Genomic DNA, 72,089 nt, shown 5'->3' on the forward strand with positions numbered 1-72,089 from the left:
GATGTAAATGAGGAAAAGCAGCGGCCTGAGGACAGATCCTTGAGGCACGCTTCAGATCACTTCGAGAGCGGCTGAATGACAACCCCAGATGACGGTGTACTGAAAGTGGTTCGTGAGGAAACAGTTAATCCAGGATAATGTCATGGAATCAATGTTGAGGTATATGAAAGTTTAAACAGGAGACTTCGGCGTGGGACGCGGTCGAAGGCTTTTGAAAAATCTAAAGATATAACATCAGTTTGAGATAATTATTCCAAGTTGAAATGAAGGTCAGTTGTGATTTTAGAAAGTAGCGTCACACGTAGATCACAAGTAGATCACACATCACACGTCACAAGTAGATCACACATCAAACGCCCAGACGTTTGATGTGTGATCGGGGTGTAGGCCTTGTCAGGAGGTATGCTTGGTCTACCTCCTTTAGCGTCACCTCGAGGGCATATTGTATATAATATGGCCAAATAAACATACTACTACTGCATGGAAAGACCAGGCCGGTAACCGTACTGCCTTGGAAAGAAAAAGAGCGCAAAATTTTGTTTTCATATCAACAAGATTCGAGTCCGGCCTCCTTTTAGTGGGTCTGGGCATCGGCCGCGGACGCAGTTCCGAGACCTTGTCTCGAAGCGGCTTCCTCGGCTCGCTGGGCGGCCCAGGGTTGTGCTGTCAGGTTCGAGCTGAGCAGTGCGGTCTTCCAGCGCGAGCGGAAGCTGGCGGTGGAAGAGACGGAGGGGTCGGCCGTGCCCGACTTGTTTGTTAAGTCCCGACACTCCCATAACATGTGATTAAGTGTGGAAACCTCGCCACACGATGTGCATTTGTTTGTAGCGTACGTGTCTGGATACATGACTTGCATGAGTCTGGGGTTTCTGTAAGAATCCGTTTGTAATTGTCTGAAGTGCACTGCTTGCGCCCTGTCTAAACTAGCGTGAGGGAATGGGCATACGCGTTTTTGTAACTGGTAGTGTGTCGTGATGTTGTGGAACCTGGTCATGCGATCCTCCCACGCCCAGACGTTTGCAGTACTCCGCGGGGGATCTTCCTCCGATGATGCTCGGTGAGTGAGGCCTCGAGCAACGCGGTGAGCCGCTTCTTTGGGGGTGCTCAATCCACTGTGTGCCGGGATCCATAGTAAATGCCTTCGGTTATCGAAATTGGCCTCTCCCTGGTGTATGGGATGTCGCTGGAGTATGTGATGCGCCTCTTGCGAGATGCACCCGTTTGCAAAATTGCGAATTACCGTTTGTGAGCCACAGATAACGTATGTAGCTTTAGTTTGTGCGAGGGCCAGTGCTACGGCTGCTTCCTCTGCCGCTTCGGCATGTGCCGTGTTCACGGTGACGATCGTGAGGTGGTTGCCTCGGTGGCTAGCAACTGCCGCCATGAAACTCTTCCTGTCTCGATAACAGGCTGCGTCGGTGAAGACCGCCTCCTTGTCTTTGGAGTAACTTTTGTTCATGTGTTGTGCCGTGGCTTTACGCCTCTCCGTGTAGTGTCGGGGCTGCATGTTGCGAGGCAATGGGGGTACGTATAGTTGCTCGCGTATGGTTCTTGGGATTTCTGCTTTGATGCCGTGCTGCGAGTGGTAGATGATGCCGAGCTTTTCAAGCACGTGTCTGCCCGGGCGGGCCTTGGATAGGCTCTCCAGTTGGGACACTTGTTGCACCTCCACGAGTTCTTCGAGCGTATTGTGTAAGCCTAGTTCTAAGAGCTTGGTGGTGCTAACTCCAGGCGCAAGTCCCAACGCACATTTGTACGCCTTGCGTATGAATGTGTTGAGCTTGTTTCTTTCCGCGACCGTCCAGTTGTGAAACACTGCCGTGTACTTTATTTGAGAAATGACGAAAGCTTGTATGAGTCGTATTACGCTGCCTTCGCGCATGCCCGCGTGTTTGTTGGTGATGCATCGAATGAGATGCATCGTGCTGGTGGCCTTTGCCGTTATCTTGCGAAGTGCTTTGCCATTGCCACCCTTGTGTTCGATCATCATTCCTAGTACCCTGATCTTGTCTACCATTGGGATGGGTAGGCCGTTTGATGCCGTTAATTGGATCTCTTCCTTTACCGGAGGGGGGGGGGGCGGTGCAGCCTTTAGGTGGGCGCCCCTTTATGACCGGTCTATATAGCAGCAGTTCGGATTTTTCGGCCGAGCAGGCGAGTCCCGTGCCAACGAGGTAGTTTTCCACGCATTGGATGGCCTGTTGTAAACGTTTCTCAATCGCTCCGTCGCTGCCCGTTATCGTCCAGATCGTAATATAATCCGCGTATAGCGTGTGATGCAGTCCTTCGATTTGAAGCAATCGGTCGGGTAACCCCAGCAGGACGAGGTTGAAGAGCATCGGCGAGATCACCGAGCCATGCGGGGTGCCGGAGCTCCCGCTGTTGATTTGAACGGGCTCTAGTGGTCCCACTCACATGCGAACGGTTTTTCCCATGAGGAAGTCTCGGACGTAGTTGTACGTTCGCAGTCCGAGATTTTATTTTTTGTTTATTTATTTGATACCTGCTTCGCCTTTGCAGGCATTACAGCAGGGGTCTATTAGCTTGTATATTTGTCGCAATATGGCATCGTGGCGAATTTTAAACGTGGTTCACGACTTGGGAGTATATAATGTGTTCCCTGAGCTTACAAGCAATGGAAGTTAATGAAATGGGGCGATAGTCAGATGGATCCGAACGATTTCCTGACAAGAATACTGGTATAACCCTGCTTAGTTTCGAATCATCCAGGAACGAGCTATAAGCTAGGGACCTGGTGAATATCATTTGCAAGATAAGGCTAGAAATTGGTTTAGGGGACTTGAGTATCTTTGCAGGTAATGAGAGAAGATGATATAGATATTGTAAAGCAAAATCGATGTTTATTTATTTTGTATATTTACAAATACTAATGTCTCTATTTCGAGACATACCAGGAGGGAGTGCAGATTTTAGTACATACAAAAGAAATGAGAGTAGAAAAGAACAAATCAGCAGGTGATATGATTAAAGGTCCTATACCAGGAGTGGGTACAGATTTCAGTATATACAGACGAAAGGACACTAGAAAAGAATGAATCGACAGGTGCTGTAATTAGGCAATTGCTGAACAAACTCTTGAAATGGTAATGCGCGAATGGAAACTTCCAAGCTGTTTCAGATTTAAGTTGTAAGCGGAAAGAAAGAAAATTTAATATAGCCAATATGTGGCCTAAAAGGAACGATGTATAGCGTATGGCTTTGTCTGGTTCAACGTGCGCTCGAAGATACAAACGAGAAGGGTCACAGGCTCCCGAGAGCGAGTGCGAGGGTGACGTGCCATCACGACGATGCCCTCTCCCCTCATGCAACAGCTTGTGCGCTCGCGCGGCAGCAGCTGTACCCGCTGTACGAACTACTGTTGAAGAATCGAATCGTAGAGTTACGCGCGTGGCTGCAAACAGACAACGTTGGACTCAGCAGGCCGCTGTGCAGAGAGCAGCACAAGCCGCAGCTCGCCGGGCGGGCAGTTCAGATAGTTATTGTGAAAACGACGCCAAGAGACTTCACCGCAAAGACCCTCTAGTGCGTGCTGCCGATAATGGAGCCCTTACGAAGCCGCTCCGCTAGCTTACGCTGTGACTGCGATGCGTGCGACTGTACTGCGATGTGCGTGCTGTGACCTTAGTGTGGTATTTGCATCTTTTTTATCCTCCGTGAACTTTCCTATGTTGAGCAGTGTGCACATATTGAAAGCCTGTTTCTATTTTGCGGTGTTCATTTCAGCCTCCCCGCATTGTGGACGTGGAGCGGTATAAGAAGATGGGCAGACTTTTTGGGTGCGTGCGTGCATGCGAGGCTAGATTGCTGCTGGAAGTTTCGTGTGGCAAAATTTGATACTTAAATGGAACGAAGAAGAGTTTTTCTTTTATTATTTTGAAAGTTTATACATTTATACTCTGTACAGGATTTTTGAAGGAGGCGAACCAATTCTCATGATGGCTGAACCGGATTTGATCAAGTTGGTTCTTGTGAAAGATTTTCCGACTTTACCGGACAGGGCGGTGAGACTATAATTCATTCCACGAGCACACACTGTTGAAGGCGTGCCTATCACATCAAGCCGTACGCAGGACCGTTCATACCACAGTTACCATTCTGTGCCTGTCATGTAAACAGTAATTTATGTAAAAAATCACATGTGCAATCAGACAGTCCAGAAAAAAGATTGCGACTCCAGAGAGTTATTTGTGAAATGTCAGCAAAAGCCGTCACACGGTTCTACATAAGAAAATTATGCTACAGCGATACACCACCGCCTACTGGACGCCATTGTCTTCCAGCGACGCACACCACTCATGCATTCGTTTGTCATTCGCTGCCCTTATCGCTGCTTTACCGCGCTCTGATTAAGGAGACGAAATAGATAGTTAACATCGCGCGAAAGTATCTTAATTTAAGCATGGCCTCGTAAGCGAGTGCTAACTGCTACAATAGTCGCTCTTGTATAATTAGAGGTACCTAGCGAATAAAAAAGGCGAAGGCGTGAGAAGGAGAAATACTAGAGCTATGATGCGTGGTGGATAAGTCGGGCATAAATCGGGGCTTAGGAAAGGGAACGCGAACTGGCAATTATCGCAAACCTAAATGTGTTGATCATGACAAATTGTACTTGGAAAGCACGTTTCTTTTATTTCTTAGAACAGAACATGTCAGTTATTGTGTAATAATATGGAAACGGAATTTTTGTGTTCTGCATTTCAAGTCTCTGCAACATCGATTACTCGGTGGTCATATTTTCAAAACGTTTCGCGATTAAGGAATGCTTTTCTTAAGAAGAATTCAAAATATTTCCAAATTAGATGCTTTGTTTGTGCAAAATACCATGCAGTCGCGTTTCATCGAAAAAAAGGAACAACTTAAACTCTAGCAGACATTATGACAACCCAGAACATCAGGAGAAAGAGGTGTTGGAACTTCAATGTTGTCGTAGCCGCATTCTTGAGTCCTTCCTTTGGTTTTTCTGGCGGATGAAGCGTCCGTACAGGGTAAGTCTGACTTTTATTTTAGAATTGTCATCTTGGAATGTAGCTCGACTCTACATTATCTTGGTATTCCTTTAGGAGAAGGCGCAGGCACCAAGTGACATGCAAGGTAAGGGGAACCGGAACAATACAGAAGTTCACAGGAAGATGGAGGCTCGTAGTTAGTAACAGTGGCCGAACATGGAGTGCCGAAGGGGCCAATATTGCGACAAGGGGACTTGCCCTGGTGAACATCACCAACATCAACATGTTGGTGATGTGCAGCCCGAGATAACGTCGCCGGAGGTTCTGACTAACCCCAAATCAATGCGTTGATGTCGTAAATCTCACATGATCATGGGGCTGGCATGCCCCTTAATGTCGTCTCAGATTTTAGTACAAAGTGTTGATACTTTTGGATGCTGCAGACAACCTCGCGAATGGGGCTCATCTTCATGGGCGCTAGAGATACGCACCAGAGCTCATGTTCATTTTCCCATTTATGCTTGTCAGCATGACACCAAGCACTTCATAACAGGCGTAACAGGCATAACAGGGGTATGCGTTTTATGTTAAAGGGAAAGGGGCATCTCAGTATTTTTTTTGGGGGGAGAAGAAGTGCGAAAGTCAGCTTCGGTGCGAGTCGTTTCAAATCGTCTTGCATTTTATGTGTAACCTTTATATGCTCTGCTTATTTAGCTTTGCCTGCTTTGTCTGCACATTTTTTGTGCCAGCATAGTTCACCAGCATTTTTTCGTATTTCTATCCATGTTCTACTCATACCCCACTCTAATGCCTCAAAGGTGCTCTGGGTATTAGTGTGCTTGATTCGTATATATAGGTAAATAGATGATGCAATTCAATCTGCAGAACATTTCCCGTCCACACCCGCTAAGCATTATTATGTTGATGGAGACATGCTCAAGTTACGCTTCTTATGGTACGTTCGCAAAATCTAATTGCGTAAACATATCTTGGCCACCGTTGTCTTGTAAAGTTATGGCATGATTGTCGTTGCTCGGACGTAAGCAATATACAAGGGTGGACACGTCAAGCGGGACAAAGGTAGCCCTTTGTCAGCTTCTTCATGTGTACTGTCTAAGTGAGCTGGTAAGTAGGTTGCCCATTGTTAGACGTTGGGCGTCATTCAGAACCGTGTATAGCATCAAGGAATAAGAGACCTTTTGGCAGCGCCAGTGACAGCTGGCCACCAGAGCTCGGGCCTTGGATGTTTTCTGACAGGTAGCAGACGTTAGGCTTATAGAATTCGGTAGCTTCATGAGTGCCACACACAAGGCCCAGTTACCGATTGATAGCGAATAATAAAAGCGGAATTTCAAATTCACACCCCGACGCTTATACAGTTAAGTCCTTACGGTCGTCCATACGAATGACCATAACTTCAGCAGATTTGATCGTCAGCTGAATTACCGCTCTCGAGAACTCCAATGCTAGCTGGAACGTTCCTACCAAAGAAATGCCCTTCAAACAGTTAGCATCATAGAACAAACCATGCCGACATACTTACGTACGCATGCAGAGGTTATTTGAACAAACTGATTGGTCTCGATTATTTATTTTCACAATCGGTGAGTTCAATGTGCGTAAAATCAGCAGTTATTTGAGACGTACATATCACTTTCAGCCATTTCAGTTTTTTGAGCCTCTACTGGATAGCACGATTGTTGTAGCCCCGTCGGAAACATGGTGAAGAATTCGGCGAAGTGTGAGCCCCGCCTTCGCAGCGGGAAAACTGCGCAAGGTTAGGACCTCTTGCCTACTCTTTTGATGCCACCTTGCCGTTCTGTGGACATTAAATGTGCAATAGTTGGCACTTGTTGAATATATGGTTGGTGTATCGTGCTCGCAGCCATTTGTTTTGGAGGTTACGTTTCGCTTTTCTGAAGTGCGCCGCGTATAGGTGATGGAAATTTATAGCGGGCTAAAATATCTGCACATTTTCTTTCTTTTTGCGACTGTTGGCCCGTATAAGAGTTTTTTTACACTACATTCATGTAAACGAATGCGTCCATTAAGGATGATCGTTTATTTCTCGTGCTGCCATGCTACGGTGCAACCTTACTATTATAGATCAAAATATTCGACAAATACATTCTCTCTTGTTCACTTATTCACAACTGCAGTTATAAAAATTCAGTGTAGCGCATTATTACTGCAGTGACCACTTTTTAAGTTAGTCCATGGTCAAATGGGCAGACCACTTGGCTGCTGTACCGGGGGAACCAGATTCACCACCAACCGTCGGACGAACTTGTGCTACTGGGTACATAACTTCTGGCATCTGGTGCTGTTCAATGAACCTCTCTAACGGCCAAGTGGGTCCCCAGGTATGTGCCACAGTGTATGTGTTGCACCTCAATGACCCATCTGCCACTAAATATTGGGGCACTGAGCATGTGCCACTGGGTACGTGCCGTTGTTCGTAATAATTAATACATAACACATATTATCAACAATTACCCATGAAAAATTAGATACGAGTGGATTCTTATTAGCATAAAAATCTCCAATCACCTCTAAAGGATGACTGCAGCACCAATTTTTATTCAGCGAATGAGTGCGTTATTAATTTTATGACTTAGTGCTTGATGTAGTAGGCTTACAAAAGCAACAGCCAAGCTACGAGAAACACTGTAGTGCGATAACTGTGCGCAACTTGAGCCCTTACGGTTCTTTAATATCCAGTGAAAGCTCGGTACCCGGGCCTTGTTGCATAGGTGCATTAAGCGCTGACTATAGCGCGAGCAAAGTGAGTTCCCGCACGGTGGCTTTTTGTGCGTGTACTGCCGCTTTTCATGCGTAGATTTCCCCGACCGACTCCGCGCTGCTGCTTGAAATATCAGCGCGAACGAAATAACGCGAAACATGGCTTGGCGCATGATCCCTGCCGAGAAGTGTTACTTAAGAAAGAACAGGGACTTATCTAATCTCTAAATGTGTGCGCGCCAGAATAAAACCAAAGTTTTGGTTTCACAACACCACAGTCGTCCGAATTCAATGATGATACGGAACAGCCGCCACAGTGTGGCTGCACTGCGGAGAAGGACAACGACGTATTCCCGATCGCTATAGAGTTGCAATCTTGGTCACCGTTGGCCAAGATTGTGAATTATGCATCAGCTACACGTAACATTGTTTGGTAGAGGCGCGGGGTACGCGGAACATCGACCTATGGTACGACTATTGGCAAATTGCCGTCCACGACATACACCGAGAGAAGACTGCATTGGTTACCCCTGACGGTCTTTATCAGTTCAAGGTGATGGCTTCCGGTCGCTTTAACGCGCCAGCTATTTTCGAACTAATCATGCACTCTCTGCTTCAGAGGCTCAACTGGTCTACCTGTTCGTGCTATCTGGACGACATCATCGTTGTCTCGCCCACATTCGACACGCATCTCGATCGTCTTTCAGCGATTGTTGACATGTTCTTCCGGGTCGTTATCCAGTTGAACTCTTCTAAATGTCACTTCGCTCGCCGCCAAATCACCATCCTCGGACAGCTCGTAGTTGCAAGAGGCATGCGATCTGATACGGACGAAATTCGCGTCGTTATACCTCTTCTTCTTGTCCCGATGTCTACAAAGGACGTTCGTAGTTTCATAGGGCTGTGTTCCTATCTCCGGTGCATTGTAGACGATAGTGCGATCATTGGACCTCTTGAAGAAAGACAATCCCTTTCTGGGGTCCTGATCATGCCGCATGTTTTTCTCATCTCACTACTCCCCTTCCCATGCCTCCAATCCTGGCCCATTTTGACCCATATGTCTCAACGGAAGCTCGAACCTATGCCGGTGGTCACAACATAGGAGCAGTGCTAGTGCAACGCCAGCGTGGAACTTGATCGTGTTATAGCCTATGCCAGCCGACTCCTATTAGCGTCCGAACACAATTATTCAATCACAGAGCGCGAGAGCCTCCCTCTTGTGTTGGCAGCGGCGAAGTTTCGTCCATATATGTACGCACGGTCATTCTGTGTCATCACTGATCACCCCGCTCTCTCCTGGCTATCCCAGCCTAAGGACCCCACAGGACTACTCGCTCGCTGGGCTTTACGCCGGCAACAACGTACCTTCTCCGACGTATATAAGACGGGGCGCTTGCACCAGAATGCGGATTATTTGTCCCGCTACCCCGTGGAAGAACGGGCAAAGGCGGACGCCACCGCTTCGGTTTTCTCTGTGTCAGATTTTCTTCAAATCGGCAAGGAGCAACGCCGCGGTGCTTCATTACGAGCACTCATCCACCGGCTGGAGTCAACGCCTGGTGACGCCTGAATTTGGTTGTTTGTCCTTAAGGAGGGGACATTATACCATAGTAATTTTGATTCCCATGGCCCCGACCTTCCGCTCGTCATCCCATCACATCTGCGTTCGACTGTCCTCTACCAAGTTTACGACGCTCCCTTGGCTGGACACTTGGGTGTCTCTCACGGATACGAACGTGTACGCCGTTGATTGTTATGGCCAGGACTCGCCCGCTTCGTGCGGCGTTACGTTGCTGCTTGCGATGTCTGTCAGTGCGGGCAGAAGCCCCCCGCGCTTTCAGCTGGATGTCTCCAGCCGACTGACGTCCCGCTCGAACACTGCTGATTGCGAATCGGCGTTTAAACAGCTGAAATTTTTGTTGACTTCTGGACCGGTTCTGCGGCATTTTGATGCGGAGGCGTCAACTGGGCTGCATGCTGACGCCAGCGGTGTGGGTATTGGCGCTGTACTTCTTCAGATCTGCACTGGTCATCAGCATGTCGTGGCCTATGCTAGTCGGACACTTGCAAAAGCGGAGAAAAACTACACCACTACTGAACTCGAGTGTCCAGGACTCGTATTCCCCATTCAGAAGTTCCGTACGTGTCTAAACGGCTGTGCATTCACGATAGTGAGTGACCATCATTCACTCTGTTGGCTCGTTGGGCTGCGTGACCCTTCTGGCCGGTTGGCCCGCTGGGCTTTGCGCCTTCAAGAGTACAGCTTTTCCGTCAACTACAAGAGCGGATGGTGCCACACGGATGCTGATTACCTATCCCGTCTCACTTCGCCACACACTGAAGATGACGATGAAGACTTCGATGACTACCTAGTTTCCATCTCTAGCGACCTTCCAGACCTGAGTAGCGTCGAGAGCGAGCATCGCTGCCACCCTACCTTGAAATCCCTACGGCCAGCTGCATGTGAGTCAGCAGGAACAACACCGTTTACTTTCCTAATGATTTGCTATACAAAAAAATTACTCGGCTGATCGTCCGCCATTGCTTCTAGTTTTTCGTTCTTTTCTAGTTCTAGTTTTCCGAGTTGGTACGTACCTTCTAGGGCCATTTCCTCACTCGGGCTCAGGAAACAAAGGAATCGCCGTCACTAGCGATTATGCTACGCTGTGCGCCATCCCAAGAGCGCTCCTGAGAAGTTGCGCTACTGGCTTTGACTTTCTACTATAAGACATCATATTAGTGCATGGTGCTCCGCGCAAATAACTAACTTTGCGTGGCCTTAGCTTTCTCTCGGCAGTCGTAGATGACATGCTGCGATTCTGCTCGACAAAGCACAAATTCAACACGTCATACCACCCACAGAACAATAGCCTCACGCGGCGTCTAAACCGCACCATCACCGACATGCTTTAGAAGTATACGTCACGGATGACCACCGTGACTGGGATCTTCAGTTACCATATGTGAAGTTCTTGTATAATTCATAGCGTCTCGACACCTGCCCGCTATTCACCATTCTATCTTCTATACGGCCGAGAACCCGCGTTGCTATTGAATACGCCTTGTGTCACTAAATACGCACGCGACGGGATCGTACGCGCCAACAACGTGCGGTAGCTCGTCTGCACCCGTCTGGAGGCCCCACAGTAGCACCAGAGACGCCTCTACCATTGCCAACATGGCGACGTGCACCTTTCTCTGGGTTTACTGGTCCTTCTCTGGCCACCCAAATGCCGTGTAGGCCTTTCGGAAAAGCTGCTGTCGCGTTACACTGGTCCATACCGTGTGGTGCGACAACTGACCGATGTCACGTAAGAAATCATCCTCGCCGAACCATCACCGTTGTTGTCAGCAGCAAGTGACATCTTTCACGTAGAGAGAATAAAGCCCTAACACACATTTTTCACTATGGATGTGCAGCTTGAGCACCCGGACGGTGCCTTTACTACCGGGGGTGGTGATACGGAACAGCCGCCATAGTTTGACTGCACTGAAGAGGAGGGAGATGACGTGCTACTGACTGCTACAGGGTCGCCATCTTGGCCACCGTTGACCTACGTGTATTGGAAATAGCCTTGTGCAGCAGCTACACAAGAGAATGTCTCGAGGTGTCATGTCATGCCTCGTCATGTTTCGGTCGTCCAGTGCTCCTGGCAAAAAAAAAAAAAGAAAGCTTCGTTGTATTCATAACGAAGTGCCAGCTATAATCAGTCATAGGTACTCTTCATGAATTCCTTAATGATTTCCTTCGAAAGAAATATGGCTTCCAATCATTTTCTCAAGTATCTTCTTCTTTTCCAAGAGGAACAAAGGATAGCCACCAGCAAAAAAAAAAAGAAAACAGTTTTTTTAGGCGCAACACATGTTTCTACATCTATCGATAATAAAAGAAAAGGTTTCGCTCCCGTAACATTTTTATATCGCCTCAGCTGGAAATCCGAATGACTTAGGTAAATGTGGCAAGAAGGGAGCAGATAATAAACATGAGCTGAAACATGCACTGCTGACATTAGTACGGGCATTCGTCGCGCATTAGTAAGAGCTCAGGGTCTGGGTTTAACACTATAAGTAAGAGATTTTGTGTTGGCACGTTTCGGCCTTAACGTTGATGTGCTCATAGACTGTCAAAATGGCTGTCATCGCAACATAAGGCAATAATTCCTTAAACACGAACTTAACCGCGCATTCAACATATGAGGGCGGATAAGGCCAATGACTCGTTATCATAACGGCAACGAAGAAAAACCTGGTTTAACCGAATAATTGTCAGTGCGTTTGCTAGGGCATGCGTCAGCATAGTTTAAGAAAGCAAACAAGAGAAACATATTTTGAGAACCATAGAGCTTGCAGAATTTCACGGCTCATGACAATTGGATCTTGTCTTTTTGGTTCTGATGATAAGCTCGATAGAGGTAAATACACGCTTGCGCGCCTGAAGCACACCCACATTGCCCATAGATATGACCTCTGTCACCCGGTGAGCATTCTGGAAAGACATGATAGAAGCACAATTATTAGTATTGAAAAAAAAATGGAACTGTTAGAGGTGTGCAGGCCTAGTCAGCAGAAAGCAATCGCATGTAGGCCGAAGGCTTAGACGCATAATTCACTTGGTTTACTGGCATTCGAGGCCATTGAGACATTCAGAAAAAAAAAGGGGTGGTGAAACATTAGATCAGAAATCGAGATGACTTGGCCGCTGTTTGGTACTGCGAGGACTGCTGCCGGGTTCCGCGACACCAAGGATAGTGCTAGAAAGGAAGACGTCGAGGAAAGCGCGAGCGGTGGGGCGCGCCCCGTGACTGGACACTGCTAGCCAGCACTGAGGCCTGCGGGCTACGGCAGCGGAGCTGCGCCATATCCAACACCATACAAAGAACGTTGGGAAATATAATGCAAGGAGAGAAAATTTTCCAGGGTTCTGACGACCGTGAACAAATAACCTGCCCTTGGACGCATTAACGTTTGGATGAGTCGGTAGCACGAGCAAACTGATTCGCTCTCGTCCCTCACTGGAGAACGCGCACGTGCTGACAAGCACTGCTTGCGTGACTCCTAAGTTTCACAAAATGGCTGTCGAAGCTCTAACTCGTCGGGGCGGCTTCTCGCAGCGTCCTTTTTGTCAAATGATGGCTGTAATTGTAGCGATATGAGTTTCGGTAAAACACGTTCTTCGAGCGGGCGAGAGCTGTCCGTCATCTGAAGTTCTATGATCTAAGTCTGATGCAGATCTAAGTTATACGTGTGTGTGCGTATGTGTGTGTGTGCGTGCGTGCGTGCGTGCGTGCGTGTGTGCGTGTGTGATGAGGGGAGTCTACAACGATCGGACACAGTGCATGCGGAATAGATGCAGACACCATTATAATATCGGGAACACTGAGCCGCCATGCTTCCGGAATGGTGATGCGTCGCACTCACATCTGAGTTTGCACGGAGCTCCTTTGAAAACCCAGCACTGGCACTCCATTGTAAACGTCATAATGTTACCAAATAAAAGTCGCATATCTCACTCGCAACTGTAGAATACATGCAATGCTTCACTTCGGTGGCGGCGCTAGATGCCGCCGAGCTTTCAGGGACGCGCAAATAAGGAGTCCCGCTGCAGTACATGCCTCATGCATACGTGTCGTTTCGACGGTGGCAATTGATTGTGAGGCTATATTGATTTAGTGCTAACGCATTGCCGCTTACAATCATCGTGAGATGTGTTCCGCCGAAATTTTTCGCAACCAACTACTGCAGATTCCGTCTCACTACCGTGCCACATTCGCGGCATGAATGCAAAGCAGTGATTTAGCGATCACTCAGACGCATTGCCGGCTGCTAATTGCACGGCAGCAGGGTAGAAGCGGTAACGGTTTCGCATTCGTGTGCCATCGACTGAGGCAGCGGGAACGTCTGAGGCAGAGGCGAAAAGCGCCATTTCGTTCCTCTAGAGGAAACTACTTCGTGAAAAGGGCCTGTGGTGCGTTTTCAATTAACATCATCTGTCAATGCTGCTAGGTCTTGTGGAAAGAAGAAGGTGTTTTTGAAACAAAGCGACCACCCCGATAATGCTTTTCCTAGCTCTCAAAATAAAACGAATAGAGATACATTACTATAAAGGACCGAAATAGAGTTTTATAGGTACAAGAGACCTTAACAGGCCTTTATAGGCACTATAAAGTCAGTGCTAAACCGCTTCTTAACCCATGATTCGTGCTCATGAACCAAGAGGGTGTGGCCCTGAGTAGCAGTAAGAAATAGGCATTTGCCCACAATCCGGTCTTTCTTCACAATATTTGACGAAGAACAGCGTTCTTTAGACGCAGCTAAGTTGCGGTGTCGATTAGAGACTTAACTGGGACGCCATCGACCGTAGTGTTTAAAAGGCTTCTGCTGGTAGGTAGAGCTTTAACAAAGGATATCGTCATTGGATCGACGATACAGATTCAAATCCGGAAGATGCATCGGCTCGATTTTTGGAGTAATGAACGACGGTGAGGAAGAGAGATGAGTTTGCGGCGAACGAGACCGAAGGCGTAGGGCCTAGGGTGATTGGCTGTCCCTAGAGGTAGTAGTTCGGCCGTCACCGTGCAAAGCCTGAAATTAGAAAGCAATATGGCGGTAGCGTTGTTCCGGGCGATTCATAGTATAAAAGGCTTCGTACTAGGCTTCGTCCTTGTTCAAGAAGGGTTGCTCTGTTATACTTTGAATTATACAGAACCAATTACTTCATACTTTAACGTTAATGAATTACAATGCTGAATAGTTCCAAAATTGCCACCACGGTAACGATGACCAAATGCGGCAGCAGTGTCGTTAGGCTTGCCCAATGCGAGAGCAATTGAAACAAATCGGCGTGTCGCTCGTTGTTCTACAGTCGGCCCGGTTGCGACGAGTATTAAACGTAAGCTGCTAAAACCTAGCATTAGGAGGGTACTGGGTTGGGCTCGTAAATCAAGCAATTAGGGCAAATATTTCACGAGCACCGACAAGGGCAATTGGCAGAACTAAATCTGAAAAACCTAGAAGACGATTTTAAGCGATTTCCGCCAAGCCAGCGTTACGTTCAAAAGAAAAAGAAGACCACCTTTGCGCCAGGGGTCCTTGAATTATCCCTCCTTACTATAATATGAAGCAGCATGTTCTCCAGTATTTGAATTGATCTTTATATGTATGCACTTCATGACCGAACGAGACATCTAGGAAAACTGCTGTTCACAAAATCTCTTTCCAAGAGCTGCCTGCAATATAGTTTACAGAGATAATTTTTGCTAACACAACAAACATACAAGATACGTGACATATGGTGACGACAAAAAAAAAAGAAATAAACAATTTTCAGGTGAGCTTTTTCCCAAAAATGCCAAAAAGGTTAAAGGTCGTACTTACCCTGCGCTATGGACCACATAAAACGTAAGAATTCGAAAATAATAAATGTGGTTCTCTAATTTTCGGAATACAAGTTTTCTTGAAACTATACACTCTTATGACGTCGTCACCGCAATTTTTCAGCGTGCTACGAGCAACTGCGGGCCGCACCTAATTTTAGAGGTTGCGCAGAAAAGCGTCCGTTTGTCCTAAGGAGACCGCCAAGTAGGGTCGCGTGTTATGCAGACATTCCGAGGGAGAAAGCCCGAGGGTCATGGATTCACAGAGAGTAGGATTACACAGGCTGTCTGCGTGACGTAATGCTCTCTCTTAGTTCGTTCCTTTCCTATCGTTCTTCGCGCGACCGCCAGGCCCAATTGGCACAAAAGGCGCCCAAGGACGCATCCTGGCGTGGCAGTCACATCCGCTTCAGAATGCGATGGCAGGCTAACGGGGTTATTGCCACAGTCGGCCCAGCCCGCTCACTGGGGTCACTATGTGCTAAGCAGTGGGAAGCGAACGCTTTTGGTTTCGTGGTGCCCAGCCGCCGAGAACTCATCAGTTGGCTTGATCAGCGTTCCCGAGAGTTCCAACATCACCTATACGTTTTGTGTTTCACGCAGACTTTCGTACTTTTGAGTCACTTGACGGGTACGCTCTGACGGAGCTTCAATAGCGTTTGTGCTGAGTTGTAAGGACATGTCTCTACTGGGTGTACCCGGGTGGCTGTTGTTCGCCGTCACATTGTGCGTTCTTCTATACCTGTGAGTAAACTAAGTACTCTCCGCACTTCGTTTGCATGCTAATGACAGGGCATGCAGTAGTAAGTCGAATTCTTGCTCATTGTTACGTTTTCGTTGCAACAGGCCGCGCCATTACAAGCCTTGAAATAAACGGATCAAGAACCAGGTTCTTGAAATACGCGCAAACGTGAGCTAAATTCAGAACGCGAACTACTGAGACACAAGCTATGGAACAAGAAATGACAGGACACGGTCCCATGTCCTGTCTTTTCTTGTACCTTAGCTTGTGTCCCAGTAGTGCACGCTGTGAATTTAGCCATGCTTCCATACCAACTCGCCATTTCTGCCTTTTGATCACGCAAACGTTAATCCTTCCTATATGAAATTCATGTTTAAGTTTGAAGCACCCAAACTGCGCGGTAAGTGTACAGTATATTACAGCTGCCACGACCGGTTAGCCGCTGTTGAGGGGTCAGGTGTAACGCAGCACCGACTATAACTATAAATACTTTATTGTTGGATATAAATTCTACTTGCTTGTTATTCCACGTGTGTTATTCCATGTTATACGTTAATGGGTTTAGCTTTCCGGCTCTTGTTTACGGTTTCTTCCAAATCGCAAGTTCTGATACCATTTACTTAACCTGTGCAAATTGCACTGCAAGGGACAAGAATCCTGAGTGTTGGTTACGTGTCGTTATATCCCGCAATCATCCACAAATACCTTTGCCGAAGAAGTCATGAAATTACCTATATTATTAATGTAAATTAGGAATAAATTCGGCCCCAGCACCAATCTTTGTGGACCTACTGATTTGACGCGTGCTAATGGAGAACAGTGTTCGTTTACTGCAACGAATTGAAAGCGATTTGTTAGAAAATGCTAAATAGATCGAATGGTATAAAAAAAGTTATTTGCGCTGTTGTGCCTTGCGATCGCTAGGAGCGAAGGATGCTTTACCGGCAGATATGCAGCTGTCACCGGTGCTGTTTCATGCCTCGTCGTTCACTCAAAGCAACTTAACCAGAGTCACCTGAGTCTTACAAACAAGCAGTCATGTTCCAGATATTCGGCTTTTCTAACGCCCTGAAATGACAGCTGAATTCAAGACAACACCACCCTCCGAATACAGTGTAGGAGAGTCTCCGAATTCTGACAGATTGACCATCATGAAAAGGTCACTAATTGGTGACACGGTAATTGTCAAGGACTCTCGGGGAAAGAACTCAAACGGCGGGTTCACCGTTTGTCACGTGTTTGCCTCGTATTCTGCAACGTTGGAGACAAGAGGGTCGACAAAACGGTGGGACGTTGGAAACAAGTGGGAAGTTAGAGGCAAGTAGGGGTTCGGAAAAAAAGTGGGAGTACTGCGAAACGGTGGGACGTTGGGGCCGGGATAGAACGTGAAGGGTTGAGCGTTTGTGATTGGCCAGTGAATTAACTTGATGAGTGAAAGAGGGAAATAAGCGCCATTAAATGTGGATATGAACTGTTGCTAGAGAAAGGCTCGGACATGAAAGGACTCTAACATGTAGTGTACTGCGAGAATTGGAGCCGTGTTTCTAAAATTCAACATTGTACTTTTGAATATAAACCTTTTTCTCACTCGTTTAAACGTCGCTTGGAACCTTTCATTCTACCGACACCTGGAATGGAATGGAACCTTCGTAGCCACAGGGAACAGCTGCTACTCTACTGTACTGTGAACAATATGAATTTAGTTATTTTCGCGTAGAATGGCTCGTCCTTTTACAGCAAAGGTGGCTATGCTAGGATCTGGAAAAAATTGTGTCTGAGATGTTGACAAAAACAAAAGATTATGTCGATCCTGGCGATAGTGTAGAAAGGGCCCAACCTCAATGGCACATATTTCTGTCGGCTCGGGGACCTGTAACGCACCCTTGAACTACCCTTGTCACACCTGGGACACCAAGAGGGCCGAGGCACAAGGGCAAGTTGATTTCGAAAAAATGTTTGTACAAATTTTTTTAACAACGACTGTTAGAAAGCCTCGGCTCCAACCGCACAACGCGCTAGTGCCACTGCTCGCGGTTTCGTCTTCTTCAACAGCTGGCTCCGTTGTGCAAAAAACTATCATCATCAGCAAGGGCTCGAGCGTCGTCGTCTTCCAGGCTGACTCCAATGCCGCTCATCATTCCAGCGTAGAATTTCGCTGCACTTCTGTTGTAATGGGGAATCCGCGTTAACGCAGGGTTCAGCTATTGCTTAAGAAGAAGCTTTAGCTCGGGCCCAACTCCGACGCGGCCTATTCAAACACATGTAAAAACGCAAAAACGGACGGACGGACGGAAAAAACTTTAATGGAAAAAGGACCTGCGAGGTTGCCAGCCCGGGCTCAGGCCACCCGGGCATTGTGTGCGGTGAGGCATAGCCTTTCCACCGCTGCCCGGGCCCGCTGGATAGCCCATAATTGGTCGTGTAGTTCTGAGCTAGTCAGAGCGCTTAGCCATCGCTCCTCGAGAAGGTCCGGTTCTATCTTGTGTTTTAACGCGATAGCGTTAAGGAGCTCGTGTCGCTGAAAAGCCGGTGTCGTCGGCGTCGGTGTCGGTGTCGGCGTCGGCGTCCGCGGCGTTGGCCGTGAGCGATAAATCATGGCAGGCACTTCATAAATAAAAAGCAACTTCCAAGATGGGCTGGGTGGGAATCAACCAGGGTCTCCGGAGTGTGAGACGGAGACGTTACCACTGAGCAACGAGTTCGATGCTTCAAAGCGGTACAAAAGCGCCTCTAGTGAACGCGGTGTTGCCTTAGAAACGAGCTGTTTGTAAGGCTCAGGCGTGCGTCGCTTGCTCAGGCGCACATTTCGTTGTCGCGCCGAACGCTGTGTTGCTCGACGCTCACCGCGTCCGATGCGGGGCGCGTAGTCGCTGCGCCGTAGCCCATTGTCTTACACCCCTTGGCGGGTCGACGGGAACGCTGTCGCGTTCCACTCTTGAAGGCGAAGCTTAAGCGTCCTCCAATTTTTTCTGAGATAACCCCTGGACCGATTTTAATGAAATTTGTTGCACTTGAAAGGGAAAGTGAAATTCTAGTGACTGTTGGTCGCGGAATTTCTATTTAGGTCCTGAATTTTGTTAAAAAGATTTTCGAAAATTCGGAAGTTTGAAAAAAATAGAAGCATGAGGTTTACAAATTCATAACTCTGCATCAAGAGCAGATATTGCGGTTCTGTAAACGAGATCCATCAGATCATTGAAAGCGGATAAATTCGATACGTCATTTTACATCTTACGTGAATTTGTTACGTTATTTACAAGGGTTCTGCAAAACCTACATTTCAATTTTACAATATTTTTTGACATTCATGTGTAACCTATCAATTTTGTCCGCTTTAGATGTACTATTAGATGCAGTTCACGGAATTGTATTATCAATTTTCGTTGCTGAGTTACAGAGTTGTAAACTTGAAAGTTTCGTTTTCTGAAAATTTTCAATTTTTGCCAATTTTTAATAAAAAATTGACGACCTAAATCAAAAATCTGAAACCAGCAGTCACTAGATCGTAAGTTTTTCTTTTAAATGCAACAAACCTCGTCAAATTTGGTGCAGTGGTTGCCGAGAAAAACGAATTCTGCTTTTACATGTATTTAGATAGGAGCACCCGAGCTAAAGCTTCCGCTTAAGGGGGTACGTATGAGCCATTCATTGTCTTACGTGACGGACACATTTAATAGCAGAGGTGATACGTGAATGTGTGTACGCACTTTAATAGCCAAGATGACCACAGATTAGGACAATAGTGGTGTTCGAAACTTTGTTCAATATTCTAGGTCACCTTTGTGTTGTGCGCTAAACAGCTTCGCTGGTCTTCCATTTTCACATAGTGGAAATGCTCTGAATCTTTTTTTGAAAACCCGATGCATGAGAACTGAGACAACCTGTGTAGAACGCATAACATTAAGGGAATAAATGCGCTTTTTTGTGCTAATTGCCCGAGTCATCTGGGTTGTTCATTTGATATTTACTGGTTGTATTTGCAGATATTCGGTGCGAAAAAGAAACTATTGGAAGGAACAGAATGTTAAGCATGAACCTCTCTCTGTGTTTGCAGCGGTCAAACGTTTGCTTCTCAAGGTAAGTAGATGGCAATACTAACCCGCGCGTAAATACTTGCACGTGGGAATACGTTGCAATGAAGTTTACGTTTTACAACACATTCGGTACACATTAAGAAGACAGGGGCGAGCGCTAGCGTAGACAGAAAATGGCATAAATTATTGGGGTCCTTTGCGATGACCTTGTGACCTGAGCATTCTCCTCTGAATACGTTTCGTTAGGCACCGTCAATGAGAAGGAAATGCAAACAGAGCAAGCTGATGGCTGTTGTTTTATTTTTACAGCAGCGAATAATTGAGTTGGTTACGGAGGCAGCAGTGCTACGTTAACTTTGACTGCCCAAGACCCTTCGCCGTAGAATAATAACGTTGCTGTGCGATAATGGGCGATCATGGACAGACAACCCAAAGTAGTGCAACTGGCTCTCAATTCTCGATGCATTTGTCATAATAAGCATTACTGCGTTTTCGTCTTCAGAAAATTTTCACCGCTTAAAAGACAAAGTCTGCCGAGAAACCCACACGGAAAGCACTTTTGAGTCAGTCGTTGCTCAACGAGCATGGGTGGCCGGCATGAATGAATATGTACTCAAACAAAATTATCTATGTATATAATGCATAATTAAGCCCGCCCAGCAGCAGGGAAACTTGAATAATGTTTTGGTTATCTGAGAGCACCCCATACCAAGTGGATCATATCCAGTGACCCAAGTTTGCATCAGAGAGGATCGTTGAAAAACTGCACACAACAAATTAACCTGACCTAGTGACCGAGGTCGGTGCAAAAGAAGTTCATTGAAGAGGGGCACATACCTTGCGGCACATACCTACTGGCATACGCCCAGTTCTGCATACCCAGGGACCCAAATTGGAACGAACGTGGTTTATTGAAGAGCGACACGTAAGCACTCGTGCATGCCCAGTGAAGCAAGTTGACGCGCAACGGGTTGACTGATTGTCATTGAAGCGCACCACATACGCAGCGGCACATTGCTCTGCTACCCAAGTTGGCCTCAAAGAGATTTAGAGCGGCCCATACATTGTCTCCTAACTTGCCATAAAAGTGCATACCTACTGCCACATATCAAATACTTAGGGAAAATGGTTAGAGACATAGACAGATATTCAAAGAGCCCCCCCCAAAGTGATTTAAGTACCCTCAAGATGCTACTGGCATGAAAAGGATTATCTTCTGTCACTCACTCGACCATTGTTCAGACGGACAGTTTTAATGCGCTTATCGTTCTCGGAATATTTCAAGCTCTTTAGAGTTATAATGTTTGTTTCGGTTAGTTTGTTTCGACTTAGGTCACTGGGTATCCAATGCTTTAATGGATATAGAGCACAGGAACTGCTGTGGTGAGGGATCCGTGTTCGAAAGGAACCGTTAGATGAACTTCGATCATTGAGTACGTGCCGCTAGGTAGTAGCCACTTTGAACAAATTTCTTTGGCGCCAACTCCGGTGACGGGGTATGCGTCGCCGAGTATGCGCCGCACTTCGATCAACCGATTTGATGTCAACTTGGGTTGCCTGGTATGCGCCATTCTTCAATTTGGACACACAAAATCCTTTAAAATTTCTCCAGTGCAGGGAAGCTTTGAAGTAATGTCATATATATTCAGGCAATCTTGCCTGAATACACATTTATACAACCTTGTCTGTACACAACGTGTAGACAACGTGTAGACAACTCACCACGCACACGCTTCGCGGCATGCGCCGATAGATGGGGAGGCTCGTTCGGAGGAATGTCAAGTCAAGTAACATGGATATCTGGGTGTATACATAAAAGAAGGAAGCACCTGCTCAAGCGCCCACTAAAGTAAGCTAAATATAGAAGGGAAGCGGAATGCACAACAATGAAATATAGAGCGCCTTGGGGCTACAATGAATAAGAGATTGTTAGAGGAATTTAGAAAACTATGATTCGGGCTGCGCTAACGTTCGCAAATACAATTCTGTGCTTTAAATTCTAAATCCTGTCGGCGTTTGAGATCAACCAGAGGACTTTGGGTCACCTGGCTTAAGGAGTCCATGGTGAAACCACAAATGGGGTAGTGCAAGGAGATACGGGCGACGTCTTTTGCAGTCGAAGAAGCGCAGAGCGGGATTAGTTTTGAAGAAGTACAAAGGAACATGTGCAAAATGATACGGTTGGTTAAAGTACACAAACAGTTGTACCTTAAAAGTGTAAACACGCAATGAAGGAAGAGGGCAGAAAATTGGGCAACCAAGTACATGGTAACTGAAAGTGTATATAAACAACCAGGAGTAATAAACAATGAGAGAGAAACAGAGATGATAAATTGAGTGGACAGAATGAAAAAAATAAAGAAGACCACGGAGATTTACAAAAACGCGAAGAAAGAAATCAGGAGGGAAAATTTCTATGATAACGCCAAGTGGAGTGCCTTGCTGTTTGAGGCGCGAGCTGGCTGCCCGAAGACAAAAAACCTACCGGTGTGTACATGCACCACAGGTTGAGGCATGTGTATGGTGCAAAATAAAAAAGAAACAGTCGTAAACGAGTCGGCGCATCGAAATGGAATGCCAAAATGTTCACCCAGTGAAACGCGTAAGGATTTTCACATTTCAGAAACGCTGGGACTCAAAGTAGAATGAAGAGTTTACCAGCCAGGAGTGCAGATAAGTAAAACACGATTCGAGTATTGGTGGGGAAAAAAGCAGGGATGAGATAGATTAAATTGGAGCCTTCGCAAGTGTGGGAAAGGGTACACTACAGTGATAGACGTCTTAAACACGAAATTTAGGATCGATGTCATATAGGCGGAAGGCTATATAGCCCCAAATGTAGCAAAACATCACTAAATAAAGCAGCCTGGGTGACTATTTTGACCTGCCCCGTTTAAAAGGGTATGTCAATAAACATCATCACTATACTGATAGTGCGAGAGAGGAGCGCAGTTGAATACATACCCAAAACGTGAGACGTTTTTGCAGTGGCAATACGGTGTATCACTACATTCCTTCAACGGTGATCGCATGAATGTATACATTACTCGTCAGATGGTTTCTGTTGTAACTTTTCGTCCGCAAGGAGGAATAGCCGTATTTGTGTGCTTTAGCGCATGAAACGAGGTTTTATTAACAAATTAACTGGAATGCCAATGAATTTCTTCCCAAAGTTCGGGCATTTATACCTCGAAACTGGTGTCATCTTGAAAATTAGTTCCAAGTGGATCCGGCTCGCAAACTCCACGACTATAATTTGTAAATTGCAACATGGGCCATAATGTAATTAGCTAAAGACTGGGAAGAAAGTGAATTTTTATTAATTAGTCGATTATGGATCTCAATTTCTTGTGCAAATATTGTCCGCCGCTTCGAATAGACCAGCTCAGGAATTAAAATTGTGATATCTGCGACAGGCAACTTTTAAAGATTTTTGGAAATGTTCGCTGAAACACCCTGTGTACTTTCATTCCGCTATATATACTCCCACAACAAGTAGTCCCCATCCGAGGACAGTTGTGTACCGAATTTGGTAGGTAAATAAACCCTATGGGTGGTGGTACATAACTAAAGCCACGATTAAATAACACATAAACGTTGTATAGATTGAATTACTAATTGAAACGTAGACAGATCGCACATAAAGCCGCATTAAAGGCCCACCTTGACCCCCAAACGAAGCAAATTCCTATTTAGTATGTATCTTGAGGGGTTTCTAACTCGACAAGGGGTAGACGTCTACAATTGGGACCAGTATCAAACGATTAGTCTTGACAAGATCTATCGTAAAAACACGGTTTGTCGAACTAATCACGTGAGCGCAATTTCTCCGATAGATGGCGCTAGGCGTGGATCGCTCCGCCAGGCGGCGTGCGTGCAGACGTATATAAAGAGCCGCCTTTCTCGGGAGCTACGCTCAGATGCGCTCCTTACGCCGATGCGTTCACTACCAGAGTGTGTTTGAAGAAAGATAGAGCATTTCCATTGGTGTACCTCTCTTTATTCTCACCCACATGAATTCTAATAAGCCAAACACCTAACGCTCGTGACTTCAACGTCTTCCAGACGGTGGCGGCCATTCTTTGAACTCTATCGCTTTCCATTCATAAAAGCGAAGCTTAAGCACAAACTAACTTTTGGTTTGGCCATACCGAGGCGCAGTTAGAACGCAGGCGAGAGCTTGCAAGGACTAAGAACGGGCGAACACAGGCTTCCAAGAGCGAGAGCGAGGGTGACGCGGCTTCACTGCAATGCCCTTTCTCCTCACACAACACCTTACGCGCTAGCGCGGCAGCATGTGTATCCGCTGTACGAACCACTGCTGAAAAATCGAAGCTCAAAACTACGCGCGCGGCTGGAACCAGGAAACGTTGAGCTCAGCAGACCGCTGTGGAGAGAGCAGCACAAACCGTAGCTGGCCGTCGACGCCGGGCGGGCAGTTCAGATCGTTTTCGAGGAAACGACGTAAAGATACTTCACCGCGAAGACCCTCTAGTGCATGCTGCAGAAAATGGAGCTCCTATGGAGCCACTCCTCCTGCGTACGCTGTGACGGTGATGCGTGTGCCGCGCAAGCCGGTGACTTTGTTGTGGACTTCATATCTCTTGTTGTAACCTCTATGTACTTTCCTATGTTGAGCAGTGTGCACATATTGAAAACCAGTTTCACTTTTCTGGTGTTTATTTCAGCCTCCCCACATTGTGGACCAGGAGCGGTATAAGAAGATGGGCAGACTCTTTGGGTGCGTGCGTGCATGCGAGGCTAGATTATTGCTGGAAGTTTCGTGTGGGAAAATGTAATGCATAAAAGGAACGAAGTGCTTTTCTTTTACTGTTTTAAAGCTTTTATACATTTGCACTCTGTGCAGATTTTTTGAAGGTGGTGAACCGATTCTCATGGTGGCAGAACCGGATTTGATCAAGTTGGTGCTTGTGAAAGATTTTCCGAGTTTACCAGACAGGATGGTGAGGCTGAAATTTATTCCGCGAGGACGTACTGTTGAGGGAGTGCCTATCATATCAATCGGTACGCAGGAACGTTCATACCGCAGCTAACGTTCTGTTCCTCTATCTCTGCCTCAAATCGCATATGCAATCAAACAGTCGGGAAAAAAAATATGCAACTCCAGAGAGTTAATTGTGAAATGCCAGCAAAGCCATCACGCGGTTTTGCGTAAGATTATGACACGGTTATACACTGCAGGCTGCAGAACGTAATAGCCTTCCAGCGACGTGCACCAGTCACGTTATCTTTTGTCATTCGCTGCCGTTATCGCTGCTTTACCACGCTCTGAAAAGACGACTAAACAGCTGTTTAACATCGCGTTAGAATGTTTTAATTTAATTACGGCCTTGGTACGCGAGTCACTCTTGCATAATTATCAGCACAATAGCGAATAAAGAAAAGGCAGAGTGGTGAGAAGAACAAATACCAGTGGGGGGGGGGGGGGCTACGATGAGCGGTGAATAAGTCGGGCACAGGCCGGGGCTTAGGAAAGGGAGCGTGAACTGGGAAATGTAGCAGAGTTGCATAAGTTTATCATGAAAAATTGCCTATAGAAAGCATGTTTGTTCTTATTTCATAAGCCAGAACATGTCCGTTATTGTAGAATAATATACAAGTTGAATTTTAGTGTCGTGCATTTCGAGCCTCTACAGCATCGATGCACGTCGGTGGTCACATTTTCGAAACGTTTCGCGTTTGAGAAGTTTTTTGTTAAGAACAACTTATAGATATGTCCAAATTAGGTGTTTTGCTTGCGCAATATACCATGCAGTCACATTTCGTTGAAAAAAACAACAACTTAATCTTGAGCATACATTATCAATGCCACAAAATCAGGGGAAAGAGGTGCTGGAACTTCAATGTCGCCTCATCCCCGTGCTTGAGTCTCTCTTTTGATTTTGCTGTCGGATGAAGCATCCGCTAAACTTAAGACTAACCTTTATTTTAGAAATGCGATCTTGAAATACAGCTCGGCTTGATATTATTTTTGTAGTCCTTTAAGAGAAGGCGCAGACATCAGGCGATATGCAGCATAAATGGAACGAAAACATTAAAGAAATTCACACGAAGATGGAGGCTCGAAGCCAGTAACCATGGTCGAATGCCGAAGGAGCCAATGTTGCGACAATGGGACCTGCCCTAGCAACTATGTTGGTAACGTGTAGCTCGAGATAACGTCGCCGATAATTCTGACTAACCTCAAATCGATGCAGTGATGCCATAAATGTGACATGATGATCAGGCTGGCGTGACCCTTAACGCCATCCCAGATTTTAGTACAAAGTGTTGGCTCTTTTGGAGTCCCCGGAAGACCTCGCTACTGGGCCTCTTCTTCGCGAACGCTAGAGAACGTTAGTGACAGCTGGCCACGAGAGCTCCAGCCTTGCATGTTTTCCGACAGGCAGCAAACATTAGGTTTATAGATGCTGGTAGCTTCATAAATGCCCCGCACAAGGCCAAGTTACCCATTGATAGCCAATACTGAAAGCACAATTTAGCAGTCACATCCCGATGTTTATGCAATTAAGTACTTACAGTAATTGCTACGAATGACCATACTTTCAGCTAGTTTGATCGTCTGCTGAATTACTGCTGTGGAGAACTCCAATGCTAGCGGAAACGTCCCTACCAAAGAAATGCCGTTACAGCTACCACAGTTAGCATCATAGAACAAACCATGCCGCCATGCTTACATGCGCATGCAGAGAGGTTATTTCAACAGACTGATTGTTCTCGGTCATTTATTTTGATAATAGGTGAGTTCAATATGCATCAAAATCAGCGCTTATCTGAGACACGCGCAACACTTTCAGCCGTTTCAGTTTTTTGAGCCTCTGCTGGATAACACGGTTGGCGTAACCCCGTTGGAAACATGGCGAAGAATTCGGCCAAGTGTCAGTCCCGCCTTCACAACGGGAAAACTGCGCAAGGTTAGCGCCTCTTGCCTTACCTTCTGATGCCATCTTGCCGTTCTGTCGACAGTAAATTAGCAATAGTTGGCACTTGTTGAATATATGGTTAGTCTATTATGCTCGAAGCCATTTGTTTTGGAGGTTAAGTTTCGGCTTTTGTGAAGTGTGAAGCTGCCCTGTGGTTTTTCTAGCTGATTAAAATTTATAGCGCGCAAAAATCTGCAGCTTTTTCTTCTTTTTGTGACTGGTGGCCACATATAACAGTTTTTTTTGCCCTACATTCATGTGAAAGTATGCGTCCATCAAGGATGGACGTTTCTTTCCCGTGCTTCCGGGCTGCCGTGTAGGCACAGTATTTTCCATCAAAATATCTGACAAAGCACATTCTATCTTGTTCAATTATTCATCATTGCAGTTATAAGAACTCAGTGTAAAGCATTATTACTGCAGTGACCACATTTTAAAGTGAAGAGTATGAGCGAAGAGTGAGCGTGAGGTATTGGAGGCAGTTTTACCAAACAGCTGTGCCTAGCGGAAGCCTTGAATATAATTTGAATCCGCGTGGAAGGAAAAGGACACGAAAACGAAAAGAACAACGACAAGATGAGCGTTTACGGATAGCTATCGTCCTGTAGTGGTTTTCTTCTTTATCCTGTCCACATCCCTTCGCGCAGGTTCAAGTATATACGACATGAATGAACTGATTCAAATCAAGTTGTTCCTAACACGAAAGACTCCACTTAGAGGGATAAAAACAGGGTACTTCTGTAAGATCGCCGCTCTGAGTCTTTCTGTTCAAATTTCAAGTAGGACTTCTGCTTAAACTCGAAGTAGGGCGCAGGCACAGTGCTTTCTAGTTCATGGTACGTAAGTTATTCTATTATTTTCAGATGGCTGACTTGATTCAAGAGTGCGCGAAGAAAACAGCGATTCATCTGACGACAGCTGCACATACCCAAACGGACGTGGAGATGAAGCAGTAGGCACTTGTTTTCTACCTACCAATCGAAGTTTATCCAATTCGTTTTTGACACCACGTTGCTTAACTATACCACCGACACATTTTCTATCAATAGTATTAAAAACCTAGTTTTTATTCAGAGAGGTTCACAGGAACATGTGGACTTGCACCGCGCAACAGTTCTCGTAGAACAAGGGATGTCTCAGGCTGTAGCCAACGTTTCGACGACGAAAAATGTCTTCGTCAAAGCTACAACTGCTCTCATGGAGAGCGTTTATATAGAGAGGGAATGGGTGAAATGGCGCGGATAGGTGGGGATGTCGTTTTTTGTGAAAAGTGTCCGGTGATTACTAATACTTCTTAATGAGAAATTTTAGCACAGCTGTATATGTGCTTTCATCTTGCGATATATTGAGGCAAAGGATTTGTGACCGAAATCATCATAACGCCGACTCACAGGGGGACAGTATGGCAACGCTGGCATGATGAGCGGCATCGGAACCAGCTGCGGAAGAAGACGACGAACGCGCGAGCCATGGCATAAGTGCGTTCGCGCGGTTACGCCCAAGGGAGGCCGACACTCAGACCAGGAACGGGCGCTAAGAACTAGAAGCAGAGGGCGACAACTATGGAGAATAAGCTTAAGAATGCTAGCACGCGTTATCAGTCTGCTGTTTTCCCATTGAACAGGAAGTAAGAATGGAGTGGGTTTGGGCTGCAGAAGAACAAGCACTATTAAGTCTTCTAACTCCTCGGAATGCTGAGAGTTGATCAATTTGCATATCTGGAGCGGCTGCGCTCTGTGTGCGCTCTGGGTATGCTTCTAATAAATCAGTGCACTCTGAGTAGTTATGTATGTAAACCCTATGTCATGTTTACCTGCTCTAATTTCTTGGGTCCTTAAAGCTCCCACTGTAATGCCCATAGGCGCTCTCGGTATACAATAAAAAGGAAGGACGTGGTGGTGCGGGTATCACGACATTCAGTTGCATCAACAGGTGCGTGCTTCAGAGAAAAAGGGCAAATTAGAAGTGAAAGCAAATAATTGGTCTGAAGCAACCATTGGCTAACGCCTGTGACATTTTTTTCCCGACCAAAGTTCAATGCTTCGAACTGGCAAGACGATTCTCTCTTTGCAGGCTTATATCAGATTCGATAATTTCCCTTTTTATTCTGATGTGTGCTTCTTGTAGATTCTACGAAGCATGCGGTGCGTAACTGTACAAAACACCAAAAGAAAATTGGTGGTAGACACAGTTTCTGCGGTAATAACCTGCGGGCTTCGAGTATAATGATGTAGCCAGAACTTACTTTTGTAGGTGGATTTGTACCTGCGTGCAACGTGTTATAGTTCTATAACGTTATTAAGCAAACTTTATTGCTCTGTTTTGGTCATAAAATACCGCCTTCCCCTGCTGCAGAAAATGAAGTTCTCTGGTGTGGTAACTATTTTTTCGTGGTTCACAGGTTTTACGGACACTACACTATGGATGTGATATCTCGTTGCGCATTCGGCACAGAAGTGGATTCGCACTCAGATAAAACGAACGAGTTCGTCACATGTGTCAGAACGGTGATCTCGGGAGGCCTGAACCTACGCCTACTGGTGCTAAGTATGTTTACTGCGGACAAGTTGTGCCTGCAGGCATAATAATGATGTTACTGCATGGGACTTGATATTCTGCAGAACGTTGGGCGAGTTGGTGTTGACGCATTTGCTGTGACATAGTTACTAGCATCAACAAGACTAACGGAAAAGAAGGTGGGACAGGACAGAGCGCTAGACTTCCACTGACAAGCTTTGTCCAGAGAAAAGATGCAAAAAACCACCGTATGCTCAAATAAATGCGCAGACGGACGCATAAACGAATGTGCCACGTAGGAGAACACTACATTCGCAACGAAGCCAACAGGCGCCCACTGCAAGCCATTACAAAGCATTGTTCAGGTTCTTCGCAAGGTACACCTCTTTATCAGTGAGTACCAGTGATGGAGAACCACACATCCGTTAACAGCTTTTGGAATGCAATACGCCTCAAATATTTCCCTATCTAAACGCCTAGCGAACCGTCTGAGCACTTGCGTGTTATGAAAACACGGGGAGCGTTTGCGTGTACATCTACGGCAGTGGTCAGCCAAGTGGCCAGCGCCTGCCAGAGTGCTTACAGCATTCTGATGCTCCCTAAGCCGGTCATCCAGGCACGTGCCTGTTGGTCCAATATCGCACTTTCCGCAGGGGAGTGGAATTTCGTACACCACCCACACATGGCAATCAACAAAGCGGGTGACATGGTCTTTAGTGCATGTACTCCCGGCGTTGATTACCAGCCTGCGCATTCTTGCGAGCTTGAGTGGCGCTGAAAAAACAACACCCTCACCGCACTTGTTCACCACCTTTCTTAAGCGGTGGGACAACCCGTGTACGTATGGCAAGGCCACAGGGCACCCCCTGGGATGTGCGTTATTGACAATGTTTTTTCGTCTAAGGCGCATAAGGTAGACGTCCCTCCAAGAGCAATTGTAAATGAAATAGAGTCTTGACAATGAGAAATGTCAACATTTCTTCAGAAACACCTTGATAGGTTGCATGTCAATGACCCGTTCGTGTAGCATAACTCAAGTTAACTCGTTAACTACCTTTTGACACATGAAAATACCGGGGAATCGTTGGTTGCCTTCTCTGTTGATGTGGAAGAGCTTTTTTACTCCCTCCCCCAGGCTGGCTTTTATTTTATGTCAGGGAACATATTGAAGAGTCTGGTCCCGTTGACTTTTAAAATACCACTGGCCTTTCTGTTGACAATTTTGTTGAGATGCTAGGGTTTTGTCTCCCTTATGCCCTTGTTGTTTTTGACGAGGACACCTTTCTCCAAAAAGATGGCATCTGCATCGGATAGCGCATAGCGCCTTTTTAAAGTGATTTGTTATAATCTGTTCTGACAATCGTATTTCAACATTACTTGAGAGTACTTTTGTAGTTAACATTTTTAGGTATGTCGATGACTTTCTTGTTATGAAGGGTGTGAAGCCTTAGGGGAGCTGCTATGCTGTTAAAAACGTTCTGGGTGTTCTGAAAAGTAGGTATTAAGTTTACACACGAGTTGCCAGTAGATGGTCGCCTACAATTCCTAGATATTTTTATCACAATAATTGATAGTTCCATTTGTTGTATATACTCTCCTAGGAGCAAGAAGCCCTTGCTTGGCTACTCGTAGGCCCACTCTAAGTTAGTGCAAAGAAGTATAGCTATTAACTGCGCGGAAGCTGCTCTGGTTAAAGCTCATGTGCACCAGGTTTCCTGCGCGTTCAGCCACAAGCGAGCCGTTTACGTAGGGCCGGGTATCCCGTTGACACCTTGGTGTCAGTCCCTGAGAGCCCCATTAAAGAGATAAAAGCTTGCCCGGCAACCGCTCGGTGCAATAATACACGCCCCAGGGGGTGTCCTGTGGCCGTGGCATACGTACACGGGGTGTGCCCTCCACCTAAAGAATGGGACGAACATGTGCAGTGTGGTTGTTGCTTTTTCAGCGCCACTCAAGCTCGCAAGAATGTGCAGGCTGGTATAAAAATGTTGGGAGTCAAGGTACACGCACTAAGTACCATGTCACCCGCTTGGTTGACTGTAGTGTGGGTGTGGTGTACAAAATTCGACTTCCCTGCGGAAAGTGCTATATTGGACAAACAGTCAGGTGCGGCTTAGGGAGCGGCTTAGGGAGCACCGGAATACCGTAAACGCTATGGTAGGCGCTGGCCACTTCGCTGAGCACTGCTGTACATGTACACGTAAAGACTTCCACTGTTTCCAAACACGCAAGTGCTCCGACGGTTAGCCAGGCAGTTAGATAGGGAAAGATTTGAGGCGTATTTCATTTCAAAAGATGTTGGTGAATGTGTAAGTGCTCCATCCCTGGCACTCACTGATAAAGAGGTGTTGTAGCTTGAGAAGAGCCTGATTAATGCTTTGTAATAGTTTGCTGCGGGCGCCTATCAGCTTCGTTGCGCATTTGGTTTTCTCCTACGTAGCACATTCGTTTACGCGTCCGTCTGCGCATTTATAGCTAGGGTGGTTTTTTGTAGGTTTCTTTCTGAATAAAGCTTGTCAGTTGAAGTCTAGCGCTCTGTCCTGTCCCATTTTTTTTCAAGTTAGTCTTGTTAGCGCTAGTCACAACGTCAAAGGAATTGATAATTCGCACGTGTTAGTGTTCGCAGTGCGCATTGTGTGTTTGCGGATAAGTAAAAAAAAATGGAGCGATAAAAATGAACTTGATTAATAGAACAGATACTATGTATGTACGGATGCAGAAGAAACGCACAAAACGAGCTTGAGTAGTCGGTGCAGTTTTATGTAGAATGCCTGAATAAAGCGTTATCGTTTCTTTTGTAACGTTTATTCGAGCTTGCGTTCAGTGTATTGGCCATATTGTAGAAAATTTCGCAAACATCTGAACTTTTTAGTCTTGTGTTGTGATGCGTCTGCAACCACTGGAAATACACGAAAATTTGTTGGTGCTGCCAAGGCTCCTTATGTGGTAACTGTAGGAGACTCCGCGAAATTAGGTGCAGCATGGGCACTCCAAACAAAGCTGGCTTCGCGAACTTTTGCTCAAGTTATGCCAACTGTTGCAGTTGCATATTTGGAGCAGAGGAGCTTTGGTGCTGAGATTTATTTTCAGCCGGCCCATACTTGCGTGTGTCCACAGCTGACAAGAAAACTTCGTCTTAACGAGGAGTAATGTCTGTGTTCGTGTGGTTCTTTCGCTGTGTCCTCTGTTGCGCTGTTTCAAGCTGTTGTTTCCAAGAATGCATCTCGGTGCGGCGATTTACAGTAGGCTGAATGGCGGCAGTTTTATGTTATACTCGTGTATTACTGACGAAGATGATGTTAGTGCATGACTTGCAGCTTTTGTGAAAATGCCTTTTTCGAAAATTCGTCAAGGGAGAATATATGTTTTTTTAGTGTTGTTTCCTGGACTGATGAATGCACTTCGAATGAAGGTGTTTGACCCCAGAGCCTTTGAGTATCTCAAGAACTTCACACTTGCCGTTATCAAGAAGCGAGAAAATGAGGTATTTATGTGGACCATGCTTAAGAAATGCTTGTTCCTGCTGAGTTATACTTCTTGTAAAGTTGCTAAGCGTGCATACTGTCACCACACCACAGTAAAGAAACGTGACCTTTACAGCCAACAAACCCTGACACAAAAGACAACATGGGAGAAATTACTTGTTCTTAATGAAAGAAATAAAGAAACGATAACACGGGGCAGGTGGGGAACGATCCCACAACCTTCACCCTGCTAGCACTGCCACGGTTCTTCTAGGAAACATAAATACCAAAGAAAGTGGATGGGGAAACGGCGCCGCGGTAGCCCAATTGGTAGAGCATAGAACGCGAAATGCAAAGGTTGTAGGATCGTTCCGCATCTGCGGCAAGTTGTCTTTTCATCTAATTTCATTTCCATTAATTTATCGTGATTAATTTATGGTGATGTGACTAATAAAAATCGGGCCCCTCGGTTAACCCCCTTCCTTCTCGTTTCTGATCTTAATACGTGCTTTTTTATTTTTTTTCACACCCATAGAAAGACGTGTTTTTGTGGACACACTCACATGAAAGACTGTTTTGTTGGAATGCATGTTGTTGCATGCGCCTTGTTGGAATTCATGCTGTTGACAATGCATGTCACTCAATTGTTTCAATAAAAATTATTAGGCAGTCTATGAAAGAATATCATGAATGCCGCACAATGGCCTTCATAATACTGTGATACTACTGTGACTGTGTGAGGTGCTCTAACGATGACTTGAAACAAAATGCTCGGAAAAAGAACTTCTACGCCTGTTTAGATGCTTGAAAAGCAAAAGTGCCAGAGAAGGCTTAAATTCCACAGACTGAATTGCAGTTTGCACCTTTATTCGTTTAGCATCCTGAAGTAACGCGAAGGTGCAGCAAGGGCGTTCTGATAACAAGTATAAGCGCACTTTCGGAAATTGCAAGAAAATAAGGTTGAAGGGATGGTGTTTGGACAGCCAACACATCCTCAAAGATCCATTTTTTGTAACAAACGCGAATAGACAATGTTGGGCGAAAATGGCTGCAGTCACCTTAATAGCAGAAAATGCTTGAAAATATTTTATGTGATGAAAGCGAAAACGAAGAGGTCAAGCCGTAAACCAGCTGCCAAGAAAACCATCGAGGAAACAAGTTGTGTATCAGTGAACTATCAAATTATTTATTAATGAGGGTGAAATTTGCCACATCCGCTCATAAGAAATTGACCCTTCATATAAAATAAGTACACTGTGCAATAAAGGTAGGTAACTATTATTCGTTAAGTGTTTGCTTCGAATGTGTGTTAATAAAAATTGTATATCTCGGTTGCTGTCATTTTGGTCAGGCACAATAAAAAAAAACGAGGTTCCTTATGAATCTTTAGTGCCTGTAAAGGATATGCTAAATCTTCAAATACATTACTGAACACAGCTAAACCCTTTTGGCGCTACCATGAAGCGAAATCGAATCATAATGTCAACGATGCGCTTTATTTTTATTCAAACTGATCAGATGTCCGAAGTTCTTCGTGCCCAAGTTTGCTAGCACGAGAAAATTTCTTAAACTGCTCTGCTTGACGTCACTGGAATTTTAGCACTCTGCATTATTTGAGGCGTTTTTCTCCGGTTGTCACTTTCTTTTAGTTGCACCTAAGTTCTAAAAAAAATCATGTGCTCGACAGGTCACGGACCCGCACTCTTCCGAAGCATATGCCTTGACTAGGTGGTAGTGGTGCGTTTTCTTTTTGTGCACTCATGAGTTGTGGCACGCGGTTTGAAAGTACCCTGTTTGTGAATTGAACGTTCACATGCCCTTATTTAATATTTTGCAGCGCCATGAAGACTTTCTTCAGCTTATGATAGACGCGCAAGAAGGAACCTTGAGCGATGCCGGCGAAGGTGCACCGGAACATAATTCAGAAGTATTCAACTTAGGGTCTGACTCCAAGTGCAACGTTTTGTTTGGAGCGAGACGTGAGTGAGAAATACCTTCGCGGAAATATTTTTTTTTGCATTTTATGAAACGAGGATATTCTTTACGCATTGCCATTGATCAGCAACCTGTTTCTATGGCGAATGTAGTGGAATCAAGACCTATTGTTACTTCTTACTTATCATTCTGAGTTTTTCTCTCCCGTGAACTATCTGAAGACGGCGTCGTTTTCTGGAGTAAGAAGTCACCCGTTAATACCCCCGAGTGTTGATGAAATTATTGTATTTCGGCTCCAATGCCATCTAAACATCACTGAAGTAATTGTTGCATATGGAGTCCTCGTGAAGAAGTTACTATAGCGCAGCTATTTTGCCGCTGGCCTCGACTTTGTGGGTACCGACTGGTGCTGTTTTATAGGGAAGACATAACACCATTTCCCTATAACGACTACCACAGTACTCACTAAGCCAACACCCAGAAATCTTGCCCATATTCATTAGTTAGTGGACCACGAACGTGCATCAGGGCTGTCATGCCTGCAGTTGTGGCTTTGCGTTTCTTGCTGCTTGATACAATCAAATGCGTAAATTTAACAAGGCGATGTTCATGTTCGTTCCTTGAGACGTTCCTGGAAACAGAGAAGTAAAGAAGTCAGTGACTGAATTGATTACCTGGCTGTATAGGTCAGTTGCCTTACGTGAAAACATGTCAACAGCAAAACAGAGCGAACGGTGTTTTGAGCGTGTGAACAAAAAGGACGCGAAAGCACAGCATAGACCGGAACAAGAATGTCCTCGTTATCTTGCGAATGGTGATGCAGAACGCGAGCGCATGTGAGACTCTAAAGAGGAAGTGGAACAACCATACGCGGGAGCTATCGACACTGAGTGAGCATTGTTCCTCGCGCTGCGCTTTGTTAAGCACGCATCTGAGGCAGCGACCCCTGGTTACGAGAGCAGACATGGCAAAACGCCATTGGTGTTCGTTGTAGGCATTAGCGTTGATTGACGAAAGCTAGAAAACCTGTAATTACCGACTTTCATGGGATGTGCTTTCCTTGTACGTCTCGCTAGCTGTTACCTAGTCTGTCATTACAGATGGGGCACAGGTCGAGCGACTGACCATGTGGTTTACATCGAGAGGGCAATAAATGTTGATTGTGAAAACAGGCAAGCTAAACGCTTCTCTTCAGGTCTCATATTTCACGACGCATTTGCCGCTTCTCACTGTTGTGCCAAGTAAACAGCGCCATCGAGAAGATACCAGAGAACATACAATGCACCAGGTCCTTCTGTGGATCACTTCTATATATGACACGACGCTCGTGGAATCGGGAAAATTTTGCTGGTTGAACTCGCATGGGTGATTACGAACGCTGACATTTCTGATTACAACTAGCGTGAAAAAAAAAACTTGGCTTTGTGATGTGGTGGTGATATGTGCAGTGCGAACTATCGACAGACACTTGCGTTGTATTTAATAAATTTAAGGAGTATTTGTGCCTTATCTGAAGTACGTGAAATCTACATTGAAGCACTTGCCTCGATGTGTTACTTCTGTGTCGTGTTGCGTTTGCATTAACATTGGACTAGAACCTTAAGCCTTACATTTGCGTAACATTCGGGTTAACAAATCAGAAAAAGCTTCGATTCGCACAAGTTCCCACATATATGCCACGAAATTCCAGTAGTAACAGTGTCACACCCTAAACCATCATCAAAGTGAGTACGTTAGTTCCAGTGATCGGTGAAATATCCAAGTTAAAGCAGTGGCGGCTTCAGTTTTTATAGTGGTTAAGGCCATCGAACACAAATCCTTGGACAGTGCCTGACACCAGACTGTCAAATTTGTTGAAAATGCCGAGCACTTGATGGTTTTACTTATTCATTACGGCTTACGTGAAACATTTATTCTAGCTTCGCACTATCCATATGATTGAGTTTTAAATTGGGACGTATGTTCCGAGGTCGAAAAAAATTTTTTTTTTCTCAGCAGTGGTAAAGCGACACTAAAATCCCATTTTCTCCTCTAGGTTTGACAGAAACGGAAGCTATGGCTCAATGCGTGCAGTTCTTTCTCGCCGGCCTGGACACCACGTCAGCGGTATTGGCGTACACCGCATATCTCCTGGCGCTAAACCCGGATGTGCAGAACAAACTGCGAAAAGAAGTTAATGAATGCATTGAAACACACGTAAGATCCGCATGTCTGTGCAAGATTATTGCCATTCATTTATGGAAAGCCACTGCTTGGGTGCACCTAGAGTGTGTTTCCCATTACAACTCTGATTTATACAGCATTGCGCCCACGTTACCACTAGCGTAAAGGCAAACAGCGGCGTCTGAACAAAAGTGCGTTTCATCGAAATTAAGTTTTCGTTGGTGGAGCGATAGTAGCTAACGCCCTCTTCTCACATGTCACAGTCGGTAAAAGGTAAGTCAGATTTCGAGACAGATCTGTGCGTAAGTGTGGCGATAAGAATGATTGAAGTCGCACTGAATTAGCCTTCTGTAGTGGCGAAATGGAAATTATCAGGTCCGAAGGCAAAACAGAAGCAGGCGCGTCCTTCAGATGTGCCTTTTCATAGCGTATTTTCGTGGTGTGATGTAGTTCCGCTGCCTTAAGGGAAGTCTCATAGCGTAAAACTGCGTTGTCTCAGACAGGAAGAACAGAGATAAGATCAGCTGCCGGCGTTTGTGTGTCCCTCCAGTCACACGCAGAACAGAGCACGGGGAATTCATAGTTGCACGCACAGACAACCCAAAGATGAAGGCGCAGATTCAAGGCCCGGCTAGATGGCGCAATTTGGTGGGTGACCAGAGGATCTAAGCATTCGACAGTAGGTGAAATGGCGAAGTAGAGTGAGCTGCGGATCAATTGGGAGAAAGGGTCGAAAACACAAGAATATCCAGACCGCGAGAGATATTTATGATGAAAAACACATTTGGACAGACTGGTTTTACAGATGGAGGCGCTGCCTTCCGCATTATGGTAGCATTGAGTCATGTACTTTCAGTCATGTCTCAGATTGTTTCAACGATTTGCCTTTTCAGAATGCTAAATTTATAACAGCGTAGATCTCTAACTCTTCTTTTATATTTCTTTTCTTTTTCTTTTGTAAACGAACAAGACCCTTCTCCTCAGTTGAATTTCCCGGGTACATTTATTCTGGAGGAGCAGGAGGGGGGGGGGGTAATCAACTTAGAAATGACACAAAGGGAGTGAATGATAAATGAAAAACACCGCCCGCTGTCTTGAAGCATGGCTCTGTGAACATAAATGTACAAGCATGTCTATTCTCCTGGGCTTTGATGCACGTCATTTTGCCTAGAGACAAGTGCTTGGATATTATTTTATGTTCGGAAGACGCGCAGATGAAGCTGTTCTGATGAAGGGAACGAAGATAGCATGGTAGGGTAGCTTGTGCCAGAGCACATAACCAGTACACGTTTTATAGAAAGAGCACGCATTTCTTAAAAAAACTGGAAAGGGGCGTTAAAGGGCGGAACGTGTCCGATGAAGTTCATAGTACGTGCCTGGTGCATATTTCGCTTGTTTGGTTCTTATTCATTTTGCACTTTAATTCGATGATTGTGTATATATGGACGTGTTTCAAACCTATATTAGTTGGAAGGTTCACTCCATCATTCATCTCCTTTTGGGGTGTCAGTGCGGATTTCTTGCACAGATGTGCTATTAAAGCTCACCAAATACAGAGCTTTTGACCCCTTCAATACTTGACTATGGTAATTGCTGTCCGTTGTGAGGAGGGTTCTCATTTCGCGTTAACTGTATTTGTGAAACACAATAACAAAATGGCAAACGTCAGGCAAATTCCTCTCGCAGATAGCCACTGAGGAACCTTTGGTTGCTTAAATTCACCCTGATTTACTTCTTCTCTCTTTGTCTTCTCGCCTATTTGCCCAGGGCTGCGATCCTAGTCTGGATGTTGTTTCCAGAATGAAGTATCTGCACTGCGTTTTGTCGGAGACTCTACGGATGTATCCACCTGCACCAAGGTCAGGATGAATTGTTCTTATGGCCAGATAAACCATTATAGACCAATAACCAATAGACCAATAAACAATAAACCAATACCCCAATAAATCGTTATATACCAATCTCCTTAAATTGTACAGTTGGGAAATTGCTCATGCGCATAATGCTAAAACACATAACGAATCACCTTGAAGAATGCAAAATTTTATTTGCTTTTCAACACGGTTTCCGCCAGAGCATGTCTACGGTAAGCCAATTTATCGAATTTGTACGTGATTCCTCCTCAAGCATCGATCATAAAAAAAAAGACAAATCAATCTCATTCTGCTGGGTTTTTCTAAAGTTCTTGAAGGGGTGTCTCATAACAAACTTATTCTGAAGCTTCAATTTACTCCGGGAAAGGAAGGAATTCTTGACTGAATCACGAACTTCCTCACAGACAGATCGCAATTCGTAGAACTCAATCACGTGAAATAGTCCTACCGGTGGCCTCTGGTGTACCGCAGGGTAGTGTTCTGGCATCGGTTTTATCCTCATATTTTTCTAGATGATCTGCCTTCAATTGGTAATCTCGGATGCAGGTTGTTTGCAGACGATTGACGACTGCATTCTGTACAAACGATGATGACCACACCCCCTTCGATACAGGCTTAAAGGCAGGTTCCGTGTTGTTCAATGACTGGAAAATGCACATAAACAGAAAAAGTCGGCTTGGCTATTCATAACTACAAAAATATTCCTCCAACTTTATAATATACCATTTAATAAACTAACCTGACTAAAGTTAAGGACGATAAATACCTAGGTGTCATATTGTCACAAGGTCTACGATGGGATTTTCATACTCAATATTCACATCATTTGCACTAAAAAGACTGCCTTTTTTGAAGAGGCGATTACAGCTAGCACCACCAGACACAAAGTTACTGGCCCAAAATACACTTATCAGGCCACTCCTGGAATACTCAAACACTGCTCGGTTTCCACGCGCGCGCACGCACGCACGCACACGCACGCACACGCACGCACACATGCACACGCACGCATGCACAGCTCGAAGGAGTTATAAAAGCGCTTAGGGCCATTTTAAACAAATTCAACCGAACAGATTCACACACAAAACTTCTTAATAAGGCTGGATTACTAAACATAAAAACCATGTGAAATTGGTGCGCTTAAGGGTAATGTATCAACTATTGCAGAACCACCTAAATATAGACCTGTCCCGTTATATTAAGCAATCCACAGCAAGAACTACCCGCCAGAAACCCTTGCGTCATACAAATTTCATACAGATGCCCTCAAATTCTCGTTTTCCCCCCTAGCGATTGGAGAATGGATTAATCTGACCGCCTCCATTATCAGTAGCACATCTTTAGCTCGTTTCTCTAAACTAATTGAAAGCGATTTGCCAGCCTCGCACTTTCGAAACAGTCTTATGTTCTTGCCTTTGTCCTCATAGAGCCAAGTGCCAATGTGATTTGTCTGTGCAGTCGTCCATTGCGTGACATTTGGTTGTATGAGGTTTAACTTTTCTTATTTTCCATTCTTCGCCCTGTACTTACCCTCCTGTGATAATCCGTATTGGGATTGACAGTAGGTAAAAATAAAATAAATAAATCAATAAACCAGGACCGTCGCTGATGTCCACTGTGCGTTCTACACAGTGAGTCCCAGTCTATTTTCTACTTGTTGCCCCTCTTTCAACATGTATGAAGTTGCCAAACAATGCACACTGCACGGGTTGAAAATTTGTCTTGTATTCAGGCTCCAAAGGATTGCCAGCAAAGAGTACGTCCTTGGTGAGACAGGCATCAGGTTGTCAAGCGGCTGCGCTGTTGTCGTGCCTGTCTACGCTATGCACCATGACCCTCTACTCTTCCCAGATCCGGAAAAATTCAATCCAGACAGGTAAGATTATGTTCTATGAGAACAGACTTAGTACACACTGAGAAATAGAGATAAGATATGATGAACGCATGCTGAAGCTATTTGCAGCGTTTGGTGCTAATAGACAAAATGACCATAATCGGAGCCTTGGGCTAGTTGATTTGACGTTGGGAATGGTAAAGCCGCCAGAATGATCCAGTGGTCGGCTTCAGCAACTGTTACGTTTTGCGCCAGGCCTGCCGAAAGGATCAGACAAGTTCCGGGTGAACGACGTTTATTGACCCATGCTTGTGGGTTGAGGCTCGGCAAGAAAGAGAGGGCCGCTAGCAAGGGGCACTTTGCTTTTAACACTTAGTGGCGCATGCGCACTTCGCAGAGTGCTCTTATCAACATGAGCGCGAGCCGACACAACAGCAACCTGCTTATCTCAGGCTCGTTTAGCGTTTGTAGTAAACAGAGTAATTTATCGTATATTTTGGAGGGCGATTGTTTTTATGTAAAATTTGAAGGAGCCGAAAAAATGCCAGTGGAGATAGGACTGTCAGTTTAGATTATTGGAATTTTGAATGTCCGAACACACAAGCAAACAGTATCAGGCACCAGCTTTTGTATTACAGGAAAGACGCTCCTCAGTTACTTTCCGGAAAACCTTGGTATCAACAAGAACCAGTTAGAAAGTACATTGAAGAAGCAGCTTTCATACATTGCGGAATTAACGGATGAGCTGTAAATAGACGGACATCAGATATGGTGGTGGAACGCAGGCAAACAAAAAATATGCACTTGTGTTTCAATGAACACGTCGCTTTGAATTCATTGCTTCCTCCCAGAAATACCTGCAGAGGTCAACGGAAATCGTACAGAAAGCTTGTATTTAAATTTAATAAACGTATCATTAATCTTCTACCTGGCGCAACTGTGGCTTAGAAAGGCTTACTTACGCAGGCCAAAACCAACGTTGCTGATGTGAAAACGTATGCCCCCGTCCCTGCCTTTGTGTTCGAAGCACCGAAAGTGTGTATTCACCAATGCACGACCCAGCATGTTCACTCAACGTGAAGCGATGTTGCAGGAGATGCATATGCTAAACACAATCCACCTCAAAAATAATAATCATAAATGTTGCGCATCAAAGAGTAACAAAGTGACCAAACAGAGATACGAATATACACGAGTATGTAAGTCAGGGTAGCTGAACTTTTGTAAAGCCCTGAGGGCCAAAACGAACTTCAATAGCGCCACATGATGCACACTACAGTGAGAAAGGTTGCACCTTTTTGCTCGACAAGATGCAGCATATTTCGGGTCACATTTTACTGTCCGCAGCAGGTCTTGTAACGCAACGTGGGTCACCGAGGCCCGAAAGTTGCTTTTGCTCCCTCGCCCCTCCCCTCCCCCAAAAGATGACACTCGCGTATGCAACCTTGCGTGATTTGAAGGCGAAAGCATGAGGGCCTTGTCTATGTTATCACCTTATATTGAAGCTCTACCTTAATACGCCGTGCTCTAATTTGTACCAACCTTAATGCACCTTAATTCACTTTAATCTACATTAATCAACCTTCATATACTTTAATCTACAATATTAATTCACCCTTATTCACCCCGTGGGATTTCTAAGTGCGAGTCGCCACTGATCCAGCGCCAGAAACGTGATGCCATCACTCGGTTACATGGTTTTTGGTACGATCGGGCGATAACGCCAGACGGAAGCCGGATTTTTCACTTCATTGGGCATATAAGTTGTTAGACGCAAAAAGATCTGCTGACAGATTTAGGTGCTTCCGGGTACTCCAGTTTCAATGCATGAATAATGCAATAGCATTATAGGTCCCTTGAGGCAGAGAAGCTGGCCTTGTCCGCAACGAGTGGTTAAAAATTTACCATCATTAGTGACATCATTACCGATTTGTATGAATTCAGTAGTAATACAGAATTAAAGTCAGAACAAGTGAAGAGTTAGGTGACTTAAAGTGTAGTAAAGTATATTTATATGAAGTAAAGTGAATGAAGGTGAAATGAAATAAAGTGGACTTAAGTGGATTAAGGTTGCTACAAATTAGAGCAATGTGGATTAAGGATAATTAGGGTGTATCAAAATGGATTAATGGGTAATAAGGTGTATTAAAGTTGGTACAATTAAGAACAGGGTTGATGAAAGAGGATTAAGGGAGAGTTGCGAATGACGCATGACAGTTTGTGACGCCACGTGTCATGGCGTGACCAATTATTCAGAGCTGTCATTATACTTTCGCATTCAAAGCACGCAAAGATACTTAGGTGACTGTCAATTTTAGCAGTGTCTCTTTATCAGCTTCTACAAGGCTTCGTATAAAACATTGTCAGAATCTTGCTAAAAGGTTCTCCACACGTTCTGAGAATTTCTTCATGCCTACGAACGTTTATTTGGAAAACCGAAGCAGTCATTGTAGAAATTATTGAAAAGACGCCATTCTGACATCCCGCTCTAGGTATTATACCTATAGAAAACGTTCTGGTTTTCAACTTTAACACTGACTAGGCTTTCCTATGAGCGAGGTTACGCGTCCTAATACCTATATGGCCCGATATAGTACTATGGCAAGAAATTGACCTTCCAAACGTTGGTCAGTTCATTGCAAGGTGATTAATATGTGTCACTGACGAAAGCTTGCTCTCTGTGTCTGTGTAGTAGAACGCTTCGAACGACCTTATTGGCGCCAACATTGCTAGACACGAAAAACTGATGGTCGCTTAACCACGATAGGCCCGATATAAGCCGATATTTGCCAGGATGACTTTCGCTAGCTCAGTAGTCAACAATTATTCAGTGTAATGTTACGGTATATATTGGAAAGCGCATGACAGATTAATCATGGACGCTGCGCCAATGAGGAGGTCTTGGCGTTAGTACGTTGTAAAATACGTTGTGTTGTCGTGCGGCTTTGTTATCTGCTTCTAGCATGCGATCCTACGCTTCTACATTTTATTCTTTAACCTTTTTCAGTTTCAATAGTTTCAATGTGGCGAAAGTCTTATATTACGTGCACCCGAACAAGAAGAGGCAGGGAAAGTACGTAAAAAAGTCAGAATGGAGTTTTTGGCAAAGATCCCCAGGTTCTTTTTCATCAACTACCAAGAAACTATTGAATTGCAAGCAGCAAGCTATTTTAGGACTTCATAATTCACAATCATGATTGAGTCAAATACGATGACAGATTGTTTGAAGACCTGTTTGGCCTATTAGGCAACAGAGTCCAAAGATACAGCTCAGACACCAAACCCCAGCTTGGTGTGACGCACAGGGAATTGTGAAATATCAGGGAGACACATTTATCTAGGGAACAAATTAGGCTAATTATGTAATAGAGGGTGTCTCACATTCGCCCACCTTGGCTTGTAGTGGCGCTGGCTAACACTCGTAATGCCAGGTCTGGTAAACATACATGCCCAAGTTAGTGGACTGTTTGATAGCCTTCGCTGTAGCACAATTAGTAGTGCAACGCTCGCGTAATGCAGAGGTAGTGGGTTAGGCTCCCACTGGCGGCTCGTTATCTTTTCGTCCACTTTCATTTCCTTTTCATTATTTTTTGTACATTTCACTTTCAACTACAGCTCATTTCTCCGATGCTTTCCTTGCCTTCGTTATCTGTTGGCATAGTATGAACAAAATCGAGCGCCTCAGTTCCCCTTCTTCTCTAAACTATGTAATAAGCACTTCTGAATACATATTGACGTAAATTATATTATTTTTGTCGTTCATGACATTGAATATTTACTGCAAAAATCATAATTCAAGGGTTTATCAGACCAGAAAGGGTCGAAGTGCCTTACGCCGCCAACGGTTCGTGACGTATGCTGTTCTGGGGGGAAAATCTGCCATTCCATTAATCTTACAGTGATGGTGTGATTGCTGCCCGAGCACATCATATAAATATTAAGTGGCCGTGGGCCGTATTGTGCAGCCCACATCTGAATTCTTGTTACGGCGTTGCTAGGCCACACTAAACATATTGAACTGATAATTTTGCGTTAGTGGAAAGTCAGTAGAATAAAATTAAATTAGTTTAAGATCTAGGCTGGCGATAAATGTCTAGAAGCGCTAAATATATTAAGGTAAAAACACATATTTCAACTAGAAAAGCATTAGTATGTGTAAGCTCAGTTTCAGGTGTGAAAAAGGATACGAGGTACATTTTGGGGCGATATAGCGTTAGTTTTTCTTCTGGACGTCGCTAGGCGGATGAAACGTAGTGTGCTTCAGCGTAATAGCCCTGGTGGGTGCTCAATGAAAATGTAATGCGGTTCCAAAGTGAGGCGCGCAGTGTTGATATTATGACTTCATTCACTTAACTAGCCCGAGGCCGATCGTAACTTGTGGAGCTGTTTCGTTGGTTTGGCACTCTTGCTTAGAGACCCAGCAGCCGAGCGTTTGACCTCTCATGCCAAACTACTAGTCGACACCGGCATTTTTCATCATGATGTTGATATCGGCAGCCGCTGTTACGAGCAAGGTTATCAATACGCTTAGTGTGAACATTAAGAGTTAGAAGGGCATGCCGTGACGTATCGCGATGACGAGAGCGTTGAGGAGGACCGAAAAATGCCTACTCCCGAGAATCACCATTCACGAGATAATTGCTGCGAAAATGAGCCACGAGGAAATGCCATGTGAACAAATGAAAGGCAGTTGTAAAAATTGATGTCTATTAGCAGGGTAGGGAGCGGCGCGCCGGCCAAACCTTGCGCTTTCCTGGAGAACAGGCAGATATCACGACGAAATCTGACGCGATATCGGAGGAGCCGCCTTTGCTCCTCTATCACATCTTGTTCTGCCTGATGAAAAGATATGAGCCTGATAACCTACAAGGCAACCTCCGCGCCATCGTAACACAATTCAGCTGGTTTTTACTGCAGTTTTGCAAAGCTAGTTGTGCAAAGCTGCTGGCTCCTTTCAAATAATAAGACAGGAGCGCTCAGTGCACAGTTAGTGTACTCAAGCACAAACGTGTTCACTAGCTGTGCTCTCTGCTACAGTACATACACAGGAAACATAAAAAGAACAACTTTCTCTTAGCACATTATGGTTTCTATTGTGGCAGATGCAGACTCAGTAATTTTTCATAACATCCTTGATGGCATGCACAGAACCCTGATCATTTATGTCTTTAAATTGTGCTTCACTGCACACTTATCGAGAAAGCGTAGCTGTGCAACGCATGACACGAACAAATTTCCTGCTGAGTTTCCTATCGACTGCCACTTTTGATAGTATACGCCGTTTTCTTGAGAACGAGTAAGTAGTATGCAGTAATGCGCCTGCCGCGGCATCAGATACTGTTTTCCTGCAAACCTGAACTACGCAAGATATCGAAACGAAAGATGAATCTCTTGTTCGCATTATGAAAGATAATGCTATAAGAGTATGATTAATAGAAAACATATTCAGACAACCAGTTCAACACTTGCATTATTTCTTCGTCAAAGCTTTTTGCGGAAGTTGAAGCAGCAGTAAGGCCTGGAGCTCAAGAGTCCTTGCCATGAGACGTCGGCTAACCACGTCACAGTAACGAAGGCGCCATGCCCCTAAAGCGAACGTAAATACTCCTTCGGCGCCCACATTAAACAAAAAGCCCGGTATTCAGCCGACAAAAATAATGTACCACCTCATGTACTAATGATCCAAGAGTAAACTTGCTGTGTCTTTCTTTGCATTGTTACCATGTTGATTTCGAAATGTTTTGCAAGTACAAGATAATTTATCGACTTATCTTTCTATCTACATATCTATTTATCTATCAATGCAATTCCGATAGACGTTCATCGTCGACCGCTTACCAGATCATCATCGCTGCACCTCAAGCCAAGGCGGCTCAGTCTCCGCATACACCACGGATTCAATCGAAACTTTTGAGTTAACAATTAAGCTGGGCGAGGGGAATTCGACATTTCCCTGCCTAAGAAATTGACGAAATGTTGAAGATGTCGTTGAAGTACAAAAAAGCGAAACTTTGTGGTTTCCTTTCTACTGAGTTTTAACGAGTGTCATTGAACGCTTTGGCAACATGCAACATAAACGGGAAAGAAAAGAAAAGAGCGTCAAAAATTGAGAAAGTGGTAATGACGATGAAACAATTGAATTTCCGAATGCCAGACCATGGCCGCTACGGTTTATAGCTTTGAGTTCAACCAGTCCTTTCGGGATTCTGTTGTCGTCGAGCCAGCGGCGTAGAACACGTCATGTGGTGACAACAACGCAGTTTCTCTCGACGCAGGGGCATCCATGCATGGGGCAGCAGTTTCGTAAGGGAACAGCAGTGCATTAGCTGCTGGTGTGCCCTGCGTCGTGCTGCTTCGGAGCTTGCAGGGTTTGGTCGCATCGATCGTCAGGTTTATTGAGCTGGCCAGTCGTACAGCATCAAAGTTCGCGTTAACTGTAGTTAACAGAAGAAATAATTTCAAGCTTGACATTGCCGCGTGAAAAATCATGAGCCATTCTACTCTGTGAGGGTGTAAGGTGTATGACCAGCGAAACTGGGTAGTGCAGAGAAAGATGACAGAGAATTCTGAACAAAGCTACCAACACATTTATTGTTTTGGTCGGTGGTCATCGAGAGCAAAGGTGCGCACGTACATATATATTTATACATCCACGTTCATTCGTGTTATGCATTCGTTATACACATTCGTTATATATATTCGTGTTTTCATTTCGCGATATATTGAGCTAAGCAATTTGAGTCCGAAACGACCGCTACGATTGGCAGTGGTCCAGTGCCGTCAGCCCCTTCGCAGAGGGTGTGGGGGGGGGGGGGGCGCAGTATAGGAACGCTGGCATGATGAGCGCCATTGGAGCTATAGCTTTGGAAGAAGACAACGACGAAGGCGCGAGCAGTGGCACGAGCATGCAGGGAAATATGGGAATGCTCGGGTGATGAGCGGCAACGAAGCCAGCCATGCAAGATGACGACGACGACGAGCGCATGATCAGTGGCGCGGGTGCATTCGCGTGGTTTCGCCGAGAGAGGGAAAGAATAAACATTTTTATTGGGTGAATGCAGCTTTGGAGAGGCGTCCTCATTCCAGAATGCCTTGAGCTCGGGCCGCGTCCTGGGCCCTCGCAATCAGCCGTTGCTGATCCTCGAGGTCGGAGCTGGCCAAGACTCTCTCCCAAAGCTCGTTAGTGGGGTAAGGGTTAAGGGTAAGGGTAAGGCGCCAAAGAACCAGCTGTTGAAGCAGACGGCGACGAAAGAGCGAGCAATAGCACAAGTCATTGCACATGATGCTAGGTTTTTGAACGCACAGATGAAAATTTTACGGAACCCTAGCCATAAACAGCTTCCCCGTAAAAAAATTAGCTCATAACAAAGCCTTACATGCGCAATATTGTCTCGGCTCGCCTAAATAAAAGTTACACCCGTGGAAGGCCACGAGAAAAGGAAGCAAGAAAAGGCAGTGATTCATTGTCTGTTGACTTCGCGTTGTAATTGAATGAGTCACTCAGTTATTTTGATTGTTCAAACTTTATGAAATGTTAGTTTTTTAACATTCAATGCAGAAGTGCGCAAGAAGCTTCCGTAAAATTACCTGTAAACGCACATTAGTAAGGAAAGATACGTAGCAAGCAATACAAAAGGCACCATTGTGTTATTCAAAAGTTTGTTTTACTCAAACACTTGTGAGAAATTCCTTCGTAATATTATTGCGTTATCTTTTTGATAAAATGTTAGCGAATTCACTCATAGCAGCGACACAAACGAAGAACTGCGAATAATTTCTTTGCACTTGGCCATGTGCAAAGTCAGGAAATAAGTCCTATAATTCACTGGCGCTGACGTAGGGCAATGGTAGAGGCCCACATGCTTTTCCGTTTCTTCACGGTTTCACGGCCACCTGCTACCCAGCTTTTTCCCTTCATATCGACACGTCTTGGCTACGCCTTGGTTATGCATTTTAGCTACATGGGCATGTTTTCCCGGTGCCGGTTTTCACCGGCTCGCCACTGTTGTTCAACGCAGTACACGTATTCCTGTGTCAAATCTGTTTCAAATGTGGTCGCCTATTTTACAGCGAAATAATCTTTGTCGAGTCAGATTGCGTGCGCGATGCAAATAGTGGTGCAGTTTCAGGAGCGCACGCGAGAACCACTGACTACTCTGGCATATACGACGAGTCTTGTTTATAGCACTTGACCCACGTAACTCATATATTTGAACAGTGGAATAATTAATTATAACTAATTCTGTAATTAGGTGAAATACAAAAATAAACTGACTTTATCCAAGCAATGACAAAAAACGTTACCTTGGCTCTGATGAGCTACGTGGAATGTGCATATCTTTTACATTTTGGAACAAATTGCTCGAGATACGCAGTATAGCCAAGGAACTTGACCCGCAAATCTAGTTTCGATAACCAACGACTGTGCTCGCCGCTGCTGTTGTGCAGTGAGTGTTTGTTGTTGCTGGGAACGAGTTCGCCTAATCAAAAATAAATGTTTTAGGTCACGCCCCTCGCAGTCACTTATTCTGCGCAGTCACGACAACTGGCAGTATGAGCACGCCTATTTATGACGTCGTCTCTTTCATTTAGGTTCAGCGAAGAAAACGCCGGCTCCATCTTGCCGTACACCTACCTACCTTTTGGAGCAGGGCCGCGGAACTGCGTCGGCATGCGGTTCGCTCTGCTTTCGCTGAAGCTATGCCTGCTACATTCTGTGAGAAGCGTGGAATTCGTTCCTACGGAGAAAACAAAGGTATCTGGTGGCCTACTTTTGAAGATCGACGCATGCTAAAAGATAACTTACGAAGACAGTATTACTTCGACCACATTTAGCATCTCGGAACTGGGATGTTTTCGTCGCTTCGTTCTTTTCTGTTGTGCTGTTGCCACCAATTTCAAGCCACTTCATCATTTCTCAATACCCCTTCAGTACGTGGGCAAAGGAAAACAATAAACACACACGCAAACACGCACGCGCACACACACACGCACACACGCGCACACGCACGCATACACTTATGTGGTTTTACGTGCAGGAAGCACGATCTGATTACGAGGCACGCCCTATGCAACCCAGAAACATGTGGCTTGCCAGGACCAGCAGCCGCAGGGAAGGCTGGTTGCAATACCATTCGTTTGCACTATGTGTTGGGCTGCTGAGCACGAGGTCGCGGGATCGAATCCCGGCCACGGCGGCCGCATTTCGATGGGGGCGAAATGCGAAAACACCCGTGTGCTTAGATTTAGGTGCACGTTAAAGAACCCCAGGTGGTCAAAATTTCCGGAGTCCTCCACTACGGCGTGCCTTATAATCAGAAAGTGGTTTTGGCCCGTAAAACCCCAAATATTATTATTATTATTATTCGTTTGCACTATATGCAAGACAATCTGTGCTAGCGAGCGCACCGCAATTTAGCTTTCACTAAGTTCTCAATTATTGCACACGTGTTATTCCATTCGATACGCGAACCGGCACAGTTCCGGAGGCATGTGCAGTGCAAAATTAACGCAAGGTGGAAAGAGGGAAATGTGCGCCAGGTGTCTCTACATATGCGCTAGCTTTACAGGTCACAGCATCTCATTGAGCCCTAAAGTATGGCGCACTATGTCAGCTCCCTAGAAAAGCACCGACGTTTTTCAGCGCACGCTGCAATTATGATCTGCTTGCTTTTGCAATGCGACCGTTGCACAGCTTTTACGCTGCTCGGCTTGAAAACTCAGAATTATTGGCATACGATCCCAGGCATAGCTACTTGTTCATTTCACTTTTATTTTGTATCATGCCTCAACCGAAACTGTGACTAACCAATCGAATGAATCTACGCGTTTCGTCGCTCGTATTTGCTGTTCCACTGGTAAAAACTTGAAGAGATTACAACAAAGTCATTTGGGTGGCAGTCCCTAGTCGAAGCCAGTGTCCTCTTGGCAGGCGCGATGAAAGATGTGGCGCGATATTGCCTGATGCCTCCAAGGCGAGTGCCGACACCGAACTCAGCGATCGACGTTTATGTTGAAGAAATGCACCTCGAAGATGCACTCTCGGCGTCGTACAAAATCCTCGAGAAATACTATATTCCAACGCCCTCCAAAGCTACATAGATATCGTTAGAGCTCAAATTAATTCTAAATGCGCTCTTTTACAGGTGCTATGTTGAGGTTCACGGCTCGGTTCGGTTTCAGGACTAAGTAATCATGTGAATAACCACAGCTTTGCATACCCTGGCTTCTTAAATGTGCCAGGAAATATTGAGAGGGTAGATTTATTTTCCCAACGTTTTCTTTTCAGGTGCCGTTGAAGTTCCACAAAGGCGCCCCCGTCCTCAGCGCCAAAGACGTCTTTCTCGGAGTCAGAAAAATACCCTTCCCTATAAGCGAACGTATGCCGCACTGAAGACACGTACCCAAAGCATATCATACCTCGGAACAGGGATCGTGGAACAGTGATCGTGGAACTTATGTCTAGCAATAGAACAACATACGCGTGCTCGTTCGCAAAAGCCCACATTTCGTGCTAAGTCCACTAGTAGCACCTTTTGTTAAATAAAAAATTTTACTGGAAACTGCAGGTGCAGAATTCCTTCACAGATTTCATTACTATTCGTTTGCGCGAGACATTCTAAACGCTGATGTAGAGCAATTGGAGAAAGGAATTTTCAGCTTCTTTTCAGGTGAAACAGGTGAGTACGTTCCAGTAGCCCGTAAAACACAGATTTATCTTCAAGGTAGCTTGGGAACAATCCTTACTGTTCCACTGAACATGCTGGAGTCAATTTCAATCAGGAGTCTAAGGGACGCGAAAACGCCCGAAAAATTTTGCGCAACCACGACATTACGTGGAGCACGAAATTATGCGTAGATCTGCGCGCAGAGCCTGAAAGTGGCGGAAACTCATAGCAGGCGCCAATGAACAGCTCTGCAGTGACCGCGCCGTCGTCTTAAGATGAACTGCTGATGAAATAAAACAATACTTTAAATGGTGCACGTTTTTCTCGCCTCACTTGGTTATTTTATTTCTCGTTGATTTTGACTTCCTTACGGTATTTACAATAGCCAGAATAACTTATAGCGATGAAAGCTTGAGCTTTTATACAATTTTCACCTTCTTTTCTAAGCGGAAGAGACTGCAGACATTACCGCTGGAATACAATTGTTAAAGAAAACGCGGCAGTTTGTCTTGAAGCTGTAGAATCGAAAATGAAAGCAAGCTCGAGCGCGGCGCTCGAGCTCCTCCGACCGTGTTCAGCACGTGGCGACGACATGTTGGGGCGAAGCCACTCGCAAAGAAAGCGTTACGGCGCAGCAGGAACAGTGGCCTGGTAGCTACCAGGTGTCTCACAACGCTCTGGCACGGCGGGTAACGCCAACAGTGACATTACAGGTGTCGCAACTGGATGGTGCTCGAGATGACCCCGACGCAAAACCGCCCGCGTTTGTATATGCGCTTAATGAGCGGATTGATAGCTTTAGTTTCATGTTCATTGTCGGTACGTTCCTCGCGCTTACTTAGCGCCTCGACGCTTGCCGTCTTCTCAGACCAGCATGTGTGCCACGCCCCGGTTTGTTCAGCACAACTTTTAATATCTTTGCGTGAAAGGTTCGTGCCAGCAGCGTAATGCATGTACGCTGCCCTGGCTGCGCTGCAAGGCTGTTTTAGCGAGCGGAGTGCGGCAGTGTGCACACCTGGCTTCGCCGCTTTTGCAGCACGAATCGGGGCGGCTTCTGCGGTCTATGTAGACCTTCTAGCCCATCACGAGCGGGCATCACGCATGCACGTCGACACTGCGATTGCAAGATGGCAGTGGTGACGGTCCCTCGCTCGAGTGACCGTACAAGTCCATGTCACAAAAACTAACTTATAGTGTACACAACCCAAAATCTAAGCCATCAGCGTGCAAACACCGCTCGCGCTGCAGATGACGCTATAGCTCCAGCAAAATGGCTGTGAAGCTCGGTATTCTGAGTTGAAAAGCGGTGTCCCCCAAAACGCGCATATCTGTTCCTTGTAATAAAAGAATAAATCTTGACGCGATAGCCTTATGCAGATTGGCCCCGCTCTCATGCAGCCTGTTGTAATAGAAAATTTAACATCGGGGCCAGCTCCAATTTCTCTATTCATGTATACAATGAAAACGGAGAAATGCTCTCATTCGGCAACTGAAAATTAATTTTAAATTCTCAGGTTTTACGTGCCAAAACCACGGCACGATTATGAGGCACACGGTAGTCAGCTTATTTAACGTGACTCCAATGCATGGTATACGGGCGTTCTTACACTTCGCCCCCATCGAAATGAAGCACCTGCAACTGGGATCAAACCCGCGACCTCGAGCTCAGCCATGTCACGCTACAGCCACTAAGCCAAGCCGTTGGGTGAACAAATGTTCAACGAAGTTTGATTAAATTTGTTGGAATTCCGAGAAAATACCAAATTCTATCGACTCTAGGAAGTAGAATTTTCATTTAAGACTTGGAATGTAGTGCAAAAAATTGAGGAACACAGGCAAGCTAAACAAAAAATTGAAAGTCACTTAAGCATCGTTATTGATTTGAATGCCAAATGATTCAAATCCACCTTGATCCCCTTTCATCCACCTTAATTCACTTTAATTCACCTTTATACATTTTCCTTCACTGTAATTCACTTTACTCCACCTTAAGTCACCCTACTTTAGCTTGACAACTCTACCTTAATGCACTTTAAATCGTCCTAATTCATTTTAATACATCTTAAACAATCTTACTCCAACTCCCTCTAACTTTAATTGACTTTACTTCACTGTAATTCACCTTAATTCACTTTATTCACTATAATCAGCCGTGATTACTATACTTATTAAAGTTCTTATACCATTTATTGTCTTCGCTATTACTACTAACGCCTTACAAGACGCTGATTACGACTCCTCCTCCCCATTAATTGCGCCTTCACTTGCCTATCGACGCATACACTAGGCCACACGTGCGCATAGCCAGACGGCTGCCACGTGACGTGTGCAACGACACACACTAGGCTCGCCTTTAGTCAAGCGGAACCAACGAAACCCCGTGGCGTCGGGGAAGCGGGCTGGACTCAAACCCCGGAGTCCCGGGGTAGATTCCAACACAGACAAACTTAAAAAAGTTTCTTTTAAAAGGTATTCACTTATTTTGTTGACAGGAACCACCCTGACAAATGTGACGTCACTCCTGCCATTTTTTGACGTGCTCTTACACTTAGCGCCGTCAATTGTTTTTGTATCATCGCGTGATCACGCCTGATTTTCTGGCTCGCGGGACATAATGCTATCGCATTAAAAACTGAATCACCTAATTCATAAATCCTTAATTCGACCTGTACCAAAAACATCCTTGCAGTTGCGTAAGCTTGATTTGTTACATCATCAAAAGCGGAGATATGTGATATATAAGTTTACTGCATACAGAAAGCTATTACGATGCTCAGTACGGTTTAGTCATGGACGGACTCACAAATTATGGGTGAAATTTACAGCGACGCATACTACATCAGTTTTGTCCACTGTTGATGTGTACATACTTGAAGTGTGGGGAAATATTGATATAGTTTTTAATGTGAAGTTACAGCGTTGTCAACTCGATTTTTGATATTTTTATGATCTTTAAGAATTTCTGTAAAGAAACAGTATGGCACAGTAAAACACAAACAGTAAAAAATACAATCCCTTCGGTCGGAAGATTCTAACCTTTAGTTCTGATTGCAACAGTCGTCATTCTTATTAGTGCATCCGTTGCTGAGAAAAACTATTTCTTCTTTCTTACGCGTTTAGATAGGAGCTCCGCAGGTAATGCTCACCGGTGCTTTTATTGTCGGCTGACAAGCTCAACGTGCAACTATAGTCAATTTCTGCGAATGCCAGCTGTTACGACTCGACACCACTTAAAGCAGCTAGAATTGCCTTCAGAAGTCTTAGCATTCAAAGCCATTGCAAAGTAGGAATGAGACAATTATACGAAATAAGGCATGCAGATTTATCAGCCATATAAATGGAGGTAAACACGTGCTTACTAGCTAAAGAAGCATGGTGTCACGCACACTTGCAAACATAAGCCGATCTCACTCGACATAACTCGTGCTTGTCCCAAAGTGAACGCTTCCTGTTGCCGCTTGTTTCACTGTTTTAATGATGCCGCTTCTCAAAAAATCATAATGAGCCATCTTCAACACTAGGTGCATGTGAAGAAAGAGCGCATGAACACACCAGAAATCTAGGCTCGCCTTTGGCCTTGGCACCCGCCGCAGACGACCTCCAATATACAACGTGCGCGCAGCGCATGCGAGAGAGAAAAGAGAGGGAAAAATTAGCTACAAAAAGGGCAGTATTTGTGCTTCCCAGCAGCGAGTACTAGGGAGCACCACTCGACATCCACTGTGTACGCGCTCAGCTGCGTGAACAACCAAGCGCAGCCACGGCCAGACTAGAGGAGGAAACGCATGTTCTCCTCGATCCTCTAGCGATCGCTCGATTACGTGAACTCCCACATCCTTGACAGCTCACCCTCACATACATGCTTGCCTTTGTACACGCAGCAAAGGTGCTGTGGGTGACTCGTATTCGCACTTTGAACTGTCAACATCACGGCGATGACGACGGCCAAATTCGTCTGGATTGTCCGCACTTACTGATTGCGCAATAAATAACGCACAGCCTTCTACGCGGATGAAGCCGGCTCCACAGGAACGTGCGTGTTTCTCTTTAAACTAAAAAAAAAAGCATTTGTCATCCCCGACTGCTCTCCCTTTACTCAAATTTCTCACAAATATCACATTTCGTGCACCTGATCATTGAGTACTTGGCAGGGTTACTTGCCTCGTTTCGATCGAAAAGAGGTCGCAGTTATTCCCGAAAGGCGAAGCATCGAGTGCGATAGCAAATTAGTACAGATCTATACGAAGTAAGAGCAGCAGCTTTATACGCCGCATAAAGTTTGGAACATTCGCTGGCTATGACTGAATTAACAAGCATGGTCTCAACGCACACAAGCAAACACGAGCACACTATACTCGATGAACGCGGACGCTCGCTGTCAAAACGCTGGTGTGAGCAAACGCGGCAGCCGCAGCGAGCGATGTGACCTTCGTGCTGTCTGTCACTTGAACATAAGAGCGGCTAGAACACAGCGCGCTCTAAGGTATGAGCCATCTGCAGATCCATTTCAATATAGGACGCGGGCGACCACGCGCGGCCTTGCAAAGTACCAACTTCTCAGCGCAGACGAAGCCACTCGCCTTCCCTCCCGCGAAGCCTCCCGACTTTCCTCCCCATCGCGTGCAAGATTGAGCCGCGATCGTGAGTTCCCCTTCGCCGGATCACGAAATACGCCGTTGTTGCCGAAACGCTACGCCTCCCCCGTCCCTCCCTACCATCCGCGCACGGTCTTTCGCACGATGGAAGTGGCGCATTTGACCTCAGCTTTCCTCTTCGCGTGCGCACCAGATTGAGCCGCGATCGTCGGCATCCCTCGCGTGCTTTCGCTCGCACATACAGGATATGACGCGCAGTAGCAGTGCTATCACCGTTGGACTTTATACCGATCCCCGCGACGGCAAAAATGCGCCTGAAGTGTCCATATAATTCCTATCGCAATACAAAATAAAAAAGTTGCCTTCGTTTACCGGGAGTCTAGCTGTTGCTGAGGTGGCTAACAATAAGCCTGTGTCGCCGCCTTTCGGCAACTGCATAACCAGCGGTTACGGGACGGTTGCCGCGCGCTGCCCTCAACTCTAAAACAGAATGCTGAAGCAGCCACGCATTATTACAGATATATATTTGCTTTCCCCATGTGTATGAGTAATAAAATAGTATAAACACAGTCTAATACAATTTTTACAATGTTCCCAGGCTGCAACATGCCTCTTAACAGTGGCGGCTTCCGTAACCCCGCCTGTAGATGCACATGTGAAAAACAAGAAATTATTTTTCAAACGCCAATGAATTCGCATTCGATATGTATAAGGTGGTCCAATAATAGGAGTTGCAATGAAGTCAACGGGTAAGCTCCGGCTTCGGAAATTATGAAAAGCAATGTTGATACTGTCACGTTGTGGTGACGGAGAACACAGTGTCAAAAGCTGTGGGTCACAAGAGGAAATCTTCATTGGGCAAACCTGCGCAATCTGCGCCCACAAAAGCAAGTAAAGCTGAATGCGCAATAGTAGCGGCGACCACAATCGGCAATTGTCGAAATCTGATTAGCGGGTCAGGATTAGCGGGCCAGGCTTCTATGCATTACTAGTCGACGGTTCCAGCGTAACCGCGGGTGCCCGCGTGCTTTTTAAAAAAGAACTGCGCAATAGGCGTAGCGCATACAACCAGATTAAACAAGATTCGGTGACAGCAGACAGCGGATAGAACTGTCGATAACATTCGAGAAACTTCCGATACAATCGGGCGTGTCCTGCGCTGAGCGATTACGTTCAACATTTGTTAGCCGGTGAAAAACGCGCACCGGATAAACAGCTACCAGTGTCAATATGACCCTGTGTGTATACAGAGCTGCAACTCCCTAATAAACGTACTTGTTGCATGTCAGCGCCTGTGTCGTGTGCCCCTTTTCTGTGTCCCTGTTATTTGCGCTGTTTGCTAAAGTGTGTCTCCAAGTTAGTCTAAATTCAAAAGCAGTGTTTGAAATTCAAAATCAGTGATGAAAAGCTTTAGTTTGAACGCTGGGGCCGGTAGCGAACAATGTTTGCAGGGTGTTGAAGGGGAAAATTTCGATAGGGTGTCTGAAATAGTTGATGCATTTAAAATGTTTGCAGAAGGTATATGAGATGTTGACAATAAGAATTAAACATGTTTCCAATCAAACCAAGTGGCCTGTGGTTCTCTTAATGTTAGTAGGGAGTTTAAGAAGAAATGCTTGTTGATTGTAATAGAAAATTAGAAATAATTCAGGAACCTGTTTTAATTTAAAGAATGTTACCAAGAAGCCGGCGGAAAATGTGGCTTCGCAGCTGGTATCGACTTCCCAGAATGTCTGTGACCAAGTTTCACAAGAAAATTCGGCGAAAAAGTGTTGGCAAGACTATTGGTAGGTTTTGAATTGTGTTTTGCTAGCTTATAGTGAGAATAGTTAAAATTAACTCAAATAGTTGTTACCAGAAATCTTTGTGAGGGCATATAATGCTCACGCGTCGCCTCGCTTGCGCACCGCGGAAGTGCTGCTCTGAAACACGCAACGAACGAAACAATGTCGCTCATGCAATGAACTGCTTCGGACGTCAAATATATGTAGCCTTCCTTCAAGGTAGCTGTTACGTACCTGCTATGGCGGAGAAAGATGGAAGTCATCTTCCACGCCGACGTCGGCATCGCTGGAGACATCACACAATTGTTTAGCCATCTATACTACCCGTAAAGCTGGTTAGTGAGTCCATTCTCTAGAAAATTGCGCAGTAAAGTATACCTCATCCACTGCAACAATTGCATGCCTTCAAGCTCATAACTCCTTCAATAAAGCGAAAATTTTGCTAGAAGCGTCCGGTCATTCGCTCAAATTAACAATCATTGCGAGTGGTTGCTGCACAATTTCAGTATGTTTGTTTTTGCGCGCGTTGCTTTACCATGCTGAAATCGTCTCATTTATTTATTTACTGATTGAGCGCAACAGTTGTCGCTCGGCACTTGTCTAAGGGTCGTGTGTTTCCTTTGCGTCGTTAGTGCATGTGGCTCAATAACGCCATTTCCGTTCAACATGTACAACTCTAGCCTTTCCAAACCTTAGCCCTTCTCACCCAACGGCCCGTAGGTAGCTTTTCGTGCTAGGTGTGGCCACTGTCGACGCCGTCAGATAACGGCACTGAACGTGTTCCACGTGACTTTTGTGAACTCTTCTTCATACGTCACAAATTCAAGTCTCTCATTTTCGAATGTGGATCTCCAACATCTCAAACATCGGTGCATCTGAGTCCCTTCTTCGGCATGTGGAAGCTAAAATTGTGCCTCGATGGGCACGAATTATGATTGTTGGAGATCTAGTTTCTGTCCGGGAGTCAGCTGCATGATCCTGCATAATTAGGCTGGTTAATGGGCCGAAACCTACCAAATTGTTTATGAGCTCACTCATCACAATTAGGGGTCCAATCGACAGACGGTTAGACAATGTTTGATTAGGTAGCGCGTATGGGGTCATTTTAAAATGGGCGTCAGCCTGTATTCATAATGTGTGTATTCTCTCCCCCGTTTAGGCACGCGTCCTATGCTTCTGACATACCATCCATAATAATACGTGCGTCTAACCCCTACAATAAGTGCAATTTTTTGCCCATTTGGAGGATAAGGAAACATCAACTCTTATCCAAAGTTCATGCTGGTGAAGTTTGTGCTAGCGCCTGTCCATAACAATGAAGAACGCAGGAACCTTGCTCAACCAACAAGTTTTATTCCGTAATCGATTAGAAGCCATCCAACCCTCACGTCCTTAAGGCCAGTCAGTCCGCAATCCTGAAACGGAACACGTCGTTTGTTTATACTGAAGTGCATGGCGTTTAAACATCATTCGTCTCTAAAGCTTGATATAATTATTATTCTACAACTAATTAGAGGCGAACTGCAACGAAATTTCAGCTAGGCCACAACACTAATAAGTACGCACTTGGTGACGCATTAAGTTATACGATCGCATTGGTCAGACTTCTGGCAAGACATAACAAGCCGCAGTGTGAAGTGAAGTACACCTGTTGAAAGCCGTAGTCTGCGAGATTTGGCCTCCCCTGTACGTTGTCGTCTCGATACGTCGCGTTGCCGCTTTCCCAGTTCGGCTTCTTCATCTCGTTTTCGACGCTTGGCTGCGGCTTCGCGCGCCCGTATTGCGAGGTCAGACTCGCGCCAACGACGTTTCTATTCGACTATACATTTACGTTGCATCCCCACAGCAGGGGAAAGGAGCACTCGAAATCGAACGCCTTTATCCCGCAGCTTCGTAGGCCGCACCTCGCGTCTCGCTTGGCGAGCATCCTCAATCGTAGCGAACTTCCGTGGGAGGTATGCGATGCTTTATTGATAGTTCGGATGCTTGTTTTGAGCTTGTTTTTTATTATAATTTATGCTCTTCTGTATGCTGTATGAGTGATTTCAGTGATTGTCCGAGCCATTGCATTTTTGCTTGCTTTCGAGGGTATGAGCCATTGCTGATGATGATAATTTTCGTACCGCTCTGTACCAATGTACTGAATGGAACTTGCACCAATGGTGCATGAGCCATTGCAACGAGTGACTAAAGGCTTCCTTTAAGAAACGGGTGGTATATACTGTACATTTGCCGAGAGCGCACTCTTGGCAAAACTGGTCGCTGCCATATTTTATTGTTAGCAAGAAAGCGGTGAGTTGGGCCAGTTGACAGGTGCTAGAAAAAGAAACGAAGAACCAGGTGTTAACACTAATAGAAGACGAGGAAGACGGCGGACTAGGATGGGTATTATTATTTTCTCTTATTTTATTTTCTTCCTAATTTTATTTTATTCTTTTATTTTTCATTTATTTTGGTTATCTAATATTAACAGTATTAAATAGCATCTCACCACACGACACCTGCATCTGGTGGTTAGCGGATACGAGGCAGGTGAGTGAGTAAAAACTTTATTGAACATAAATAAAATAAAGCACGATGGTTGGAGCCCCTATTCCAGGGCCCCACTGGCACGAGCGGCTCTCTGGGCTTGGTCCAGAAGAGCCAACTGGCTCTCCCGACCCTCGTCTGCAAGCCATGCCTCCCACTGCCTATTCCTCCTTAGTGGGTGTAGGTGTAATGTGGGGCTGGCTATGTGCGGAGGACTCCTGGGTCACTCCCATGAGGTGTGCTTTAGTTTGGGTGTGTCTGTGCACCACGGGCACTCGTCAGTGAACCTCGTGGGGCGTGTTCTGTGTAGGCGGTGCAGGTTGGGGTGTGTATTCGTCTGAATACGAAGCCAGTCCCTCTCTTGTTGGCTGTTTAAATCACGGGGAGGATGTCAACAACGTCTCCCCTCGTGCCTTTGCTGTATGAGGATGTCACGAGAATTCGGTGGAAGGTCGTCGCAGGGCCATGCCGTTGCTCGGACGTTTAATCCTCGACAGTCTGCCCTCGCGTTTCCTGCCAGTCAGTCGTGTGCCGGACACAGTATGATAGTGTGGTGCCATTGTAGTTGATTGCCTAAAATTTTGAGTATTGATTGGGGTGCCGTTCCATTCAGAAACAGGCGGCAAGCCGCTTGTGTGTCGGTTAATATGATAGCCGAATTGGTTTGGCGCTCGGTGTCCTGAATGGCCAAGGCGATGGCTGCAACCTCTGCCACGCATGCCGAGGTGGTTTTGAAGAATGCCGTTGTTACGTTGTTCTTACATGTAGAGACTATGGTTGAGGTGCCTGAGCTGGTTCGACTAGCATCCGTATAATATAAGCTCCCGGTCCCTTGCCAAAACGTTTGTGAAGAGCCTTTACCCTTGCTCGGCGTCGTCCGGGATTGTACTCGCATGGGGTGCGTGTTTTTGGGAATTTGGGCCACCGCGATGTGCGATCGAACGTTGCGGTCTATCTGTGCCGTTTCCTCTCCGCAATGCTGGGGTTTCAAGGGAAAGCCTAACCTCGCCAATACTTCCCAGCCCTGAGTCAAATCCCAGGCACGTCACTTTCTAGAATTTTCATTGCACTGCGGGCCGCCAAGACTGGTTGTGACTCGTGGAGGTAATGCCAAATAGCCGCACCTTATGATACATGCTTTTTGAACAGTGCAAAGGACAAGGACGAGACGAGTGCACTTATGCAGCGCTTGCTGGCCCAACCTTCTACAGTGTTATGATACATGTGTCACTTCAGAGTAGTTTTCGTTTTTTTCAAGTTTCGGTATGAAAACCGAGCCCTTCGTGACATGTCCACTCGTATTTCAGGCGTAGAACTTTACATGTAGGTTGTACTACATCTGCACTGTCTGAAAGTGTGACTCTTACGTGGCACATAATTTTGTTCGATCGTTAGTAAGCAGTATTGCAATGTTTCCGGTATATGTGACAGCGATAATACTAGGTTGCTAGCCCGCGGAATTTCTGATGAAAGTTACAGGTGTTGTGTTCGATGGTGTAACATTCGCGGATTAGTAATACATCACGCGAAATCGTGCAATAAACGGTAGCCCGAATACCCCGAATAGCCAGAATAATAGCCAGTAGCCCGAATAGCCAGAATATTTATTCTGTGATATGTAATTGAAAAAGTTGGTTACGTACTTTTCTGCTCTAAGTGGCTGACGCGCACGGTACCCGTAGAAATATAAGGTGTGGCTTGCAACTTATCTATTACTTCTGTCAGCATTCTTTGGGGGCTTTTCTCAGTTTGAGGTACGTATATTAGCATTTATGTACCTATGTCCGCGCCTACCCCCCTTTCGCGTAAATTCGGGTCCTTAGGTACTCCATGTCCAAATGGGCAGACCACCTGGCTGCTGTACTGGAGGAACGTGATTGAAAACCAACCGTCTGCCGAACTTGGGCTACTGGGTACATAACTTCTGGCATCTGGTGCTGTTCAATGAACCTTTCTAACGGCAAAGTGGGTCACCAGGTATGTGCCCCAGTGTATGTGTTGCACATCATTGACCCATCTGTCACTAAATATTGGGGCACTGCAGCATGGGCATGTGCCACTGGGCAAACGCTACTGGGTACGTGACGGTGTTCAAAATAATTAATACATAACGCATATCATGAACGATAACCCACGAACCACTTGGTACGAGTACTCTTATTAGCATGAATGTCTCTAATCATCTCTAAAGGATGCATGCATCGCCAATTTTCGATTCAGTGACTGAGTGTTTGATGCAGCAAGCTAACAAAAGCAACAACCAAGCTACGAGAAACACGATCTCTGTGCGCTTTTTGACCACTTACGGTTCTTTAATAACCAGTGACAGCTCGGTACCCGGGTTTTGTTGCATAGATGCATAAAACTATGACTACAAAGCGAGCAGAATAAGATTCGAAACAAAGGCTTTTTGTGCGTGTACTGCCGCTTTTCATGCTAAGTTTACCCGATATACTCCGTGCTACAGCTTGTAATATTATTGCAAAAAAAATGCCAAATATCTCTTGGCGCATGATCACTGCCGAGAAGTGCTAGCTTGTAGAAAAAGAAGTGACGTATCTAATCTCCAAAAATGTGCGCGCCCGAATAAAACCATATTTTACTCTGTTGTGCAGAAGCACGATCACCCGAATTCAACGACGATACAGAACAGCCGCCACAGTGTGGCGGCACTGAAGAGGAGGACAACGACATGTTTCCCATTGTGGCAGGGTTGCAATCTTGGCCACCGTTGGCCTACGTGAAAATATATTGTGAATAGCCTTATTCATAAGCTACAGGTAACATTATTTGGTAGAGGTGCGAGATACGGGGAACGTCGACCTACGGTACGGCTGCTGGCGGATTGCCGTCCGCGCCATGGACCGAGATAAGACTGCATTTGTTACCCCTGGTGGTCTTTATCAGTTAAAGGTGATGCCTTTCGAGCTCTGTAACGCGCCAGCCATTTTCGAACGAATCGTGTACTGTCTGCGTCAGGGGTTCCACTTCTTTCTGCTGTCTGCACGACTTCATTGTTTTCTCGCCCACATTCGACACGTGTCTCGATCGTCTCTCAGCGATTGTTGACGTGTTCCGCAAGGCCGGTCTCCAGTTTAACTCTTCAAAATGTCACTTCGCTCGCCACCAAAGCACCATCCTTGGACAGCTCGTAGATGCAAGAGGCATGTGATCTGATTCGGACAAAATTTGCGCTGTTATGAACTTTCCTGTCCCGAAGTCTACAAAGGACGTTTGTAGTTTCTAGACTTGTGCTCCTATGTCCGACGGTTTGGAAAGGATTTTTTGACGTGCCTTGGGTTCTCTTGAAGAAAGACGTCCCTTTTCTTGTGGTCTTGATCATGCCGCATGTTTTTCTCATCTCACTACTCTACTTACCACGCCTCCGATCCTTGCGCACTTTGGCGCATGCGCCTGAACAGAAGTTCGAGCGGATGCCAGTGGTCACGGCATAAAATCAGTGTTTGTGCAACGTCAGCGTGGACATGGTCGCGTAATAGCCTTTGCCAGCCGACTTCTATCACCCGCCGAGCGCAATTATTCAATCACAGAGCGCGAGAGCCACGCTCTTGTATGGGTAGTGGCGAAGTTTCGTCCATACATGTACGGGCGGCTATTGTGTGTCATCACTGATCACCCCACTCTCTACTGGCTATCCTTGCTCAAGGACCTCACGGGACGACTTGCTCGCTGGGCTTTACGCCTGCAACAATATACATTCTCCGTCGTATTTAAGAGGGGACGCCCTCACCAGGATGCAGATTATTTGTCCCGCTACCCCATGGAAAAACCGGTAAATGCGGATGCCATCACTTCCGTTTTCTCTGTGTCATAGTTGCTTCAAATCGGCAAGGAGCAACTCCGCCACCCTTCATTACGAGCCTTCATCGACCGGCTGGAGTCAATGCCTGGTGACGCTTCCAATTGGATCTTTCTTCTCAAGGAGGGGACATTGTACCTTCTGCTCGTGATCCCATGACACCTGCGTTCGACTGTCCTCCGCCTACTTCACGACGCTCCTTTGACTGGGCGCTTGGGCATCTCACTCACGTGCGACCGTGTACGCCGTTGGTTCTTTTTGCCAGGTCTCGCCCGCTCCGCGCGGCGTTACTTTGCCGCTGGCGATCCCTGTCCGCGCCGAAAAAAGACATGCGCGCTTCAAGCTGGATGCATGCAGCCGATCGACGTCCTGCCCGAACACTTTTTCCGAGTTGATAAAGACCTTCTTGGGCCGTTTCCTCATTCGGGCTTCGGAAATAAAGGGGTCGTCGTCCATACCGATTACGCGACGCGGTAAGCCGTCCCAAGAGCCCTCCCGACAAATTGCGCTAGGCGCTATTGACGTTGCTGACTTCTTTCTACTCTATTACATTTTGTTAGTGCACGGTGCTCCGCGCCAATTACTAATTTAACGGGACTTTAGCTTTCTCTCGGCAGTCGTCGAAGATATCCTCCGCTTCCGCTCGACAAAACACAAATTCAGCACGTCCTACCACCCACAGACCAACAGCCTCACGGAGTGGCTGACTCAGACAATCACCGATATGCTTTCAAACTATACGTTGCAGCCGAGCACCCTGACTGGAATCTTCAATTACCATATGTGATGTTCGCGTATAGTTCATAGCGTCACGACACCGCCAGCTATTCACCATTCTGTCTCCTATACGGCCGAGAACCCGCGTTGCCATTGGATGCCTCGCTGATCTGGCTCACACGCTCCGCCACTGAATACGCCCGTGACGCGATCGCACCCGCCAACAACGCGCGGCAGCTCTTCCGCACTTGTATAGAGGCCTAACAGGAGCACCAGAAAGGCCTCTACGATTGCCAACATCACGACGTGCACCTTTCTCCTGGGTTTCTGGTGCTTCCCTGGTCACCCAAACGCCGCGTGGGCCTTTCCGAAAAGCTGCTGTCGCGTTACACTGGCCCCTACCATGTGCTGCGACAAGTGACCGATGTCAGATATGAAATTATCCCCGCCGACCCCTCATCGTCGTCGTCAGATGCAAGTGACACCGTTCACTTAGCGCGACTAAATGACACCTTTCACCATGGATGTGCAGCTTGAGCACCGGGGCGGTACTTCTACTACCGGGGGGGATGATGCGGAACAGCCGCGTTAATGTGGTTGCACTGAAAAGGACGGAGATGACGTGCTCCCGATGGCTATAGGGCCGCCTTCTTGGCCACCGTTGGCCTACCTCTATGGGAAATAACCTTTTGCATCAGATAGGCGTAAATATATCTCAAGGAGTATGAACTGGCCGTTGCGCTTCTGTCGTCCAGTGGTCCTGGAAACAGAAAGCTTCGCTGTGTTCCTATGGAAGTGCGAGCTGCACTCATAGGCGCTCTTAATGAATTTCTTAATGATTTTGCTCGAAAAAAATATGGCTTACAATCATTTTCTCAATTAGCTTCTTCTTTTCCATGGAGAGCAAAGGATAGTCCCCCTGTCATAAAAAAAGAATGCTCTTTAGGTGCAACGCATGTTTCTGCATCTCAATAGATATTTAAAAAAAAATATTTGTTCCTCGTAACACTTTTACTAGCGCCTTAGCTAAAAACCCAATTAACATGCTCACTTAAATGTGGCCAGAATGGAGCAGATAATGTCCATGAGTTCAAACATGCAGTGCTGACGTTAGTACATGCATTCTCGCGCACATTCTTCGCGCATTGGCAAAAGCTCAAGGTCTGGGTTTAACACTATAATAAATAGATTTTGCGCTGACACTCTTTGAAACTGACGTTGATGTGCGCATAGGCTGTCAGAAGTGATTAGCTGCAGAGCATAATGCAATAATTCCTATCAGACGAATTTGACTTAATTTCCTATTCAGCATGAGGGCGGATAATACCAATGACTCGTTATCACAACGGCAAGAATGCGAAGCCTGGTTTAACCGGATATTTGTCAGAATCTCAGTGTATTTACTAAGGCATATGCTAACGTAGTTTAAGGAAGCAAACAGCAGAAACATCTTTCAAGAACCAAAGAGCTTACAGAATTTCATGGTTCACAACTGCACACTCGATCCACAGGATCGCGTCTTTTCGGTTCCTATGATAAGCTCAATATTGATAAATACGCTCGACCGCGCCTGAAACTCACCCACATTGCCCAAAGTTTGGCCCGCTGGCACTCGGTCACATTCTGGAAAGAAATGATGGAAGTATAATTATTAGTATTACAAAAAAACAAAGTAGTGGAACACTGTTAAGAGGTACGCAGGCCTAGTCAACGGAAAGCATTCGCCAGCAGGCTGAAGGCTTAGACGCATATTTCATTTGATTTCCTTGCATTCGAGGCCATTGAGGGATTGAAAAAGAAAGTGGTGATGAAATATCGATTCAAACCTGGCCACTGTTTAGTATTGTGGGAACTGCTGCCGGATTCCACGACACCGAAGCTGGTGCTAGAAATGAAGACGAGGAGGGAAGTGCGAATCCCGTGACTGGACGCTGCTAGCCAGCACTGAGCCCTGCGGGCTACGACTACGAGGCCACGCCATCTCCAACGGTGTACAAGGAGCGTTGGGAAATATAACGCAAGGAAAGAACATTTTCAAAGGTTGCAACGACCGTTGACAAATGGCCTGCCGACGGGCTCGTTAGCGCTTGGAGTAGTCGCTCGCGCGAGCAACCGGATTCGCTATCTTTGATCGCTGGAAAACGTTCACGGGCTGACCAGCGCTGCCTGTGTGACTGCAAACTTTCACGACGCGGCTGTCGAAGCTCCAACTCGTCGGGTCGGCTTCTAGCAGCGTTCTTTTTTGGTCAAATAATGGTTGTAATTTAGCGATATGAGTATCGATAAAATTGCTGTTAACCGCATCTGACGCTTTCATTGAGCAGGAGAGAGCTGTTCGTCATCTGAAAAAGATCATCCGAGTTATACGTGTGTGCATGCGTGTGTGCTTGCGGAGGGGGTGTGCAACGCGATAGAACACATTGAATGCGCAGTTGATTCAGACACCATTCTATATTGGGGGAGACTTAACCGTCGCGCTTAAGGAATGATCACGTGTGACACTCGCGTCTGCTCCTTTATAAACCCAACACTGGCACTTCATTGTAAACGGCGTAATGTTACCCAATAACAGTAACCTATCTCGTCGGCAACTGCACAGTACATGACATCACTACACTGCCGCCTCGACAACGCTTTCAAACACTTTAGAAAGTTGTCTTTTTCATCTGGTCGGCAATGCTCAGTCGTTTCACAATATTCGTCACAACATTAGCTGCGATGTACAACGCAGAGAACTGTATACACTGCGTTGGTGCTTGGCAATGGGCGAAGCGTAAAACAGGAGTAGATTTCAATATTTGTTCGCGTCATCGATGTAGTAAAGGAGAATAAGCTGGACCCATAATAACGAAGAAAACTATTGCGCTAAGTGTTCGTAGGAGGAAATTCCAGCCAATGCGCCAATGGCACGAAGCTTTTACAAACGAAAAGCTTAGTGAAATGAAACCCTGTTATGCAAGAAAAATTTGGCTCGTACCAACACTGCTATTTCAAGCAAGATAGCATGCAAGCGCGCACTCACGCAGGCACAGACACATTTTTCCCACGAAAAATGCGCTTGCCCTGTGCACTTTTCGCGAAGCACGTAATTTCACATACATGTGCAAGTATTTCTTCAGCCAAAGACGAAACTGACTGCGCGTTCACGTGCTATCGATGGCGTCCGCCTGCTCTTGTTCCATGTCGCAGGCTGTCGGTTTCTGAAAGGCTTGCAGTATTTGAAACATCTTCCAAAGGCAAAAAACCCGCCGTGGTTGCACAGTGGCTATGGTGTAAGGCTGCTGAGCACGAGGTCGCGGGATCGAATCCCGGCCACGGCGGCCGCATTTCGATGGGGGCGAAAACACCCGTGTACTTAGATTTAGGTGCACGTTAAAGAACCCCAGGCGGTCTAAATTTCCGGAGTCCTCCACTACGGCGTGCCTCATAATCAGAAAATGGTTTTGGCACGTAAAACCCCATAATTTAATTTTTTTTTCAAAGGCAAAAACTAAATGACAGACTGATCAGCGTGGCGTGAACATCATCAAATTTTTTTTGTCACCAATGTGGATTCAGACTGCTTCCGGGAAGCAAAACTAGATGCGTGTACCTAAGTTTGAGAGCGTCTGTTTATGAAAAAAAGAAGCAGCATCAAAGGGCCGTCGCCCAGTTTTCCATCAGTTCAGCATTCTTTAAACAAATGAAAGCAAAAAAAAATGCCAAGTGCTACCAAAAAAGGAAATATTTTTGGGTAAGCCAGATTAGGCTGTTCTCGTGAAGCTTGTGAAATAGTAGAAACGAGAACACAGACACAATACCCCGCGTCATCCTTTTTCGAGCGAATTTGCCTTAAATATAAGGATATACTTTCTTTTAGGTCTATAAATAAGCGTTTTCTAGACGAAATAGCGGAAGTGCGGCTTCCTGCAGCTTAAAGATGGGGTCTGGTTGTAGGCCTAGTTTGTGTGAAAAGACAACACGAATGCTTTTTTCAGTTGAGAAATGAAAATCGTTTTCAGATTCCCACTGCGTGAGTTTGTTTATTCCAATTTCAATTTGCCGTTCGCAGGTTGACAATTTAGTTGCACGACACACAATTTGTATATCATCCACATATGAGGAGTGCATTACAAAGGATGAAATTACATTATTTACCGAGTTAATTTTTACCACAAGTAGTGTTGTGCTTAATACACATAGCTGTGAGACATTTCCCCGATTGAATACGCGTGGCAGCATCGTTCCTAAACGCACTTGGAATGTTCGGTGGGACATGAAATCAACTCAACATTTATACATTCTACCGCGAATGGCTAAATCCGCTAAGTCCCTTAAAATACCAAAACTCCATCTTGTATCGTACACCTTTTCTATATCGAAGAAAACTGTGAGACAGTATTGCTTGTGTAGAGAGGTAGCACGTATCGTTTTCTAACCGGACAAGATCTGTTGTAGAGTAATTTTTGTTGTACCCACACTGATGGATATTTAGCAGATTCTCGGTTTCAAGGACGTATGTTAATTTTGTGTTTATAACGGCTTCATAAGACTTTGCAAGACAGCTTGTGAGTTCTATATGTTTGTATCTGGTTATTGTTGTAGAATGCTTTCCAGTTTTCAAGAAAGGGATTATAATGGCCTTCTTCCACTCATTCGGTATTTTTCCCATTTCCCAGATTATGTTGAAGAAACGAAGCAAGATCTCAACTGCTTTAGGGTATAGGGGAGCTAGTATTGTGTAATGTGCTCTGTCGAGACCGGGTGCTGGTTTTTTGTTAGTAGTGAGTACTCTGCTCATTTCCTGGAGTGTTAAGGTGGCATTATATGATCTCTCGGAAATTTCTGTTGTGCGAAGCTTTTGTTTTTCTGCTGATTGCCTATATTTTGAAATCTAGCAGAATAGATTATTGAGCTTGATATGTTATGGAAATGCTGCCCCAATATGTATGTTTGTTCCTTTAAGTTCGTTTGCATACCTGTGGGTGAGAGTGCGGGGATTGTGTATGGAAGGTAGTCGCCTCTAAACTTACGAAGCTGAGCCCACATTCTTTTGGATCTTATTGAGCTATTTATGGACGATACATAGGTTTTCCAAGACTGTCTTTCGGCTTGCCTGCGTGTGTACCTACCTGGCTTTCGCTTTTGATTTTTTGATAGATAGGGGATTAGCTTGTGTTGAGTATCAGATAAAGACACCCCCTGCTTTGTTTTGTAGATATTTAGATTCTGTACATTCATTCATCCACCAGAGCTTTATTTTTTCCCTAAGAAGGTGGAGGATTGCGGGATTTTCCGCTCTGCTGCAGCAAGTACACAGGCAGTAATCTCTTCGCTCATTTCGTCTATCGTTAACTCAGCTGATATGTTATCCAGACTGGCCTTTTCATTGAGGAGAGGCCAATCTGATAGATGATGTTTCCAACAGGGTGACCTCAATTAACTGTAGGGAAAGGAGATTTTTTTTAATGATAGCAGGCATATGGTCACTACCATAGGGATTATCGATAACACTCCACTGAAAATCGCCAAAGAGAGATTGAGAGCACAGCGTCAGATCTAGCCCCTGTGTTTTCATTTCATAGCGCCTGTGTTTGGGGAGCAATAGGTTGCAGCACCAGTGTATAAAGGGCATATGTCAATTTTTAGAATAAAACGTTCAAGTGTTTGTCCCCAGGTATAGGTTGTTTTGCTACCCCAAAACGAGTTATGCACACTAAAACAAACCGTTATTAGAAAAGGTTCAGGTAGCTGGTTCAAAATCAAACCTAAAGGCGCTCTAACGTAACGCTATTCCAAACGTTTCTATGCCATTGTACAATCAGCCCGCCACGATTGGTCAAAAAGCTTTCGGGCTACGCCCACTTTGCCTGTCTCGGCGAAAACCACGAAAACTTCCCATCTGATATGATGTGTGCACATTTATTATGCATGATTACACCGAAAGAAAAATCATTAGTTCTCATTCCATGCTTTTTTCGCCATAATACGCAGTCATTGATCAAACGTTTTGAGGCTGCGCCCACTTCGCCTTTCAATCACAAGACGTCACAAAACCGCCAAAACTCATAGCGTCAAAATGACGTATACGCGTTAAATACGCATTATTATGCCGAATAAAATTGAATTTTTTTTCCTCAATAGCCGGAGGCTGCCCCTTTCCGAAAGGAATAGGAGATGGCTGCCCACCGATTGCTCTGGCACTAGATACTGGGAGCGGCTGCGGAGCATGGATTTATTTGCGTATAATAAACACTTTTACATGGCACTATAAAGTTATCAAATCCTTTCAGCAAGTATAAGGCATCGCACTGCCAACTATTTTTGCTGAGGATCCGTTCTGGCGGCATTTTACCGTTCCGTTGCACACCGCCGCAATTTTCGACCATCCACAGCAAGCTAAGTAGGGGGAAGCGGATCAGTCACAGCCACCAGCACCACCCTTTTCAGTCGGTTATCCACTTTCATTGTTCTGGCTAGGCCCCATCGAACCGTCTCCACTTGTGCATTTGCTAGCCGCCTGGTTAGCTCAGATAGCAGAGCGGCTGCCCCGGAGAGGCGTTGGTCCCGGGTTCGAGTCTAGGACCAGGACTAATTTTGCTTCAACAGCGAGGCTCTTACTTTTGAGTAACGGCCGTATGGGTTTGCTTTGTAGCAATCGGCTACGTTTGGATAGATGTCTAATTTTCTCTTTATTAAGAAATATGTTAGGTGACAGAGATCTAAAGAAGGCAAATACGAAGTATTGATAACGTTTAGGTTATCGCTTTCGTGTTTAATGTGGTTATTGGGACTTTGTCCCTCTTTCCGCGCTTGGGTAAAGCACTTGTCCCTCGGCGTCGACAGCACTGGGGTTTTTGCGTCGGCCACCATCAACCTCTCTGAGATGCTGGAGGGCCGAGAATCGGGCGCCGAGACACGTGTCTAGGACCTTGCGGAACGGATGTCTGCAGGCCCTTCGAAGAGGATAGAGCCGCACGGGCCGCTTCCACCACAGGGGCGGGAGGGGTCACTGCGAGAGCACTGCGCGTGTGCTCGGACGACTACTGAGGCCTCTGACGCTGCCCCCACCTACGTCAGATCCGCATAAGTTCTCGAAAGGTATGACAGTTCCTGTCATTGCTTCAAAGAATGAGATTTTTCCTTTCACAGTTAGTGCAACCACTTCCTTTTCTTTTTTCCACCAAGGGCAAGGCCGCGAGTAAGCTGCTTTGTCTCCTTTGCAGTTTACCCAATGCGGGGAAGAAGTGGAACTCTCGTATTCGTGAACATTGGAGCTGCGTTTAGCACAGGTTATGAAGTATTTCCAAACGTTCGGCATTTGAAACATCTCCTGTGGTTCGGAAGATATGGTTTGACGTTTACATTTACGTACCCTGCATCCAGGGAGGTAGGCAGTATACGGCTGT

General features: G+C 45.6%; 1 protein-coding gene across 1 annotated transcript; it reads left to right on the forward strand.

Moving 5' to 3' along the window:
- Window positions 1-15,505: 15,505 nt before the first annotated feature.
- LOC142577995 (cytochrome P450 3A24-like) lies at window positions 15,506-51,565 on the forward strand. Its single transcript, XM_075687422.1, has 14 exons — window positions 15,506-15,826; window positions 19,808-19,901; window positions 24,547-24,599; window positions 24,726-24,822; window positions 26,677-26,793; window positions 27,666-27,754; window positions 29,204-29,349; window positions 32,694-32,803; window positions 34,621-34,762; window positions 36,754-36,914; window positions 38,649-38,740; window positions 40,488-40,631; window positions 49,182-49,344; window positions 50,878-51,565. Exons 1-14 carry the CDS (start codon window positions 15,762-15,764, stop codon window positions 50,980-50,982), a joined length of 1,578 nt encoding a protein of 525 aa, XP_075543537.1. The 5' UTR covers window positions 15,506-15,761; the 3' UTR covers window positions 50,983-51,565.
- The last annotated feature ends 20,524 nt before the right edge of the window (window positions 51,566-72,089 follow it).

Source organism: Dermacentor variabilis, chromosome 4 (assembly GCF_050947875.1).
Source record: "Dermacentor variabilis isolate Ectoservices chromosome 4, ASM5094787v1, whole genome shotgun sequence".
In the NCBI taxonomy this organism is placed as follows: domain Eukaryota; kingdom Metazoa; phylum Arthropoda; class Arachnida; order Ixodida; family Ixodidae; genus Dermacentor; species Dermacentor variabilis.

Coding starts and splice junctions, on each gene's coding strand:
- LOC142577995 (XM_075687422.1), top strand. CDS start 15,762: ATGTCTCTACTGGGTGTACCCGGGTGGCTGTTGTTCGCCGTCACATTG. Junction 19,902..24,546: donor TCAAACGTTTGCTTCTCAAG/GTAAGTAGATGG, acceptor TGTTTATTTCAG/CCTCCCCACATTGTGGACCA. Junction 34,763..36,753: donor CGTTTTGTTTGGAGCGAGAC/GTGAGTGAGAAA, acceptor TTTCTCCTCTAG/GTTTGACAGAAACGGAAGCT.